Source organism: Pinus tabuliformis, chromosome 1_1 (genome assembly GCF_031772625.1).
Source record: "Pinus tabuliformis cultivar Carrire ecotype Pingquan chromosome 1_1, CPIR1, whole genome shotgun sequence".
Taxonomy (NCBI): domain Eukaryota; kingdom Viridiplantae; phylum Streptophyta; class Pinopsida; order Pinales; family Pinaceae; genus Pinus; species Pinus tabuliformis.
This window is the reverse complement of record NC_142297.1, coordinates 263,712,418-263,784,506: the sequence shown is the minus strand read 5'-3', so window position 1 is coordinate 263,784,506 and position 72,089 is coordinate 263,712,418.

The following is a 72,089-nucleotide window of genomic DNA, read 5'->3' as shown; positions in this document are numbered from 1 at the left end:
TCACTAGTAGATGAAAAACTACCAGCAAGCTCAGAAACTTCAACTGCTTCAAGATTATAACCTGTTTCTAGACTTTGGTAATCTTGATCGACTACCAACGAAGACTCTCCTTGTTCTGGTGAACTTACTCTACTGCCGCTAGGAGGAGTTACAAGGACCTTTAAACCTTCGTAATGACTTGGGACGTCTTGAGGAGATTCACCCCGAATTCTACGGGATTTTCTCAACAATTCGGCCACAGAAACAACCTCAGGAGACTTGCCCCGAAGTCTACGGGACTGTCTCGGTAATTCCGCCACAGTTAAAAACTTTTAACTACTGCACACGCAAACAAAGTAAAATCTCAAAGCAAACCACCTAAAGTCTCTAAAGAACCAAACAAATTTGAATCATACGCCTAAAGAATCTAGGGCGTCAAACCAAGCACAAACAGTAGCCTTCCAGACCGAAAACGCTAGTTGGAGATGAAACCCAACATCGCCGGATTCAGTACAGAAGTGGCGGGTGGAACAGTTACCCCGGCAACCTGCTTAATGAATAGACCGGCACAAGTTCCTCCACTTTAACCGTCTCGAGTGAAGTGAACCCCCCGGAAAATCCAAGTGAGTCTAGCCGAAGTCTGCTCCAGGTATAGTGGGATCTTCCCTCCACCGTCACCTCGGTAGAATCCTAAAGATAATGGTCACTAAGGTTACCAACCGCAACAAATGCACCTAGGGGAACAGTCTACACTCCGACAGCACGCAAGGGCAGAGTATCAATCTCAATCCCCTTGCCGGTTCCTTGACAATAATCCAAGGTTTACCGACAAGTGACCCCTGGCTCCTCGACAATGGTTAATCCGAGGTTTACCATTTGTAATACGTGCATGTCTGGCGTCGTTCCCAACGAGGGAGGATTGATCCCCTCACTGGTTCGGACACGAGCTCGTGCTTCTCCTTTAAGAGGAGCTTTCCCAGAGTACAAATGAAACAATTGGATTTATTCTAACACAAGATAAGCTACTTGTTTGGTTTTGTTGTCTTGGAGAGTTAATTACTCTCCTACTCCAAGACACTAGCCTGATCTAAATTGGTGTTTCAGAGCCCTAGTAAATAAAAGTTACTACGTTGATTTTACCTTAAGCGTTAATTTTATGTTTTTTCTTAAAGACAAAAGGTAGTGGAGATGAAACTGGTGGTGTGTAGACTCGACTCGCAACCACTACAAATATGAACCTAAGATGATTTACACCACTTTTCTTTTCAATGAATCTCCTAACTAAGAGAGTTGGAAAATGCAAATTCTATAGAAAACAACTTTCTTAGTAAAGACAATCAAAGAAACAATTTTCTTTATCTTTTCAAAACACACAACTCATGACCACTAATTACTCTACGAAATTTCCTTTTTCTCCCAAAAGTCTACAAATGCTACCAAAGCAAACTTTTTCCAAAAGAATTTTTGTGTTTTTTCTATGTTAATAAAGCACGTAAAACTATTTTATCAAATCGAATTTAACAAATCTAAGACAATCAAATCAAATTCACTCAAAAGCAAATTAAAATGAATTTTACCTAAAAGCAAAAAATAATGAGGACAAAAGCCTACAAGGATGATTCCCGGATGTTTTACTTAGTCAAAATGCAACTAAGGATCAGTTCATGCAGAATCATAAACTAACCAAAAAACAAAATCGAAATCTTTTTGTTCTTTTTTCTCAAGAATGGAATTCAAGGTTTTAACAAACAAACTTTTCGAGATTCGCAAAGAGAAGACACAAAGGTAGGTCTCTCACTAGGGTGACTTCTATAACAGGCCCGACTCCTAAGAGGATTGAACAAAACCAGGGAGATCCAAAGTTTGACAACCTCTAACGCCAAAGTCACTACAGGACCAGTTAAAAATCAAACCCTAAGGCAAAATCCCTATGAATTCCACCAAAACCCTCGACACTAACGGGACAAGTTCAGGTGAAGATCTTTGACAGTAAACTGATGGATCTGGGCAGTAAAAACAAAGTAAAAGCAAAATCTAAAGAGCAAAAAGCAAAAATTGAAATTTTCTCAAAATTGACAGGGGTACGCAGGTCATCTGTTCACACAGGCGCGGGTACGCACTATGCACAAAGACGCAGTGCGTACAAGTACGCACTGTGTCAAACCCAGAGACTGCGTACTGCTGGCAAGGCTAAGAAAAATAAAAACTAAATTGACTCTAAGCTAACCCACCCAAATACACAGCTAGACAACCAAAAATCAGAAAACAAGCAATTTTTCTCAGACCAAAATATCAAATCAAAAAGAACTCAAACACATTCATGGAGTCCCCAGTATGGTCGCCATTTTGTCACGCGGAAAGAGTCGTTAGTGGGGACACAACCGACCTTCCTAGAAAGCCTAAGACTTTCTAATGACAAACAAGACAAATAAGAGCAATCCTTCCCTAAATATGCTTTTACAATATGAGAAATCAAGTGTTTTAGATCCTACCTGAAATCCAACGCTGTTGTAGTAGTCTAGTTTCGTTGATCCGGATGAGCTCCTCCTTCCCTTCGAAACCTGCATTCACCAACAATCAAACGATTAAATAGCACCTAAATATCACATAAAATAAAACATATTTAACATATAGACCAAGGAGTATATGAAACAACTCATTAATAACAAATTGTTGAGAAGAATGGACTAATTTGTATTAAAAGGTAACAAAAGGAACCATTACAACCTGAGCCTTGGTGTTGTGCAAGCTCCTCCCAGGGTCCACAAGAGTTCTCCCTTACTCTGATCAGCTCACCCACCTCCCAATGGAAACAAGTAAAGATGGTAATCTCTCCTTACAAGCTTCTACAAGGAAGTCCTAATTCCAGTAGCATCTACCCTTAGGAATGTTCAGCTTTCAACCTCCCCTCCCTTTGGCCCAATGCCTGTATTTATAGTGCTCTAGAGGAATTTATTCAGGTCCAATATCAATGGGATAATCCCCTCTTTGGATGGGATGGCTCCCCTATTGATGGGATAAGTTCCTCTTTGGTAGGGATACATGAACCATCTGGAGGTGCTTCATACACGTCAAACATGCTTCTAGAAGACTCTAGAAATGACCACAAGTAACTTTTTTGGAGTGAAACTTGCGCCTTTTGACCTTTATAGGAGTACGCACCCACCCCTTTACATACAGAGCGTACAAGTACGCAGGTATTGTGAACTTGGGTTGCGTACCCGCAGGTAAGGCTAAGAGAAACTGCGTACCAGAGATAATTGACTTTAAATGACTTTTCTCTCTTTCTTGAAGTTTGACATGGAGAGCAGAGGCATGAGACTTGCCAAGGAGGATAGTATGACAGTGGATGGAGCCATACTAACTGCAAATAGTCATGGTGACATTTTTTAGTGTAACAGCTATAATCAGTCTCCAAGTGGGAGATTGTTCGGTGTGGAGCCTAATTATCTTTTGTATTCAAAGGTATGGCCGCATTGGACGCCAGTTCGAAATGAGGCGGCAACGCCACCCGTAAAATATTCGCTGCAGGGGGGATCCAAGGGGGGCGGCTGCGACCTTTGGGGAGCCCCCCCCGGCGAGGGGTTTGGGGGGCAGTGCTCCTAAAGCTAAGAATAGATGTGAAATTTCCTTGTAAAAGTATAGTAATTTCTAATCAATCTGGACCGTTCAGTTTTATAGACATTTTTGTGCCCTACAACTCCAAGCATGAAATGTCCATAAACCAAGGGCTCCTAAGCCCCTAAAAGTGTTGTTCTAACCCCTAAATTTTGTGCCCTACAACTCCAAGCATGAAATGTCCATAAACCAAGGGCTCCTAAGCCCCTAAAAGTGTTGTTCTAACCCCTAAAGGAACAAGGTCAACAGACTACAGCTTCTCCTAGAAGTTCTCCACCAGAAAATGCTCAAAATTGGTCAAAACAGGATCATTTCAGCTGCTCCACTGGCTAAGTGCGTTGCATTGCACCTAAATACACTGTGAGGGTGTGTTTCATTTCAAAAATCTCTTCTGTAGGGTGCTATGGGTGAGAAATGACAAATGGCAGTGTCATTCCGCGAGGTGGAGAGGCAAAGGAAGCTTCCAGAATCTTCTCCTGTGACACTTGCCTCACTGAATTCGACCAAGGATGAGTAAGAGGCCCTCAGTCTCCAAGTGGAAGCAAGAACTGACAGAGAGAAGACACTAATCAAATAACAAGCTGACTCATCCTCCTTACAGATATCTATATATGGATCCCTCATCCCAGAGATCCAGAGGCTGGAATTTTGCATATTGTAAGGAATAGTTGTTGGTTTCTAGAGACAAACATCAGATTGTTGGGTGATTTATGCTTTGTTTGAGGTGAAGAGGGGCTTCTTTGCTGGGAGGTTGATGTTGGGTCGGAACCACTGGTTGTAACTCCTCCTGGATCTTTTCTTGTTTATCAATAAAGACTATTTGAGTTCTCCTCCATACTTTTGTATCATTGATGCTTGTTACATTTGTATGGTTAACTTAAATCTGATCCTAAGTTGTTTATGAATATAGATCCATGTCTTTGTATAGTGTTCTTCTTCTGTGATCTTACAGGTACTTTGTGAAGCTGGGCATGCAAGGGAGCAGGTAGCTAGAGACTATCAAAGAAGAGAGGGATTGGATCAAAGGATTAGCGCAAGACACAGGTTGGTTCTTTCTATTCCTCTCTATCTATAATTCATAAAGGAAATACAAAAGTAGTTTTTCTCTGTTTGTTTCTAAGGCAGCTGTCACACCTTAGTGGGATAGAGAAGTTCTAAATAGACACTTTTCCCTGTAACAAAATGGCAACTCCGCTGGGGAATGTCTAATTAGTTTGTTTGTGTATCATTCTTTGTTGTTTGTTTCATAAACTTATAAGTAGCTTTCGAACTGCATTTGCCATAACAAATGCAAAGTAGATAACTGTTGCTTCAATCCATTCACTGGATCTGTTTATGATTTAAACAACTGATTCACAAACTATCTGATTACCCTTGTGATAGCTTTTAGATCCTCCTTAGATCTACCCCTGATTGTTGCATTACTGATTGCTTTTCACTCGGCCAAAAACCAAGGACTAAACTGCAAACTGTGACCCAGAACCCGGACAAAGTCTCGTTTATGGCCCAGCACAGGTACTGTTCAGAGATCCTGAATTTCAGCACACTTCCCGAAGGGGAAACCTGCGCTGCATTTCAGATTCTCTGTGTTACAGGTGCGTTAATCAGACTAGCTTTGTGCAGCTGTGGTTCCTGTGCTTCATTCTTTCCAGTTTTATCCCTGAATTTTGCTGCCTGTGATCAGTATATGTCTGTTTGAAACCTCTTTTCCTTGTTGTTATTCTGCCTCCTTTGTACAAAAGAACTGTAGATGTTTTTGTGTGTTTGTTGAGTCGTTTACAGTTTTCCATTGCAAAAGTAGAATATTCGTACTGTCATCCTTTGATTTGAATCTGTCGCAAGTGTTGATTTCGATCATAGGAGAAAGTTTGATTGCTATTGATGGTCGATTATACTGTTACTATTGCCTTTGGTCTGAATTTGTGATTTTCTAGTGTCAAGAACAAGTGTTCATTTCAAAATCGTAAGGTGTCGTAATCATCTCTGTTTTTGATTTCGAAAAAGAGCTTGTTTATATTTGTCGCTTGAAAAGAAATTTAGATTTGTACATCAACTTTCTTTTTAGCATCAATACTAAGAAAGTCGAAAACAAATACATGCATGTGCATTTGCATATAGACAGTCTGTTTGGCTTGATTTAGGAAAGTGCATTTACAGTGTGCTCTTTGCTCTTTGTGAAAAGATTTTGTCTTTCTTTTCCCCTAGTAGCTAGGATTTTCATTGCACAAAAGAGATAAAAAGTTTGTTTATCGTCTTTAGATTTCATTTTAGGAATTACATCTACATCTCATGGTGAACCCGAAAGGCAAACTTCATAAACAAGATCAACTTAAAATAAATTCAATGAATCTAACAACGCTTTGGAACTTAACGCACAACATTTAGAGGTCTAGGCTAGAGACGTATTCCGGCGTCGTAAAGCCTGGTAACTGTTGTCCTCACTGATGGTTGGGTGATTCCTCCACTTTGAGATGATAAGTGCCAGTACGGACTTGTGCTCCCATGTACCTTCGAGTATATTTTGGGAGACACCTATAGGCTTAAATCATTTATCCGTAGGAAGCCATGTCTGTCGCCCTATCGATCGCAATGCACTGAACACAGCATTCGGGAAGATTGACTACCGTACCGTAAAAAGTATTCTGCAGTTTTGCGATTGGTTTGGTACTCACTCTACCTAGATCTCCAGAGTAGTCCCTTTCGTTCCTTTTCAGACTCCTTAACGGAAAAGGTCCATCTGAGCACTTGTCACTTCAGGCTTATTAAAAATCGAAGGCGACTAGAGTCATATTTTGTTTTTTCTCGACTCTTAAAAACTGAAAAAAAAAAAAACAAGTTGTGTCAAAGCGTCTAAAAATTTATTTTAAACGGAATATTCATTACCCCTTTCCTACGTTGATCTTGGGTTGAGAAAATGGAGTCCACCAACCAAGGAATTCCCCTTGGATGAAATCCTAGTCCCTTCTCCTCTTGGGGAGATGTTGGTGCACCCCATATGGCCACATTGTCGCTTCCAGGACTGACAATTGGTTTGCCTGTATGGCTCTTCTCAACCTCTGTCGTTCAGAACACCACTATTCTTGAACAATTGAATCAGCAATTAGACGAGTCCAGAGTTACCCACCAACCTTCTACTTCCTCTAATTCTTCCTCTCCTCCTTCCTCTTCGCTTGATGGGGCTGGTAAAGCCAAAAGTCAAGTTCCTAAGGAGAAGAAGGAAAAGAAGAAGAAAGAGAAGAAGAACAAGAAGCCGGAAGTGAATGGGGGCAAACGAGTGTCGTCTAACGAAAATCCACACACTGCACCGACCAGGCCTAAATCGCCATGTGTCATTTGCAAAGGAGACCACTTTCACAGAGATTGTCCTTGCATCCCTCGGATCTTAAGGGACTGGTCTCCTCGTTTGCACAACCCGGTGTCGTCAACCTCTGATGATCATGTTGAAAACACACCGTCAACTAGTGAAAGTGAAGCCCCAGGACAAAAAGGAAAATATAGATTTCCTTGTAAACTGTGCGAAGGCGATCATGCCATCCACCGTTGTCCCTTCTTAGACGAAGCTAAAAGAGTTTTGGATGATCGTCCAGTTTCACCATTACGACTTCCTCCTGGATATTAAAAACTCTTGCCAAGTCCGTGACTAGTTGAAAATTCGGCTGACCCGCTCAGGTGGTCGGCCGATGCATCTGTCATTGAAGATGAACCATCTGAATCCATACCAGACGAAAGTCAAAAGGTCGAGGTGGCAGTTGACCAGGTCTTGCCTTCAGAGGTTCCATCTTCAAATGATACAATCACTGAAGAGAACAAGGATGACACCGTCCAAATTCTTTTCATAAGCACAGACTCCAACGGACATGGGGACAATTTACCCGTTCCTTTACCGCAGGAAGGAAGTTCGTCAGAGTCATACCCGGCCGTCTATTCGGCCCCACCTCCAAGAAACCTAGTTGTCTCCTTCGACTGGAATCAACTAGGCAGACCCCGTTTACCGGCCAGTATACCATTCCGGATTGTTGTTCAAATATATAGAATGGTTATGGCTGGTACCATCATAGATGAGGGGGCTTCTGTGAGTATCCTTTCCTCAACTGCTTGGAAAGCGCTTGGTTCGCCATCGCTTTTGCCTGAGATGAGAAATCTAACAGGCTTTGATAAAGGAACCAGTCGACCGTTAGGGATCCTTCCCGATGTGCCCATAACATTGAGAGGGAAAACCGTTCACATGAATGTAATGGTAGTTCAAGGACCTCTAGATTAAAATCTACTCCTTGGACGAGACTATATTTATTGCATGAGAGCCATTGTCTTATCACTCTTTAGAATGATGTGTTTTCCGCACGAAGGAAGAGTGGTCAAGCTCATGGACCAGCTTTCATTTCCCGAATCACGCATAGCAAATAGTCATATACCATCCCTGAATGGTCTTTTCACACAAGAAATGTCTCAATCTCCAGTCTGCCCTCCTGATGAGCGCGAGTGATTCAGAGGGACATGACTGAAACCCAGGGGGCATGCACCCTGGTCTGCTTCGGCAAGAAAACTTCGGGTATAGGGTAAGTTTCCGCGGGAGAATATGACTAGTCTGTACCCCCGTCCATGATTGGAAGAGGGGGTTATTCTAGAACAAGATTCTCTTGTCAAAATTATGTGAGTTGGCGGGCATCGCCGCTCACCTTTGTTTATTTCAGTAGACATCGCCGGAGAATTGTTTTGTTTACGCCGTGAATAGAGCAATCTTTGGGTAACCTTTAAGAGGTAGGCCTCTCTCGGTAAAACAAATGTTTTAACGGACTAAAAAAGGGGTAACCTTGAAACTCTGTTTTATACCTGGGGGCATGCAAACCTTTTGGAGTGCAAGCGAAGAGCGACTATTTATTTTTTAAATTTTTAGGACCTCTAACCCTTTAAACTCGTAGGATTGGTCATTTCCTAACTTGCATAAAGAAAGGATGTGGGGCAAAACTCTAAAAGTTGCCGTTTTTATATGGGACATTCTTATCACAAGACTGGATTAATCGAGCAGTTTTAGAACATAGTTCAAGCTCATTAAAAAATAAACATAAGACATGATCAAATGTTTCCACCCACGTTTAAGCTCATTAAAAAATGAACTATTCCCTCGGTAAATAACCATCGTGAATGTAGTACTTCAGCCGTTAAAGCCTTGATCGTGTTTGCACCGTCACCTCCACTTTTCATTGGCCGATCATTCACCTCCATTTGATTGTTTACCCATTTTGAGGAACAGCTACGAAGAGTGATTTCACTAGCCATCCTTGTGACACTGCCGTGATTGGAAAATTTCAAACCTTACCTGGAATCAGCTGCTACCCGTTTTATCACTCGTTCCTCAAAAGACGAGTCTCCTTTAAGCTCTTTTCAACTGACTCGTAAAATATGAAAATATTGCCGAGCCATTGGCCTCTCCAGCTCGTTAAAGGGACAGGAAGTGCTATCCCTCCTCTAGATTTTAATCTTTTTGGACCTGAGGGATTATTACACAAAAAGATCAAGCGCTTGTTTTGTTCGGCTCGTTAAAACTATCGAAAATTCATCCCTTCTGTATTGTTTTATAATTTTTCAGACTTAAGGGATTAGATGACGAAAAATGAATTTTGGAGTTACCTTTATGTTCCTTTTCAGACTCTCTAAAATTGAAAAGGACCGAGTTATCTTTGTCGTTAAACTCATTAAAAATATTAATAGCGACAAACTTGTCTTTAGACGATAACAAGTTTCACTATCACTAGGCTCGTTAAAACATAGTGATGGGTTTGCCCGAAGGGAAAATTATAGAACAAGCATATGTTATCCTCCTCAAGCTTGAAAAAAATAAAGAGGTACTGGTCAGCAATGACTGGGGAAAAATTGGGAAGAAAACTCAAAGAAACTTTGTTGGTAGCAAGTCGCTCTTGAACATGACACTTCCACTCCGTGTCCAAGTCGGGTTGGGTTGTTTCATTCACCGGTCACATCACCATGGTCATGCCATACCATCCACATTTGGGGTTAATGCTACCAATCCATCACATCAATGTCGCCGATATGTTGAAGAGAAGTCACCTGTGTCTCACCCACTACCATACATTATACTCCATTCTTTCATGACCGCCACCCTGAACCTTATATCATCAGATCGTTTTTACCTCCATCAAAATCATTTGCTCCGTTTCGTGTCATTGATGTGGGATTCATTAAGGCCCTCCTGTGACGGATCACTTCTTGTCGACATCAACTCATTATCCAAGAAGTTGATCTAGGAACACCCCATTCAGTACTTTGAAGCTTGCATGCCTCAATGGCAAGTTTCTCACTTCTGGCGACAGGTTTACATCAATGGCCTTCGACCGAAAGATTTTGCGTGGTGTTCGACACCAAGTCCTTTATTCACACTACGTGAATTGTACTGTAGTACCTTGAGGATCATTATCATTATCGGTGATTCCTCTCGCGCTTGTTAACAGTTTACATCATTGACTGGTAATCAAGCGATGTCTTTCCATGTTCGACTTCAAAACATTTCTCACATGGATCGACTTGTACTTCGAGTGAAGATCGGACGAGATTGAAGACCCCGGATCTAGTTTCATCCATCCAGGTTGCGATATATATTCAGGGAAATAAAGACATTTAATGTACAACATTGCAGCACAGATAATCATCCTACCAAAAGGATGATGGCTCTATCAGAATCATCAATCTACACTCAGACGATTGTCTGTCCTATGTACATGAAAATGAATTTATAAAGCTGAGCATGGGAATGCCCGCCTCAGCTAGATCATGAAAACAGTATGAAGATAATGTATTTTATTGTACCTTATTACAGGTCTCCTCCCAGCATTGAAATAACTTCGGATCCTCATAATAAAGCATTTCACCCGACACCAAAAGGTTAACGGCCTCATACTTTAGGGGGCAACTGTTATAGACATTTTTGTGCCCTACAACTCCAAGCATGAAATGTCCATAAACCAAGGGCTCCTAAGTCCCTAAAAGTGTTGTTCTACCCCTAAAGGAACAAGGTCAACAGATTACAGCTTCTCCTAGAAGTTCTCCACCAGAAAATGCTCAGAATTGGTCAAAACAGGATCATTTTAGCTGCTCCACTGGCTAAGTGCGTTGCATTGCACCTAAATAAACTGTGAGGGTGCGTTGAATTTCAAAACTCCCTTCTGTAGGGTGCGATGGGTGAGAAATGACAAATGGCAGTGTCATTCCGCGAGGTGGAGAGGCAAAGGAAGCTTCCAGAATCTTCTCCTGTGACACTTGCCTCACTGAATTCGACCAAGGATGAGTAAGAGGCCCTCAGTCTCCAAGTGGAAGCAAGAACTGATAGAGAGAAGACACTAATCAAATCACAAGCTGACTCATCCTCCTTACAGATATCTATATATGGATCCCTCATCCCAGAGATCCAGAGGCTGGAATTTTGCATATTGTAAGGAATTGTTGTTGGTTTCTAGAGACAAACATCAGATTGTTGGGTGATTTATGCTTTCTTTGAGGTGAAGAGGGGCTTCTTTGCTGGGAGGTTGATGCTGGGTCGGAACCACTGGTTGTAACTCCTCCTGGATCTTTTCTTGTTTATCAATAAAAACTATTTGAGTTCTCCTCCATGCTTTTGTATCATTGATGCTTGTTACATTTGTATGGTTAACTTAAATCTGATCCTAAGTTGTTTATGAATATAGATCCATGTCTTTGTATAGTGCTCTTCTTCTGTGATCTTACAGGTACTTTGTGAAGCTGGGCATACAAGGGAGCAGGTAGTTGGAGACTATCAAAGAAGAGAGGGATTGGATCAAAGGATTAGCGCAAGACACAGGTTGGTTCTTTCTATTCCTCTCTATCTATAATTCATAAAGGAAATACAAAAGTAGTTTTTATCTGTTTGTTTCGAAGGCAACTGTCACACCTTAGTGGGATAGAGCAGTTCTAAATAGACACTTTTCCCTATAACATTCAGTAAGCGAAGATCTGACAGTAGAAGTTATGTTTAATTTAGGGTTTTTTCCCTAGAAGGCAACCCCTCACTATATATGAGGGAATTGTATTGCATATATGTAGATTTGTATTCTGAGTGAGAAAGAGAGAGGAGATTGAGAGTGAAGAGGGTGTTATAGTGGATCTGTTGTACGTTGTATCTCTTCATTTTGCTAGATAATAGAAAGGAAGGACTCGTTGTTTAGGGTGGATGTAGCCCAAACTAGGTGAACCACGTATATCTATGTCTCTCTGGTTTTATGTGTTTTCTGTGTTTATATTTATGCAATATTCTATGTGTTCCATTGCTCTGTAATATATTATTTTCTAACACCCCTAGTCAGTTTCATCTGTTTCCTTGTTCATTTCAGCATTTACTATTTTTAGCATTTTCTCAGGTCCTAAACTTTCGGAGTAGTTTTGACCCCTTAAACGGTGTTTTTTTTGGGTCCACGATAGGCCCATAGCCAAAGGCAAGCGCCTATAGCGAAACTTGTAGTACTTAGTGAGACCTTTCCAACAAGGTATCGTATGCACCAAACGGAGATAATATGACCCAATTACGAGCTCGGGAAGTTGGCTGCCCAACTAACCCCAACAAGTCCCACAAATTATTGGTGTTACATCTCCTGGGGTTAGGGTTTTGGTTTTTTAGGGTTTTCTCATGTTTTCCAATAATAAATAAACCCTTGATCCTCATTGTAACATAGTTCAAAGGCATGTAGCCGCCACATCGCTTCTCAGGGATAAGCTACCATCGCCCAAGCTATCTTCTTTCCATTCTGTTTGTAAGGATAGTTCAATATTTTTCTATTAATGAAATGAAGTGTTTTTCTGCTACATCTATGTGTTTATAATTATATTTGTAAGTTGTTTCCTTCATGTTTAAGTTCGTATCCACGGTATCAGAGCGGTTTTGTCTTTATTTGTTTTTCTTTGCATGTCCCCAATGAGGTCAGGGTATAAGGAGGTAGGGTTTGATCTGGTTGAACCATTGCAAGATCAGCCTCGCAAAACTGGATGACCTCCCATAGTGGAAGAAAATAAAGACGAGGGGGCAGGAGATCCTTTCAAAATGTTGCTCGAGGAAGCCCTTGAGCGACAGAGGAACGCGAGGATGGATAACTTTGCCCAGATCCTTTGAAAACTACCCACAGGCGATGCATATTCATCCAACAGCCACTCTGGAGGCACCACTCCTTTTAAGGTACAAGTTAACTTCGATATTCTCATATTCAAAGGCCTTATATATGCAGACGTTGTAGATAAATGGTTAAATCTGTTGGAAGGATATTTTTCAGTTCATGACTTTTCCAATAAGGAAAAGATTACTTTTGCACTTCTCAAAGTCACCCCACATGTCAAGGACTTGTGGGAACCCTACTAAGAACAAAAGGATGAGAGTGAACCCTCGTTGTTTTCAGTCGCACCCACTTGGAATTCTTTCCGAGATGCCATCAAGGAACAATATTACCCTATGGGGAGCTATGAACACAAATGCATAAAGTGGACCATGCTACAACAGGGAAGGGACCAAGATGTGCCAAAGTTCACAAATATTTTCCATACCCTTCGCTCAAAGCTGGGTATCAAGGATACTGAGTGGAATTTGGTGCTCATGTACCGTGACTATCTACACAAGTACATCTAGGATGGGATGAAGTTCCTGGACATTTCCTCGCTCGACACGGCGTATCGATATACTATCAAGATTGAGTATAAGTTTGAACAAAATAAGCATTACTTTGGATTCGCAAATCCAAAGTAAGGAAAAGGCCCCCCCAAACCATAGAACAAAGCACCAAGCCAAGGCAAGGTTATCGTGGACAGCCCACCAAAGCTGCAAGCAAATAAAAACACCACGAAAATGAAGAAGGACATGGGAAAATCGTGTGAGTTCCATAAGATCTCCATTCACAATACAAATTGAGTGTCGGGCCAAGAAGTCACTAGCGAACGAGTTGAAGGCTTCTGAATCAGACACAGGTTCTGACCCTCAATCAAAACCCAATAATGGAACTAACAAAGGGAAGAAGAACATTGATGCAGAGCCCAATGGCACCATGGCCACCACCAAGATCCAGAAGATTGAGGCTATAGATCTAGAGGAGGGGGAATGTCTCTTCCACTCACAGATGTGGGTGAAGGGTTCTCCTCTGTAGTTCATTGTTGACAGCGGGAGCCAGAAGAACCTCATTTCAGCAAATGTCATGAAGCAGCTAGGCCTAATGACTACAACACATCCACAACCATACACCATCAAGTGGCTTCACCAAGGACAAAATCTTCGGATCAGTGAGCAGTTCCACCTTCCCTACAACATCAAGCCCTTCACAGATGAGGTACTATGTGACGTTTCTCCTCTTGAAGTTTGTGATGTATTTTTAGGACAACCATACTTGTGGAAGCGACATGTTGTATATGAGACTAGACCTCACTCTGTGATTATTACTTTGGCTTATAAGTTGTACAAGATACCGAAGGTAGCCCCGCCTACTGCCATCTATTTGATTACTGCAAAGAAATGTAGTAAGATCATTTCCCAGACTAGGAATTTTTTTTTCCATATGATTTGCCCCAAGGCAAGAAGGATATTGTGGCCACAGCTTCAAGGCAGGGATCCTCTGCACAACAGCAACAAATGGACAAGGTTGTGGAGGAGTATAGGGATATTTTCACCTCACCCATAGGGGTACCTCTGCACTATCAGGTAAAGCACTCCTTCGATCTGACCCAGGGCATGCTATTTCCCAATGGACCGATCTACAGGGAAAATTTTAGGGGCTAATATTCGCAAATGGGCTAATTTTCCATGCATTTTCCAAAAAAAAAGGTTTGCCAATTTCAATTTTTCTTATAAAATGATTTGCCCAAATTTTATAGCACACCATTATTTTACCTTAAAAATCACCAAAATATTATATCGACTAATATAAAATCATTGAAAATCTAAATATTTCTACGAAAATATCAGTAGAAATTTTACAATTTGCATATTAGGGACTAGTAAGATTCACCAAGGTTTCCAAACTTTAAGATAAACTTTCATCCTTAAAATTTTCCCTGCCGATCTATCGACGCTCTATTATGCTGAACAATGATATCAAGAGGTAGATTCAAGAGTTATTGCAGAAAGGGCACATCAAGCCAAGCTCATCATCTTGTGGGAGCCCAGTTGTATTGGTACAGAAGAAGGATGGGACATGGAGGCTCAGTATTGACTATCGGGTGTTGAACAAGATCGATGTCCGGAATAAGTACCCAATCCCTCGGATTTATGACCTTTTGGACTAGATCAAAGGGGCCAAATATTTCAGCAAGATTGACTTGAAGTCAGGTTATCACCAGGTGCCTATCAAACCCTCTGATGTGTGGAAGATTGCCTTTAAATCCAAGGAGGGCCTTTTCGAATGGTTGGTCATGCCACTCAGATTGACGAACGCTCCTGTAACCTTCATGAGACTGATAGATGACAGCTTCCAACCCTTCACCAATGCATTCATGGTAGTGTATTTAGATGACATCCTGATATTTAACCAGAGTTGGGAAGAGCACCTCCACCATATTTGGCAGGTCCTTCAAACCCTGTGACAACACAAGCTGTGTGCTAACTTGGAGAAATGCACCTTTGTCCTGACCCAAGTTCAATATCTGTGATACATCATTGATGAGTAGGGTGTACATGTGACCCATCCAAGATACAATTCATTTGGGATTGACCAGCCCCAACCACTCTAACAGAGCTCCGCAACTTTTTGGGTCTTGCAAATTTCTACCGTAGGTTCATGTTGGGGTTCTCTCATATCACTTGGCCTTTAAGTCAAGTCACCAAGGGCAAAGTGAAAGCAATTTTTTTTGGTCAGAAACCCAACAAACATTATCAGACCTGCAACAACCATTTGAGATTGAGAGAAATGCCTTCGACTATGCTATTGGTGCGGTTCTTACTGAGCTTGAGAATCCAGTGGATTACCACAGTGAGACACTTTCAGACACAGTCTGAAAGTACCCCACTTATGACAAATAAATGTATTCCATTGTGTAGAAATGTCATCAATGGGAGCATTACATTATGGGGAAGGAAAGGGTCATCCACATAGACCATCGACCTCTACAGTTCATATAGACACAAGGGAAGTTTCAGAATGATTACCATCAGAAATGGTCCACCTATCTGCAACAATTCCATTTGAACATTAAGTATAAGAAGGGAAGCACCAATAATGTCATTGATTGCCTCAGCCAAACACTATTCATGGTGTTGATCACTATGCTCGACTCCTGTGGGCACGAGACATTGGGGTGGCTGCATATTTATAAGAGTGATCCAGAATTCGACAGCATATACCAAACACTCCTGGAAGGGAAGAAAGTTCCAAATTTTCACCTTCAGGATGCATTGTTATGTCACCTGGTACACATCTGTGTTCCTTCAAGTGAGTGTGCCAAGATTATTTGGGAGGCACACTACAGTCGAGTTGTTGGACATTTCGGAGTAGAGAAAGTAGTGGCAGTATTGCAGAAGTATTTTTATTGGATGAAACTTCATCAGGATGTTGGAAGTACATTTGACCATGCACCACGTGCGTCATTTCCAAATCAACCATCAAGAATCAAGGAATTTATACTCCTCTACCTACTCCTAGTCGGCCTTAGGAATCTGTCTCCATGGACTACATGTCGAGCCTTCCTTCTACTAAGCACGATATTGATTGTGTTTTCTTGTTCGTCAACAGATTCTCTAAGATGGCCATCATGGCGGCGTGCAAGAAGAGTATCATAACAGAGGCCACTGCTAAGATCTTCTTTGAGCAAGTGTGGGCACACTTCAGGATCCCACAGTCCATTGTCTTAGATCGGGACAATAGATTCTTGAGTGCATTTTGGTCAAGTATTTGGTCAATGTTGGATACAAAACTTAATAAGTCCACAAATTTCCATCCCCAAACTGATGTCCAAACAGAGGTTGACAACAAGATGGTCGTACACTTCCGCGCATGAACAACTCAAATAATCGACATGCGTGGGATGAAAGTCTCCCCTATGTCCAACACAACTAGAACAGAGCTCTCCACAGCTCAACATGCCACAACCCCTTTCAGGCAGGGCTGGGATTTCAGCCATTATGCCCCATTGATGTGGCCATACCATTTGTAGCCACTTTGGTAGATTCAACTCACATTTAGTCCAAAGCTCAAAGGGCTAACAACTTCATTGAGTGCATTCAACACATCTACCAATAGGTCCATGATATATTGGACAGAGCCAATGCTAAGTACAAGTAGTGCCATGATCAGCATCGAGTGTCACACAAGTTCCAGGTGGGTGACCAAGTTTGGCCACATTTACTGAAGGAGCACCTTGTTGGACCCCACCGCAAGTTTTGCCCGCTCTGATATGGGCCATAAAACATCACCAAGGTTTTCGGTGACAATGCCTTCAAGCTCAACATCCCACTGTTACTTCGTATACACCTAGTGTTCAATGTAGATCCCCTTCGGCCATACTTTCCACCATTGTTGGACACATCAGACATTGCAGAAAACCTCACACCAATAGAGCTCATCCCGGACTGCATGGAACATGCAACAAATGATCATATCATGGACACATGGATCAAGAACACTCACCAATAGAGAATACAATTATATCAATTTGTCAAAGTAGGCCAACTCCTTCCCCCAGGAAAGCAGTTCACTAGGAACCGGGACCATTGCTTCCTAAGGGGGGAGGAACCTCATGGAGGCTCTGCAAGGAATGGGGACCATTGCTTCCTAAGGGGGGAGGAATTATCCTGGTGGATATTGGAGGCAACCCACCTATTCCACCTAGACCCCCCAGTCAGTTTCATTTGTTTCCTTGTTCATTTAAGCATTTACTATTTTTAACAGTTTTACAGGTCTTGAACTTCCTGAGTAGTTTTGACCCCCTAAATAACATTTTTTTGGGTCCGCGGTAGGCCCATGGCCATAGGTAAGGACCTATGGTGAAACATTTATTACTCGGCAAGAACTTTCCAACAAGGTAGAATATGTGCCAAACAAATATAATATGACCAAGTAACGACCCCTGGATGTTGGCTGCCCAACTAACCCCAATGGGGCCCACAAACTCTTAGTGATACATCTCCTGGGGTTAGGGTTTTCTCATGTTTTCCAATAATAAATAGGCCCTTGAGCCTCATTGTAACAAATTTCAGAGGCATGTAGCCACCACATCTCATCTCAAAGATAAGATACCATCGCCCGAGATATCTTATTTCCATTCTATTTGTAGCATAGTTCAATATTTTTCTATTAATGAAATGAAGTGTTTTTCTGCTGCATCTTTGTGTTTATGATTATATATGTAAGTTGTTGCATTCCTGTTTAAGTTCGGATCAGACTTCCACTTAATTATTGACATTCATGGATTTTTCTTATTGTACCTTGAGAGCCATTGTCATTATTGGTGGTTTCTCTCGTGCATGTTAACGGTTTACATCATTGACTGGTAATCAGGTGGTTTTCTATGATGTTTGACTTTGACACATTTATTCACATGTTAGAATTCATATATTGATCGGGTTGAGACAGAGCACAAGACCCTAGATTCTGTTCGATAAAATCCAGATTGCATGGATTTATGAGTTATTCATGATTCTACACATGTTTTCCTCTGTACAGATGGATGCATCCATACCGTGGTTCCATATATATGATCCTTTCTATTCGGATGGTTGCATCCATACTATGGATTCATGTATCATTAAATGCCTATTCATGTATCATTAGGCATGATTATTAGAGATGTCATACATGTATATGTATATGTATATTCTTGATTTGCAGGTCTCCCGACGGTGTTGTTCTGGTCCTTTCTTTGACTTGTAAAGAATCTCAGCCATCACTCCCTATTCTGCCTTCATGCTTTAGGGAGCATCTGTTACACAGTATTTTGTCACACCTCCTGTTCACTTCTTGTTCCATATCCCAAAGTGCCAAAATGTTGACAACTGTGAAATATATCCATCATGATACACAGACAAAAACATCCTTGAAGAACCAAAGGAAAATTTCCCTGAGTCAATTCTGAAGAAGGTTAGCTAAAACCCTAAATTTTAAGGCCAATGCTCTTTGCTACACTACCTACCCATGCTGATGGAAGGTTGCACTGATTTACCCTAGTGCTCCCAACGTGGGTTTTGATATGAAAACCCACGTTGAACCTCTTCTGGCAGGGTTTCCCAAAATGGGGGAGAAGCTTCATATGCTAGAAACTTTGAGAACAACAAACTGGATATTGGTTGTGTTGGAAATACTGAGAGAGGGGGTGAATCAATATTTCCTTTTTGTTGTTCTTGTTGTTACCAAAAGCACACACACACACACACACACACATATATATATATGAAACACAGAAGTAGATAGTTGGAATTAATGCTTTTATTAACACAAAAGAATAGTGCAATGAAATAAAATACAATATATATATATATATATATATATATAACTGGTTGCAATTAGTTGCCAAGCTCCAAATTGGACTTCAGTGAGGCTCCAACCTCCAGAGCACCAACTCTGTCTTGCAATAGTTCTACACTTAGGAGCACCAACTCCCAACTATTTCAGTCCTGTTTAGTTCAGAGGCTCCAACCTCTTGGGCTCCAACCCAAACCTGGTATCAACTGTTTTGCTGCAGTATTCTGCACCCAACACTGTTGAGCTTCTGCCTTTCTTCAATTCTCCTACTTCTCTAGTCTCTCCTGCCTCTTGCCTGTTCCTCGGCCTCCTCTCTTACAGATTATACATTTATCAATAGTACTTCCCCTTGTTTTACTCTTTTTATGTGTTTCATACACCTCTGACTGATCGTTTCCACTTTCCACTACCTCTTTGGCTTCCTCCTCCATCGCTATAGATTCCTCTGCTTCACTTGATCTTTTGGCTTCCCTCCGCAACCGCTATGGCTTCCTCTGAGCTGTTCGAGTTCACTGATACTCCATGGACAGGTAACTTCATAAGAGAAGTCCAAGGAAAACTCATAGAAATCATTGTAACGCATTACACTGTAACAACATTTCATTTTCCAATCATTATGGACATACACGGGGTTTTTTCCGTTTAACAGAGATGTCGTGTCCCAATCTCAATCACACTCACCATAAATCACCCCATTTAACTGACGTTCAGACTCCTGAAACATCTGAACAACTATTGTTAGCCTTTTGGCCTAAAACACCCCACACAAGCCAAATATTTCATTACACAGAGTATATGAGAAAAACCAATCAAAAAGACTATAGGGCAGACTTCAAGCAATATTACACCCACATCTAAACTGTATCAGGTCCGCAGCTTAAATCACAACCAGCGATTCTCGACTCCCGGCAGTCCTTTATATGTCGGGCCCATGACACCACTGATGGCTGATGGCGATCCACCACTAGACACGATATTATATTAAGCCAAGTTGTGATGTCGCATTAGGTCCTCAACGTTCATCACAATCGGCGCTTGGGTGTGGCAAGGCTTCATAACATATGCAATTGTGATGGATGCAATAATAGATTAACTTATATTGCAATGTTGCAGTGGGTCTGCATATATATGTATCGTTATTGGCGATCGCAAAGGGGCCGCTTAACACTGTATGACTTCCACTCCCGAAGTCCCGATGTGATATTGTGTGCCAAACCTGATATGACTCAACACTCCCATGTATAAGGTTTCAAGTCCACTTTCCGCCTCCGATAGTGTAAAGGCACATAAACGTGAGTTTTGGCCTTTGATAGTGTATTTGTCGGGGATTCATAGTTTGGGCCACCGATAGTGTTAAGCCTGTATATATATGGGTTTTTTCTTTGGCCTCCATTTGCGTTAAATGCATATATATAAGGTTACGCATATGTGTAAGGTTTTCTAATCCGATAATGCATTTTCCTATTTATATATATATATTCTCCACTCCTTTAAGCCTATATATATATATATATATATATATATATATATATATATATATATATATATATATAGATAGATAGATAGATATATATATATATATATATATATATATATAGGCTTAAAGGAGTGGAGAATATATAGATAAATAGGAAAATGCATTATATATATATATATATATATATATATATATATATATATATATATATATATTTCTCCTCTAATGGCTCTGTATGCTTGTTCCTCTATTGCTCTAATGGTTGTTTGCATCCTCTGTTTGCTCCTGTACTTTGTTCCTCATGCCTCTGTTCTGCTCCTCTTGGCTTCGTCTTCTCCTCGAATATTGCCATATTGACATCAATGACAATCTATGTCCAACAATCTCCCCCTTTGTTATTGATGGAAATATTATTTTGCTCTCCCCCTTTGACATCAATGGCAAAGGAATGCATATGGACTCCCCCTGTCAAACTGCTCCCCCTGTCCTGCTACATCTTTATGAATGAACTTGAGTGATGATAAAGAGATAACCCCCATCTTTTGACGCAGATGTTTGAATGCTTCTCGAGGAAGAGGTTTTGTGAAAATATCAGCTATCTACTCCTTAGTATTGATATATTTCAGGATGATGTTTTGTTCAGATACTTGCTCACGGAGGAAATGATACTTGATTGGTATGTGTTTGGTCCTTGACTGCATCACTGGATTTTTGCTGAGACTAATAGCACTTGCATTGTCACGATAGACGGTAATCAATTGATTTGTACATATGTCGACATCTTTTAGAGCTTCCTTCATCCATAGTATCTAAGTACAATAGTCTAATGCAGCAATATACTTGGCTTTGGCTATGGATAATGATATGGATAACTGTTTTTTCCTGAGCCAGGATACCAAACAGTCTCCTAGGAAGAACGCATTTCCACTAGTACTTTTCCGATCATCTATACTTCTAGCCCAATCAACATCGGTGTATGTAGTTACAGTCAGTGTTGATTTGTTTAGGTACCAAAGACCAAAATCAGGAGTTCCTTTCAGATATCTAAGAATTCTTTTTACAACTAATAAATGGGATTGTTTGGGAGCAAATTGAAATCTTCCCACCATCCCTACTGCCTGCATTATGTCTGGTCTTGTAGCTGTTAAGTATAGAAGGAGTCCAATTATTGAACTGTAATGAGTTGCATCTACTGGAGGGGACTCATCATCTTTGCTTAATTTGCAGTTTGTGGTCATAGGTGTGCTCATGGGTGCATAGTCCTCCATTCCATATCTTTAGAGCATGTATGTTAGATATTTGGTTTGAGATATACACAGTCCTGCTCTAGTTTGAGATACTTGAAGTCCAAGGAAGTGAGACAGCTCTCCTATCATTGACATCTCAAACTCTTTTGACATATTTTAAGAAAATTCATGGCTCATTTCATCATTATTTCTAGCATAAATCAGATCAGCGACATAAACAAGAGTAACTAGTAACTTACCTTCATATGTCTTTATGTATAGATTACTTCCAGCCACTCCCTTTTTGAAGCCTTGTTGTTGTAGATAGTGATCTAATCTTTCATACCAAGCTCTAGGAGCTTGTTTCAACCCATATAAAGCCTTTTTCAACTTCCAGACTAAGTTGTTTCCTTCTATTAGATCAAACCCTTCTGGCTACTCCATGTATACTTCTTCTTTGAGTTCCCCATTTAGAAATGTTGATTTCACATCCATTTGATAGATTTTGAATCCTTTTGAGCAAGCAAAAGCCAAGAACATCCTGATAGCTTCCATACGGGCTACTGGTGCAAATGTCTCTTCAAAGTCAATGCCTTCAATTTGTGAATAGCCTTTGCAGACAAGCCTTGCATTACTTTTGATAACCTGTCCTTCCTCATTCATTTTATTTTTGAACACCAATTTGGTTCCTATTATGTTTTTGTTCTTTGGATGAGGTGCCAGCTCCCATTTCTTGTTCTTCTAATTTTGGGACATTTCTTCTTCCATGGCTTTTACCAAATGAGGATACTTGCTTCTACAAATGTTTTTGGTTCTATCATAGATAGCAGAGCAATATCGTTTCTCTTTAGTGTAATGGTCACCCTTCTTCAGGTTTGCATCCCTTCATCTCTATTGCCAAAGTATGCTCTTCTAGATGATATTTCTGGATAAACTTCATCTTTGAAGGGCTATGAGGTGGTTCTTTCTCCTATTCTTCTTCTTCCTCATCTATTTCTTCTTTTTCAGGTTCTTCTTCTTTAGGTTCTTTTTCTTCAATGAGAAGATCATATTCATGTTCTTCAATTTCTTTTTCTGGAGGATATTCATCAACCTTTACATCAATGTTTTCCATTATTTTCTTCAGTTGAAAATTGTAGCACTTGTAAGCCTTACGCCATGTAGAGTATCCAAGAAATATCCCTTCGTCAACCCGAGAATCAAACTTTATTGGTGAGCCATCATTGATTTTTATGAAGCACTTGCTTCCAAAGATCTTGAAGTACTTCACTGAAGCAGGTCTTCCTTTCCATAACTCATAAGGAGTTTTTTCACAGTTTGGTCTTAATTGAGTTTGATTCAATGTATAGACAGTTGTCCCTACTACTTCTCTCCAGAATTTTGGCTGCAAGTTTGCTGCTAATAACATTGTTCTTTCCATTTCTTGGACTGTTTGGTTTCTTCTTTCAACTACCCCATTTTGCTGAGGTGTTCTGGCAGCAGAGAATTCCCTTTTAATTCCATGAATATTACAGAACTCACTAAACTCGTTTGATGTGAATTCTCCCCCTCTGTCTATTCTGAGGCACTTAATTTTTGAATATTTTTCATTTTCTACAAGGGATTTTAGATTCTTAAAACACTCAAAAGTTTCATATTTATACTTTATAAAATAAATCCACATCATTCTAGTATATTCATCAACAAATAACATAAAGTACCTTTCTCCTTGGAGTGCCTGATTTCTAGTTGGTCCACACAAATCAGCATGGATGATTTCCAAGGGCTTTGATGTAGAGAGCTCCTTTGTCTTGTGGCTGGTTCTGGCTTGCTTTCCATGTTGATATGGACCACATACTCCTTGATTTGGTTTGAACAGCCTTGGGATGTCTCATACAGCTCTAATCTTGCTGATATTGATCAGATTTTCGAAGCTTGTATGTCCAAGTCGCTTGTGCCACAACCAACTTTCATCTGTCTAACTCAGGTAGCATTTATTTTCTTGAATCTTGTCCATAATGTAAATGTTGTCTGGTGTTCTAACTCCTTTCGCCACAAGTTCCCCTGAGGAAGAGTTCCTTAATTCACAGTCTTTGGTGCTGAAGACAACCTTATGTCCTTGATCACATATTTGGCTGACACTCAGGAGATTGTGTTTGAGAACATCTACTAGTAGAGCATATTGAGATTTTCCTTTTCCATTGATCAGAGTAATAGTTCCTTTTCCTGTAATTCTTCCAGATCCACTTCCAAAGGACACATTCCCTTCCTTTTTGCTCAGTGAGACAAACTTCCTTTTGTCTCTTGTCATGTGTCTGGAGCACCCACTATCAACAAAACAATGATTTCCATTATTTTGAGCATATAGAGCCAAGCCACATTTATCCTTGCTGGAATTCATACTGCTCGTCTTTCTTCCTTTGAGTGGGAATTCTTGTTCATAGTATCCATTATTGTAGCAAAATGAGCAAATCAGATCAAATTTGGTCAAGGGATCAAATGAATTGAAGGTTTTGATTTGTCCATACCTTTTGGGGGCATATGAATTGATTATTTGCTCCTTTAGCTTTGGCGTCTCACTTCTGCGAGCCATGCAATGTTTGGCTTGATGACCGAAGTTTTTACAGTGAAACAGTGTCCAAGAAAGATGGTTTTGTACCTATTGAAGTAGCCACAGTTTGAAGCGATTTCATTCTTGGGAATTACTCCTCCCTCATTCCTTGGATTGGAGATGGGCCCTTGGTGGAGTACAAGTTTGTATTTGTTGTAGTTTCCATGATTCGACTCCACATTCTTCTTTGGAGTAATTCTCTCTTCATTCTTTGGATCTGGGATGTGCTTTTGCTAACATAATTTTTCTTCTTTTGGATTGCAGAAAAGTGCATCGGCATAGCTTTTCGCACTATTCTTACTGCTTGAGGATTCTCCTTTGAAACCTATTCTAGACTTGTCATGTTGAGGCTTTTGACTTTTTAGAACAGTCTCAAGTATTTGAGAGCTTTTACATCCCTTTTTAATTTGCTCCAACTCCTTTCTCAAAGACACTATTTTGGCCTCGCGTTCTTCACAAGTCTCTTCTTTTTAAGAGATCTTCTCTCCTTCTTGTTTCCTCGTTTTCCACTTTGAGAGAAATGATTTTATTCCGTAGTTTCTCATTTTCTTCAATGCCACTTATTAAGAGTTCATCTACATTTCCTTCCAGCCCTGAGTCATCATCATTTGTGAATGCCATGAATAATGTTTCTTGGCTTTCATCATGGTCACTTTCCTTATCTGATTTCTTTTTGATGACCATAAACTCATCCTCATCAAACTCAACTTGCTTAGAGAAGAAGTTCTTCTTATTGAACCCTTTCTTTTTGTGTGCCATTATTTTAGAATTTCCTTCATCATCACTATCATGTTTATGAGGACATTTTGCTGCATAATGATCTATTTTTCCACATTTAAAACAGATAAGAGGGTACTTGCCTTTAATATTAGATCCTTCCTTCAAATTTCATACAAATTGAGCCAATTTGGATTCCACGTCAAACTCATCACTACAGTCATTCCTTTCTTTCCCCTTCTTTGACTTTGAGGCCTTGAATGCTGCATCTTTGGAGCTTGGGCCACCTTTCCTCGTCTCATAGGCAGTGAGGATTGCATGGAGTTCATCCATTTTGAGGGTATCTAGATCCTTTGCTTCTTCTATGGTGCTTATTTTGGAGTCAAATCTGTTTGGAAGAGATCTTAATACCTTTTGAACAATGGTACTTTCTTCAATTTTTTCGTCCAATCCTTTCAGTGAATTAACCACTTCAGCTACTCAGAGAAGGTATGTTGCAATATCTTCTTCATCTTCCATCCTCAGACTTTCAAATTGTCTTCTGTGAGTTTGAAGCTTTGCCTTCTTGAATTTTGAGTCTCCATCGTATAAGCCAACTAGCTTCTCCCACATTTCTTTGGCAGAGGTACAGTGCATGACTTTTGTAAACTCGGAATTAGTGATTCCACTATTGATGGAGTTCTAGGCCTTTGCATTTGCGATGTAGGCTTTCCTCTCGTCTTGATCTGTTGGAAGAGTGGTAGTCATTTGGTATTCATTTTGAAAAAAATTCCAGACTTCAGGTCCAAGGGACATTAAGTAGTAGGTCATTATTTTTTTCCATAAACCAAAGTTAGTTTCATCGAACAGAGGAGGTCTTCTTGATGCTTCATGATTTCTCATCATGGCTACGGATCCTTCTTCAAGCTGTTAGGCTAGTATGAAGAAGCCTGCTCTGATACCAATTGTTGGAAATACTGAGAGGGTGGGTGAATCGGTATTTATTTTTTGTTGTTCTTGTTGTTACCAAAAGCAGACATGCACACACACACACACACACACACACACACACACACATATATATATGAAACACAGAAGTAGATAGCTGGAATTAATGCTTTTATTAACACACAAAAAAATAGTGCAATGAAATAAATACAATATATATATATATATATATGTGTGTGTGTGTATATAATTGGTTGCAATTAGTTGCCAAGCTCCAACTTGGACTTCAGTGAGACTCCAACCTCCAGAGCACCAACTCTGTCTTGCAATAGTTCTACACTTAGGAACAACAACTCCCAAGGATTTCAATCCTATTTAGTTCAGAGGCTCCAACCTCTTGGGCTCCAACCCAAACCTGGTATCAACTGTTTTGCTGCAGTATTCTGCACCCAACATTGTTGAGCTTCTACCTTTCTTTAGTTCTCCTACTTCTCTAGTCTCTCCTGCCTCTTGCCTATTCTTCGGCCTCCTCTCTTACAGATTATACATTTATCAATAGTACTTCCCCTTGTTTTACTATTTTTATGTGTTTCATACACCTTTGACTGATCATTTCCACTTTCCACTACCTCTTTGGCTTCCTCCTCTATCGTTGTAGATTCCTCTGCCTCACTTGATTTTTCGGCTTCCCTCCGCAATTGCTGTCACTTCCTCTAAGTTGTTAGAGTTCACTGATACTCCATGGACAGGTAACTTCATAAGAGAAGTCCAAGGAAAGCTCATAGAAATCATTGTAACGCGTTACACCATAACAGCATTTCATTTTCCAATCATTATGGACATACGCAGGGTTTTTTCCGTTTAACAGAGATGTCCTGTCCCAATCGCAATCACACTTGCCATAAATAACCCCATTTAACTGACATTCAGCCTCCTAAAACATCAAAATAGCTATCATAATCCTTTCGGCCTAAAACACCCCACGCAAGCCAAATATTTCATTACACAGAGTATATGAGAAAAACCAGTCAAAAAGACTAAACGGTGGACTTCAAGCAATATTACACCTGCATCTAAATTGTATCAGGTTCGCAGCTTAAATCGCAATTGGTGATTCGCGACTCTCGGCAGTCCTTTATATGTTGGGCCCATGATACTGCCGATGGTCGACGGTCAATCCACCACTGGACACGATATTATACTAAGCCAAGTTGTGATGTCGCATCGGGTCCGCAACGTTCATCTCAATCGGCACTTGGGTGTGTCAAGCTTCCTAACATATGTGATTGTGACGGATGCAATAATAGATTAACTTATATTTCAATGTTGCGGCATGTATGCATATATATGTATCGCTATCGGCGATCGCAAAGGGGCCGCTTAACACTGTATGACTTCCGCTCCCGAAGTCCTGATGCGATATTGTGTGACGGACCCGATACGACTTAACACTCCCATGTATGGGTTTCAAGTCCACTTTCTTCCTCTGATAGTGTAAAGGCATATAAATGTGATTTTTGGCCTCCGATGGTGTATTTTCCAAGGGTTCATATATTTTTGGCCGTCGATAGTGTTAAGCCTATATATATATATATATATATATATATATATATATGGGTTTTTTCTTTGGCCTTCATTTGCGTTAAACGCATATATATAAGGTTACGCATATGTATAAGGTTTTCTAATCTGATAATGCATTTGACTATTTATATATATATATATATTCTCCACTCCTTTAGCCCTTCATATATATATTGCTCTATTGTTTCCTTTAACCCTGTATATATATATTGCTCCTCTAATGGCTATGTCTGCTTATTCCTTTGTTGCTCCGATGGCTATCTACATCTTTTGTTTGCTCTGTTTGCTCCTATACTTTGTTCCTTATGCCTCTGTTCTGCTCCTCTTGGCTCCATCTGCTCCTCGAATATTGCCATATTGACATCAATGACAATCTATGTCCAACGGGTTGTTGTAGATATGGTCGATCTCTCCCATTTGTAGCTCTTGATCTTATCATTATGGGCCTTCCCCTTGAGATGCAGACCTTCCTCCCTCTTTTGTGGATCCCTAACTCCCTCTCCTTTCCTATAAATAAACTCCCTTCCATCTGGTCCAAATGGTTGGTCATTGATTGCCTGCATTCCTATCTAACTTGGAGAAGGAGTGCTTGAAGAGTCTTTTCTTGGACTTGGACATCCACCAAAAGGAGGTCTCCAACATCAATCCATATGTTGTATGCTTCCCTTTTTATCTTATTAATATATACATCTGATGTTCACTTTCCATAATTGTGTAAATGTTTATGCTTTTAGCTTAAGACTCATTGATCTATTAAGTAGTTTATATTTGATGTATATTGTTGATCCGAATTGGATCCTAGAACACTCTCTAAGTTTTCATGAACTTTATAAAATTCATGCCAAAGTTTCAAAGTCTTATAAAGATCAAGCTTATCAGAGATAACCTCGTAAAAGTTTCAATTTGTGATCAACGAGGACCCTCGATCAAGCGCGTAGACCATCGGCCCATGGTAACGTGTGCTGCCACAAATTAGCAAAACCAGGAGTCAATTCAAGAAACGGAGGTAGTTTCTGATATGCGCTAATTGCATATCACAGGGAAAACCCCTCAAAGAAGGAAAAGCCCTGAGCGCCCGGACCTAAAATAATTATAAATTTCAGAAAAGTACCGTTCTGATTCCGTCAGAAGTGGGGTCCCACAAAAACCGGCAAAATATTGGAAGGGCTTCAAGCGGTAAGTGGTTTCAACTGAGTTCTACCCAATGCCACACAATGGGTGCCACATGTCCAGTAGAAGAGAGAGAAAATTGTTCACATCGGATGGGTAAACATCATGTTACTTTGTCTTTGAGGTTTCTACAAGTCTCATGATTATGTAGATTATCTCTCGGAAACGTCGATAAAAAAGAAACCTAATGCGATGTATCTGGAAGATAATCTACACAATCATGTTACTTACCCACCCGATATGAACGATGACCGTAGGTTTCGGGGCCCCCAGATCAATGGCGAAGATGCATGTTGATGGATGACTAGACCTAAAAAGGTAAACAGACAATGTGGTATAGGATTTGAAGTCTGATGTGGATGATGCGTTGGCAGAAGGACGTGTTTCACAGGCATTCTTGGAGTTAACAGAATAAACAGTCATTTTGAAAACATCAAATAAAATCAACACTCAGTTCATTATGAAATAGGTGGCCACCTCCCTGTGAGGCATTATACAGTGATGACTATGCAGAATAGAGGGATTCAGACGGATAGAGGTAGGGAAACCGGAAAGCTGGGAAGAGGATATGAATAGTCAGAAAGCAAATTGGCTTTAAAGCCACGAACTGACAGAGAGAGAAGCGAAGTAAGTTAGACGCAAAAAGCTAATAGCAGAGAGAAGAAGCCGAGCTGACCTGCAAAAGCAAAGGAAGCATCGAGCCAGATAGAGCCAGAGAGAGTCAGAGAGTTTTTGTACTCCAGAAAAGGCTTGAGAGGTTCAAGCGAACTCTTCTGTATATGCCTGTCATGTATGAATCTCAGATTGGGCTCATACTACTATGACTAATAGAGGTCGAGTTTCAGTAAGGAGAGTCTGTGTACTCCAGAGATTGGGGGGATCCAAGTACAGTCTTACTGATTTGTATATGTTATGTGGGACTCGAATTGAGCTCACTATTGTCAAAAATTTGCTTTGAAAACATAGTAGAGAGGCCACCACTAAAGGCTAGACCAGGAGACATAGCCCAAGAGTATTGGGTGAGCTCCTTATTAAGCTTGTTGTGTTTATATGTTTGCCTATTATGTTTTCTCTAACTGCTTCAGTGCCTGTGTATTTCACAATCTTATCGATCCGTTGCATAAAATAACATAGGCATATCCATGCACATGAGTCTATAATACCTTAATTGTTTGTCTTAGATCAATTACGCATCAAGTAGTATCAGAGCTCTAGGTTACTAAGGTTAGACAAGCTTGTGCTGGATTTTATTGTTGAAAGCTAACTAGGACAAAGCTCAAACTAGGAGAAGGAGAATTGGTTGAAGCTAACCCAAAAATTGGAAGAATCTACCCTAAGAGGAAAATGGCAGAAGAAAGTCCCTTAGAATCAGACTCCCAGTTCATGGATAGTTTCATAACCATGAGACCCATGGTGGAGGAAACGTATAGAGAATTTAAGAAAGGTAGAGATGAAGATTCATCAAACTCCAAGCAAGATAAAGGAGTGGAATAATATCTCCTCCATGGCCATTCTAAATGCAAAGGGAAAGAAGAAAAGCTTCCGACACCTCCTAATAGCCCCGAAAATAAAAAGAAAACATCTTTGATTAAATTAGATGTTAAATTTGATTTGTCGATATATGATGGAGAGTTGAATGCAGAGAAGCTGGATAATTGGCTTAGACAGATTGATGTTTATTGTAGGGTGCATAGCATTGATTAAGACAAAAGAGAGATTCAGCTAGCCAGCCTACGCCTTGGAGGCACTGCCTTGGTATGGTGGCAAGGTAGGACACAAGCTGACATGAAGAATCATGGTAAAATTCTTTCTGTCTCAAGTGAATTTGTTTTTGAAATTAAAAAGCAATTCTATCCACTAGCTTATATGTAGCAAGCCATGATGAGCTGGCAAACTCTTCGACAATTAAAAGGGAAAAGTGTACAAGGTTACGCTCAAGAATTTAGAAAAAGAGCTTTGATTCTAGGAATTTCTTTAGACTCACCTAAAACTCTGTTGAAGTATATAGGTGATCTACACGGCTATTTAAAGCACACCATTCTCATTTTTAATCCCACTAGCATAGATGAGGTATCTGTTCAGGCTACACATCTTGAGGCTAGAGGAAAGAATGTGAACCCAGAAGTTGGGGGATCATCAAAACCCACTGGGAGCAAGAACAAGGAAAACAGAAAACAGAAATGGAAAGAGAGGAAGACAAATGCTGTACAAAAGACCAAGCTTTCATGCACTCACTGCAAGAAGGATCGGCATGATGATGAACACTGTTGGATTCTGCATCCGGAGCTGAGACCCAAGAAGTTTGATAGCAAAAAGAAGAAGACTGTTGCAGCTATTCAAAAATATTTGGGGTCAAACTCGGGAGATGAAACAACAATTGCAACCACAGGTATAAAAGTAAAAATTCTGAAGCAACTACTAGTAATTCTGCACAATCTACTGATAATGAAGAAAATGAGAAGAAAATATATGAGTTTTTTCATATTCGAGTTATTTCCAAGCATCAAAAGATTGATACTTTGTTTGATAGTGGCTCACAAGTAAATTTAATTTCTGAAGCAATTGTAAAGAAGCTGGGATTACTAACCACACCTCACAAGAAGCCATATCCATTAGGTTGGTTATGTGATAAAGCAAAGCTACAAGTGACTAGACAATGTAAACTTAGGTTTTCTTTTGGGTCAACATTTGTAGATGAGGTTGAGTTAGATATAGTTCCTTTGGATATATGTGGAATTGTTTTAGGAAGTCCTTACTTGTATGATAGGAAAGCTATTTTCTATAGAGCTGAAAACAAGTATCAACTCGTTAAAGATGGAATCGAATATATTGTAAGAGCTCATAAACTCAAGAATAATTATACTCTCATAAACTCAGGGTAGATGAAAAGAATTGTAAATTCATGAAAACAATTTTTACTGATGGTTGTAAAGGAAAAGAAACTTGATAAAACCAGTATATTTGAGGGTTGTAATGCTAAACAGCAAGCTGATTTAGAAAAAGTTGTTTCAGAATATGATATACTATTTCAAGAACCTAAAAGTCTGCCACCCCAAAAGGAAATAGTACATGATATTAATTTGCAGCAAGATGCTCCATTGCCTAACATCGGAATGTACAGGTTGTCCACTTTAGAGAATGCAGAAATCAAGAAGCAGATACAGGAGTTGCTCAAGAAAGGGCTCATAAGACCTAGCACATCACCATGTGGGTCTCCAATTGTCTTAGTGAGAAAGAAAGATGGCTCATGGAGAATGTGCATTGATTACCGAGCACTGAATAAGATAACAATCAAAAATCGTTATCCCTTTCCTCACATAGATGATCTACTAGATCAGTTGGAAGAAGTTGTTTACTTTTCCAAGTTGGACTTGCATAGTGGCTACCATCAGGTTAAAGTTGTAGAGCAAGATGCATCGAAGACTACTTTCAAAACAAAGCAGGGATTGTATGAATGGTTAGTTATGCCTTTTGGCTTAACTAATGCTCCTGCTACTTTCATGAGAGTAGTGAATGATGTACTCAGGTCTTTTATTGATGATTTTGTCATTGTATATTTAGATGGCATTCTTATATTTAGTAAAACATGGGAAAAACATTTGAAGCATGTCAGGCGGACTCTAGATGTTTTGAAAAGAGAAAATCTCTATGTTAAGCTATCAAAATGTGAATTTGGCAAAACATCTTTGAATTATTTAGGTCATATTATAGGGCGTAGTGAATTGAAGATAGATCCCTCTAAGGTTGCAGTCATTGTAAACTGGCCTAAACCCAAATCTGCTACGGAAGTTAGAAGCTTCCTATGAGCAGCACAATATTGGAATAAGTTTATTGCTAACTTTTCCTTGATTGCAGCTCCCTTACATGCTTTAACAAGATTGAACAAGGTGTTTTAGTCGGGAGGCAAACAGCAGAAAGCCTTCGACATCTTAAAAGAAAAGATTAGTACAGCACTAGTACTAGCACTGCCCTATCTTCAAAGACCATTTGAGATTGAAACAGATGCCAGTGATTATGCCATGGGAGTAGTGTTGATGCAACATGATAAACCCATATGTTATCAATCTGAGACATTTAATTCTACAGTAGTTAATTATCCCACATATGATCAGGAATTGTATGCATTAGTACAGAGTGTGAAAAAGTGGAAACATTATTTAATGGGCAAAGAGACAGTTATACATATTGATCATCAACCATTTCAATATTTACACTCCCAGACTAAGTTGAAGCAATCAATACATTATAGATGGATGGGTTTTCTACAACAGTTTCATCTTGTCATCTGATATAAAAAGGGCATACACAATAAAGTTGTAGATATGTTGTCCAGACCAATCATAAATGCATCTACTATACTTAAGCATAACCCAGTATTGCATGAAAGCTACATTGAACAGTATGCTCAAGATATAGATTTTAAAGATGTATATGCAACTTTAAGTCATGGCAAACCAGTAGAAGAATTGGATTATCATATTAAGGACCAACTCTTGTATCATTTTGGAAAGTTATGCATTCCACAAACTGAAGGAGTAAAGATAATTCGAGAAGCACACACTTCTCTAATATCAAGTCACTTTGGTGTAAGTAAAACAGTTGCACAGTTGCAAAGATTTTGTTATTGGCCAAAAATGAATGAGACAGTTTCTAGATATGTAAGAGGGTGTACTATGTGTGCTCAAAGCAAGCCCATCAATAGAAAACTAGGCTTGTACACTCCACTACCAGTTCCTTCTCATCCTTGGGAAAGTGTTTCCATGGACTTTGTTGGGGGACTGCCTAAATCTAGGAAAGGTCATGACTATTTATATTTTATTGTGGATAGGTTCAGCAAAATGTGTATTTTAATAGCCTGTAACAAGCAGATTACAGCTGAACAAATAGAAAAGTTGTTCTTTCATGGGTTCATTTTGGATTACCCACTTCCATTGTATCTTATCGAGATTCTCAATTTAGTGGGAAGTTTTGGTCGAGTCTGTGGGAATTGATGGACACCAGACTAAAGAAGAGCATAGCCTTTCATCCACAAACAGATGGCCAAACAGAAGTGGTCAACAAGACAGTGATCCAATTTCTCAGAGGCTATTGCAGCAAGCATCCCAAGCTCTGGGATGAACATTTATGTTATGTGTAGCATGCTTATAATAGTGCTAAACATTCTTCTACACAGAGATCTCCTTTTGAGACCTGTTTTGGTTTCCCACCAAGGTCTCCCTTGGATTTTGTCTTTGGTAAAGACCTAGCAGTTGATGGACACAATGATGTGGACAAGGCAACCAAGTTCATTAAACAAATCCAAGAGATTCACCAGGCAATACAGGAACAGCTGGAAAAGAGCCAAGCCAAGTACAAGGCAAGGCATGATAAGCATCGGATTGAGCATAGTTTCCAAGTTGGTGATCAAGTCTGGCTGTATATCAGCAAAGACAGAATGCAAAGTGAAGGTAAGAAGCTAAAGCCAATAAGGTATGGACCTGTTGAGGCCTCAAAAATCGCTGCCACAACAAAGGGGAAACCACCCGGTCCGGACCTTAGTACAGCTCCTTTTCCGTTTGGAATAGTGGCTCCGACTGTGGATAATGGGACCAGTTTCCCAATAATGGATAAAAGTGGTATGGATGAGTAACTTATGATGTATGATGGTGATAAGCTAACAACTAAAACTATCGGCGAAATATATTAACTATAATCTAATCCCAGGACTTATCAATCTTTTTAAAGCGTAGCATTTGATAATTTGTGCTTTAAGGCAGGCATATAGATGACTCTAACACTAAAGCATAGATGTTTAAACCATTTAAGATTGCTCTGCATAATTAGTTATGCATAGCGATAATAGCGAATTACTACACATTGTCATTCATATCATTTCTACATGCATGATTAAAAGAAAGAGCATATCACAAAACATCCAATAGTGGAATGAAATGAAGATTTGTTGTTACAGCGCATACATGTATTCAACAATAGCAAAAATAATAACACAGCAATTCATATGAGAGGAAAGAGGACAGATGCAGATAAAAGTACCATGTAAGCCGCTCAACAATCCATTATATAAATCGCTATGTCGCAGTCCTTTCTTCAAACCAGAAAGCATTCCAAACAAGAGACAATAGTGCGCAATTGCATAAAACAGCCTTCTTGTCAAATTAAGGACTATCGGTCGAGTTTCACAAAAGAATATAGACTGAAGCACAGTAGTGCAAACTTCAGCCTTTAAGTCTATTACAAAATTTTACGACCCTTTCCAAAACAATGAAAGGGTCTATAAATACTAATCTAATCTAAATATCTAAGAAAAAACTGAAAAGCTATTAAATTGGCATCAATAAATATTTTCCATCTTTTTTGGCGATCTGGCAGTCGGCAGCAATGCTTCATTCGGTGGGCTCTTTGCCTTTAAACCTCAGCTGACATATCGCCAGCATTGGCTCTACTTCCGGTGGAGTGTTGAGACGCGAAGTGAGCTGGGAATCATATGTGGCATCCTTAATGTCGGGGATCAGGCATCCGAGAGCATCTGTTAAACACTTGAGGGCCGACCTTTGAGTGTGTGGCTTGATTAGAAAGAGCCAATATGCGTCGGAGGTTAAAGTATTTACTCCAGCGATTAACTTTCTCTTTTCCTCCAGTTCATGATAACTTGTTTGTTCAATCATGTTCGTCATGGTTATGCTTCCAGGTGTGCACTGAGAGATCATGTTGGCCAAATAGAGTGTATTGTTGACTAAATCAACAATATTGCTAGCAATCAATTTACACCTTGAAGCTGCCCTTTCCGCTTTCATCATCTGAGTGTTCCATTCCATGAAGAGTATGTCTTTGTATGTTTCATAGATTCTATGCAAGTTCACTGCCTTCCCCACATCAGAATCTTGCCAATCAAGATATTCGGCTATAGTTTCTTCGGCTTGATCCAGCTCATTTCTGGCCCTTTCTATCTGCTTACATACTGTTGTAGATATTTCACATAATGGCTCAACCTCGGTAAGTTGTCGGCATAGGAGTCTAACCAGAGATATTAATGCGCCATTTATCTCAGCTGCTTCTGCTCTGAAAGTCTCTACTTTCTTGGTGCCTTTGATATCTTCGAGCTATGCTAACAGTTGAGCGATTTTCTCATCCTTTGACTTCGTCATTAGCTCGTTTTCCGCTCTCAATTGTGCCAATGCCTCTGTTAATTCTTTCTGCTTCTGGATTGCGCTCTGGTCAATCCTTTGTTTTTCAGTTTGCAGTTGCTGGGTCAATATATTGTTTTCTTGTTTTTGTGTCAGCAACTGCTCTTCTACCTGCGCTGCCTTTTTCTTCGCCTCTGCTACTTCTGCTTGTAATGCACCAATTTCCTGGTCCTTGGTCTTCAATAGAAGACTTACCTCCGATGCTTTGTCAATAGTCGCTGCGGAATAAGCTCCCGCATACTGCGACAGCTTTGTCAGATCATCGGAGGGGTCCAATTCCTCCTTCCAGACTACATTCCCCGTGACTGTTTGCTCAGGAAAGATGGAAGGTTGATCAAGCCTTCGTCTCTTCCTTGAGCGCTTAACAACTGCTCTATGCCTAGGGCTGTAGAAAACGTCCAGGGGAGGAATATCTTCCACCTGGAGCACAATCTGATCGGAAGGTTCTTTGGTGATTACCTCGACATCCTTTGAAGTGGGTGGGCCGTTGGTTCTGCTTAGAACCTGAGAAGAAGTGGTGTCTGGTGCGTCGCTTGTCTTAGAGGTGTCTGTGTCTTTGGAGCCTTCCTTTCCACTGATAATGGAATCGAATTGATTCCATTGTTTAAGCAATTCAGGATCTATGGAGGTCTGTTTGTGTTGCTCTGTCTGGGATTTACTCTTCTCCTTTTCTTGTTCCAACCTCTTCTGCTCCTCCAGCTCTTTCCGCTGCTGCTCCTCTAACTCCTTTCTCTGTTTCTCTTCTTGCTCTCTTCTTTGCTTATCCGCTAATTGCTTTTTCTGCCTATCTGCCAGTTCTTTCTTTTGTTTTTCTTCTTCTTCCTTCTTCCGCTATTCCTCCATCTGCTTCTGCTTTCTCTGTTCTTGTTCCTTCTACTCTTTCTGCTGCTTTTCCATTTGCTCCTTCTTTTTCCTTTCAGATTGCTCCTTTCTCTGCTTCTCTGCCTGCTACTTCTTTTGCCTTTCCTCCTGTTGTTTCTTTTGTTCCTTAGTTATAACAGGAGGTTGGCTTGTCTGTTTCCGACCAGGCTCGCTTGAGGAGGACGCTGAGGTTAATGACAATAAATATAGAGGCAGAGTTTGCAACCTCTGCTCTCTAAGTTTATTGAACTCAGTTAAATTCTCATCATTGTATTTCATCCTGGCAAGCTCTTTGGTTTGGCTTATTGTATCGGCAGCTACGAATAGGTCATCAAACTCATCCTCTTGATGGTCAATCTTTGTCAGTTTGGCCTGTTCTAGGGCAATGAAAGCAGTCTTCCTTGGATCATAGAGTCTGGCTGGCATAGTGGGCAGGGATAAAGCTTGCATCTTTATAGCCTCCTTTTCTGCATGCTGAAGATTATGCAGAGTAAAAACACCCATCCTCAAGGGAAAAGGGGGCCAGCCCCTCTTCTTCTCTTTCTTGAGAGTTTTGGTTACACTCTCGGCCATAATTTGGTAGGAGATCTCTCAGGCTAACAGTTTGTCTGGAACATATAGAGGGAGAACATGCGGCTTGGCTTGGCTTCCATAAACTCTAATATAGGTAAAATGCTCCTCTCCAAACCAACTTGCGACAGCAGGTAAGTCGAAGGAAGCCAGATAGGAGATTTTGGGAATGGGCCGATCAAAAATGGAATAATGAATGGGAACCATAAAACCATTGCAAATTTGATACAAATGGTCCTTGTAAGAGGACTTCCGCAGTTTCTGATGATACAAATGAATGGGCGAAGGGTCTTGGGTGGTCCATCTCCAACCGAGGATGGGAAACTCAGAGTTAAAACACAATGTGTCCATAATGTAGGCACTATAATTAAATGGGGGGATTTTCCTTTTGGTGACTACAGATTTAGCTCTAAAATCCCGAACAGCTACAGTCAACTTATCAGAAAGAATGGTGGCCCAATCCATGATTATACTATTAACAGCGGCCTCCATCAGGGGAACCATTTCTATATCAAAATTGGCAGAGTCATGTAATCCCGATAGCCTACACATCATAATTCCCGCATAGCAATAGGGAGAAGCCAAAGAATCAACGGAGTACTTACCCAAGCTTTCGTGCTTGTGTTTGGCCGGGTTCTGCCTCCAATCCTGAATGGGCTTGGATGGTACTTCATTTTCAGCTGCAAACTTCTCCACGAAGTCTTTGTTGTAGATTTTCTCTGGCTCAGGCAAATGATACATTTGCCTTAGGTGCTCTGGCTTAAACGACCCGAAAATCCGTCCGTCTCTTGTGTGGAACGTTCTGTCAATGATTGGAATTTCCTCGATTTCCCATCGCACTACATCAGTGTAGGGAAGGACTTGCTCTCTGGCCGCTATTCTATGAAGAAAGGAATCGGCCAACTCTTTGAGAGTTGCATCGTACTTTTTGAGTGAGTCCGCAGTAGCCTCTGTCATTGAAACTTCCGGTTGCTCAGCTTCTAATAAATTATATGTGCCCTGCCATGTAGTCTTGTTAAGACCAGTGCACATAGTGTCTGAAATGAGGCCTTTCTTCTTATCTGCGGCAGCTTGACCTGCTACAGGTGTAACAGCAGAGCCCGTAGTCCTCTTGGATCTTTTCCCCATCATGCTCAGGCTTCTCTCAAAAGACGAATTCTACACAATTGCAAGAGAAATCGTAACAACACAATAACAATGACACTTCACGGCGGGATAGATATATCATTTGAAGCGTGCTAAGATTAATTTTCAAAAGTGGCTGTGGATCCAATCGCTGAGAGGATATTGCAGATGCATTAATGGTGATTTGAGGCCTGCTACCCATTAAATGTGATGATTACACCGTTATCCGGGTGAATGACTCCCTTAAGCGTGCAACAGATATTCTGGCGGTTAAGCACAGGTGTTCGTTAATCGAAGGGGCAAAATCTTTTAAATACACACGCATTACCTTATCCCTTGCATTTAACAGCATTTTGGGATTCGCGCTTTGTCAACCGGATATGAATATAAAATTAAAGCTTTAAGTAATGGATTTTAAGAATGCTGACCACCGATGAGCGATATCGCATCGCTTCGGGGAATAAGTGCTGCACAATTATCACCAAAAGATCCTGCCGACAGCCGATAAGCGATATCGCATCGGGCTAGCGCATGGAAACAGAGCTAGGTGCATATAAAGTGGTTTGGGGGTTACCGATTGCGATATCGCATCGCATCGGGGGTAGGAACCGGGTGCCTTACTAAAGTGCATGGAATTCTGCCGACGGCCGATAGCGATATCGCATCGGGTCGGGATTTATAACATAAAGCGGTTCCACATGAGGTATCGCCGATAGCCGATCGCCGATATCGCGTCGCGTCGGGGCATGAGTTATGTGCCGTTACTTGGTGTGCATGTAACATTGCCGATCGCCGATAGCGATATCGCATCGGCGGAGACCAAAATGCCACTTGAATGCATCTCTCATGTTATTGCGATATGCGATCTTGCGATCGCTTTATCGCAATAACAAAAGATTATTTATTATTTGAAACATTAATATTCAAAAAGGCTTAAATACATGAAAACTCATTTGATTATCCGGCCTTTTTTGAACATACAAGCATTGATGCCAAAAAAAATTTTAAAAGGGACCCATTCCATATGTTAATTTTTTTGTAAATAAGAATGATATGAAATGGGGGGTTGTTGTAGGGCACAACAATTGGCGATTCGCTGGAAGAACCAGTTATCTCTAAAATTAAAACAAACACTTAAGCTTTTTGAAAATAGAAACTCAATCAGAAGGGAAAACTTCTAATTTAACTGGATATTCGCGCGTTCTGAACCAAGTGAACTTATTCTGTTAACTTCTTTCCTTTTGGTTTCAAGAAAAATAAATACATCCTAAGTCTTTAAAATAGGCCTTTTATTGGTTTATAATGATAAAACAAAAACTTTCCCAAATCAGCTTTTATAATTAACTCCTCTGTCATAGGTAGAGCCTCTGTTGCCAGCAAACGTTTATAGTCTCGACAGGGATACCTTTTAACCATAGTATTGTTCACTTTTCCATTCACATAAGAGTGTAGTTAACAGAATGAATCTAAAACATGTTCCCATATTTTATTTTTCATCTGGTGATCATGATCATCTTTTTTATCATTGATAAGATAAAAAGCCATTGTCCTGGTTTGGTGGCCAGCTGTTGACAATGCCATTCACTGGTAATAATTTAACTGAACAAGCTGGCTCGTGATGAGACCTCTTGTCTTGAAATTTCAAGCCATTACCCTGTTTTGGTAGGCAGTATTGGTAATGTCGGTCAAACTATTTCCCTATGAACATGGTAAGCAGGCTTGTAATAAGACCTCTTATCTTTAATCTTTTTATATTTTAGAATTACACTCTGAGTAACCATAAACTTTAGTGAATGGGGTGAACAATTTTCTCCTTAAGAGCAGATGGATGACAGGTGAAGAGTTGAAGATACTGAAAATGGGTCAGCTTCTATCTCAAAATGGATAACCTCTTGAGACCAGTTTTGAAAACCGAAAATGATTCACAGAACTTTTACCTCTTGAGAAGAGTTTCCAAAACGTTAGGTTGTGATTTCAGAACACACAGATATCTAGTTTCCTAGAAATTATTCCTTTTGGTTGAGGGTTCTACTATCTAAAAGCAAATATTCATATTATTTTGTGAGACAGCTTCTTCAAACCCAGTAAAAGGTCAATGGGGATACTCTACAATTTTATTTCCTACTGATCCTACAAACTAGACAAATCTACAAAGAGGAGAAGGGATTACCTTCTCAATTAAAGAATTTCTTCAAGATCAGGCCATTAACAGGGAGAGAATCTCTCACCCCTGATAAGTCTTGCAATAAAAAGGTTGAATGACCTATCTTCTCATAGATCTGAAATGGTCCAAGCCACATTTTCTGAAATTTGGTATGCTTACCTTTATCTTCATGGGCCTTGTCCCATTTGAGAACTAAGTCACCAACTTGAAAGTGTTTGGAACCGGACGAGGTTAAATCAAAGGATGCTTTGATGATTTGTTGATGTTTGGCATGAGTGATTCTAGCTTTTTCCCTTTCTTCTTCTAATTTGAGAATTTGGTCATGTCTAAGTTGGATAGAGGAAGAAGGAGTCTCTTCAATGTACTGTACTAGGGCTAAAGAGGGTAAAACAAGATTCGTAGGCAATACTGCTTCTTTCCCATATACTAGATTAAATGGGGAGGAACCTATAGAAGCCTTTTGTGTAATCCTATCAGCCCATAATGCAAACACTAGAGATTTGTGCCAGTTTCTATGATTCTGTTCAACAGTTCGCTTAATGATTTTGATGAGATTTTTATTAGTAGATTCGGCTAAACCATTTCCCTGGGGATAATAATTAGCAGAATATTTCAGTTTAAACCCCCTCTTAATAGCGAAATCATATATAGCATTTCCTGAGAAATAGGAAGCATTATCAAAAACGAGAGCGTTTGGGACACCAAACCTGGTAATGATTAATTGGTCTATGAACTCGATGATTGCCTCTGAATTTGCTGCCTTCAAAGGAATAGCCTCTACCCATTTGGTAAAATAATCCGTAGCAGTGAGGATATACCTATGTTGTTTGGAAGATGGAGGAGTAATTTCCCCGATGATATCTAATCCCCATTGTTCAAATGGCTGTTCAATGTTGACAGGTTGCAGAGGGAAAGCTGATTTCCGTTGTCTTCCACTAGAAGTTTGGCAATTGAAGCATTTTCTTACGTATTCATGAGCATCTCTAAACAGTGTAGGCCAATAATATCCAGCATGAATAACTTTGTGGGCTGTTGTGTCTGCTCCAAAATGTCCTCCCGCTGGCCCATCATGTAGCTCCTGTAAAACCTTTTGAGCTTCAGGTTTCTCAAGACATCTTAACAGGATAGAATCATAATTTTGTCTAAAAAGCACATCATCAATGAGAGTGAAATTCTTCGCTTTTAACCTAATGGCCCTTTTATTTTTGTAAGATAAATTTGGAGGGGCATAACCGTTCTTCAAATAAAATATTAAATCTGCATATTGAGATTCAGAATCAGTGACACTTATCTGATTGATTTATTCAGTCTGATCCATATCGCTTGATTCAGGAATGTTTGATGCTCCTGCCAATATCCTGCAAAAACCTTGGCCCCTAACAATCTTTGCTGGCTTTATTTCTAAGTCATATTCTTGAAGCGCTGTGACCCAATTGGCCCTTCTTTCACCCAGTTCTTTTTGAATTAATAGTTGCCTTACCGCTGGGAAAGGGACTATAACTTTCGTGTGAGTTTTCAAAAGAAAGGGCCTGTAATGTTTGACTGCTTTGAACACAGCAAAGGCTTGTTTCTCCACATCGGAATAATTTAGTTCGACACCCTGAAGATTTGAGCTAAAAAATGAAATGGGTGCTTCCAAGTTGTGAGCATTTGGCTGCGTGAGAACTGCAGCATAGGATATATCGGACGCAACGGTATACAATGTAAAATGATTAGAAAATTTGGGAGTATTCAAGGCTGGGGCATTGATTATTGATTGCTTGATAACATCAAAAGCTTGCTTTTCTTCTGATCCCCACTTGAAGACTGAATTCTTCTTGATCATTTTCTGAAGTGGTAATACAATTTGAGAGAAATCTGGAACAAATCGTTTGACAAAATTAATCTGACCCAAAAATGACTGCATCGATTTTTTATTGTGTGGGAAAGGGATTTCAGAAATTTCCTTAATCCGATCAGGATCAATATAAATGCCATCTTTGGATACTATAAAGCCTAAGAGTTTTCCTTGGTCAAGAGCAAAGAAAGACTTCTTTGGGTTTAGAGAAATACCATATCTTTTGCATCGCTGAAAGATTTGATTTAAGTCATGCAAATGATTATATCTCTTTTTAGAATATACAGTAATATCGTCTAGATAAACGACTATTGATCGATTAATCAACCCTTTGAAGGCTATATCCATGGCTCTCTGGAATGTCGCTCCCGCATTTATGAGTCCAAAAGGCATTTTCTGATATGCATAAGTTCCCCATTTTGTTCTGAATGTGGTTTTAAGTTGGTCATCAGGATGAACCAAAACTTGGTTATATCCGGAGAATCCATCAAGAAAGGACATCAATTCATAGCATGCTACTGATTGGAGGATTTGCTCCATCGTAGGTAATGGGAAGTTATCTTTCAAGCTCGCTTTATTCAGGTTCCTGAAATCAATACAGATTCGAATGTCGCCATTTTTCTTTCTGACTGGCACCATATTAGAGACCCAGTTTGAATGTCGGACCGGAAAAATAATTTTGGCTTTCAAGAGCTTATTAAGCTCCGACTTTATCTGGCCCTCCAAATTTGGATGTATTTTTCTTAACTTTTGCTGAATTGGTTTCTGATCAGGAAGCATAGGAATGGTATGCTGGATAATAGATGTATCATATGTCTTTAAGTCATCGTATTTCCAAGCAAAGACCTGTTTGTTTTTTCTCAAAAGTTTAATAAACGCTTCCTTTTCTTCCTGGGAAAGTCCTATTCCTAAGTTGATGTTTTGAGGAGTCTCGTCAGTGCCTAGATTTATTAATTCAAACCTAAGGGTGGAACTTTGAAGCTTTGCATTAATTACAGGTTTAAACCTGTCTTTGATATCATAAAGGTCTTCAAGCTTCACCACGGGTTTGGGAATTGAATTTTCTTGAGCCGCTTGTTTCATCTGTATATCGTGATCATCTTCCTCAATGACTTGATTGTCATAGGATTTTTCCGAAGTTAGAAACTGCAAGATATCTTCGTCATGGTTAAATACTCTCCAATTAGTGACATTGTCAGGAATTGAAGGCCTAAAAAGTAATTCTACAGAAAATCTATCAAGGCTGTAGTCTTCAGAAGGTAGAAGTTTAGAGGCTACATTGGCTAGTAGGTCGGCTGCTGAATTTTGTGACCTAGGAATGGAAGAAATTTTGAAGGCTGAAAAGTGTGAGGTAAGATCCTGTACTAGCGATTGATAATGCTTGAGGTGACTTGAAAGACAATGAATTGCATTTCTCACCTGTTTGACAATTATTTCCGAATCGCCAAACACTTTTAGATATCGCACTTCAAGGTCGATCACTTTATATAAACCCTGGACTAAAGCTTCGTATTCGGCTGTGTTATTAGTACACTCAAATTCTAACCTACAAGACAGCATTGTCTTTTCTCCTTGCGGGCTAACCAAAATGCAACCTGCTCCTGAGCCTTCGCTGGACTTAGAGCCATCAAAATATAAAGACCAAAATAAAGGAGTATTAATAGAAATATCTACATTTTTCTCAGCATCATTAAAACATCTGGACTTATCTGTTTGTGAAAAATTTTCAATCTGAGATGTAAAATGATTGACTGAAAAAGGAGATGGTTGGGCAACAAAGTTTCCAAAGAATGATTCTGACGAATAGTTTCCCAAAATGTTGTTGTTGAATGCCACAGGTTGGTTTTCTTGCTCAAATTCAGTAACTGTGTGGGTCATATGCTTCTCCCGATCGATCCTTATTTGATTCGGCTTTCCCTTGTAGGGAAGCCACATATGTGACCAATCTGTGGAAATATACCCATGCAGTTTTTCGGACCAATCTCTGCTTAAAATCAAACCATAAAATTCAGGTATGTCGGCAATTAAGATGTCAATCCTCTGAACAATTCTGGGGTCGGCTGACAACCTGATGGTTACAGAATTAATTTCTCCCACAACCTGCACGTTAGTCCTATCCAACTGTACAATATGAATGGCAGACTTCTAGGGTTCAATGTTCAGCTTAGAGCAAACTGAAGCTGGCATTATATTAGATGAGGCCCCTGAATCAATTAAACAGTTGTGCAGGTTTCTATTATAAATCTCACAAGTCAGCGGGAAGGGTGGAGTGTGAGAATTTGATTTATCTCCGATTAAAACTGAATCGGTAATTTCAACCATACCTGTAGGAGGCTGGCCTGAATCGTTGGCAGCTTTAGCACTGGGAAGGGGAGTAGAGGGAACAGCATTTAATTCTTTAAGAAGTAACTTTTGTTGATGTTTTAACTTACTAAGTTCAAACATGGTTATGTTCGCCTTAGTTTTCTTCATATCATCAACAATATTATACTCCATTGAATCGGATACCACCAATGTTTTGGAAGGAGAATTAGAAGTTGAAGGCTGATTTTGGGGACTAACTGCAGGTGTTTTCTTTGGAGGTACTTTCTCTTTTGTTGTGGCAGCACCTGCACTCCTTTTCTTTGAAGTAACCTGTATGGGATCAGGAGTACCTCTACTTCTTGTAGTAACAGGGAAGGCTTCCTCTTCATTGTCAGTATCGGAGTTGGGGAGTATAAAATCCCACATTCCATGGCATTTAGCTACTTCCTCTTCATCATCTGTTTGTGAGGGTGTTTCCTCTTCCTCTTCTTCTTGGTCTGAATCTGCGTTAGATATAACATTGGGCGGCTTTGATTCAGTTTTCTTATAAGTTCTAAATGGTCTTTTGTTTGAAGTTTCGGCCACCTGCTTCTTTATCTCAACCATTTCGTTAGACAATGTTTTAAGGACCTTTTGTAAACCTTCCATGTCATACGGGTCCTTTGGGGTTTTCTTCTTGGAATCTTCTTTAAACGAGACTTTTTTAGCTTTTCTATCTTCCAAAGCAGCTTTCTTTTCTAAAGCATTGATGCGCTTTTCAACAGCAAGTGCCTCTCTCATGTTTTCAGCTAAGGTAGGTTTCCCAGCCCTGTCTACAAAAATAGCTATGTTGGCGGGTAGGGCTGTAATATACCATTCGCTTCGTATTTGTTCACTTGGTTTAGAAGCGGTAGGGATTTTATTCAGGAGTTTATTAAATCTAGCATTAAACTCCTTTATCGGTTCCCTATGCTCTATTCTCAGATTGGAGAGGTTGTTTATTAAAGTAGCTAAGGACCTGTCATCTCCATATTTGGTGAGAAACTGCTCTTGGCATGTGTTCCAACTGGTAATTGAACCAGAAGGTAAAGAAAAATACCAGGATCCTGCTGATCCTTATAAAGTGTAAGGGAAGAGTCTTACAACAACATCTTGTTCTGTCACTCCTTTTAGGTTAACTACTAACATAAAGTTGTTGATGTGTTCTTCAGCCTGGGTCCCGTCATCTGGATTGAATTTAGGCAGCCATTTTTCGGGAGAATCGGGTAGATCATGCAATGGTGCAGGCATGTTGACTGCTCCTGGCCTAGTCCATGGATCTACCATTATGATAGCGACAGTGGTTGACACTACTGCTGGGATTCCGGATGTATGGGAAGGGATTAAAGATGAGGAGTGAATAGGTTGGGATATTGAGGCTTCTGATCCCTGATGGACGACGATTTGCAATGAGGGAGTGGATGGTTGACTTCGCAGAGGAGAAAATGCAATGGAGGACTTGGATGAAAGCTCTTCACTATCAGACCCTTCAGTAATTTTCTTTGCCTTTTTCCTTTTAGGTAAAGGAAACTCAGTGGGTTCAATACCGAGTTTTTCGCTCTGAAGTCTGGTGAGAGGGTGAGTGAGGTTGAATTGCGAAGTCGCACTGCTTTCTGATACCTCAGATTTCTGTGGTGATATCGAGAAGCTCTGAAGTTTATGGATTAGAGACTGGACTTCAGGTGATTCAATACCTAATTGTTCTGTGGTATGATGGGTTTGAGCAGTGGTAGTTGATTCCCCTTCTCCTTGTTTGGATACTGGCGGACCAGTATGCAAATAAGAAGGTCGAGGGGATTCGGAGGGGGATATACTCTTGGAATGGCTTATAGGTTTGAACTTATGTGCCATTCACAGTTGATGCCCTCCTTCTAGCGCCAATTTTGTTGAGGCCTCGAAAATCGCTGCCACAACAAAGGGGAAACCACCCGGTCCGGACCTTAGTACAGCTCCTTTTCCGTTTGGAATAGTGGCTCCGACTGGGGATAATGGGACCAGTTTCCCAATAATGGATAAAAGTGGGATGGATGAGTAACTTATGATGTATGATGGTGATAAGCTAACAACTAAAACTATCGGCGAAATATATTAACTATAATCTAATCCCGGGACTTATCAATCTTTTTAAAGCGTAGCGTTTGATAATCTGTGCTTTAAGGCAGGCATATAGATGACTCTAACACTAAAGCATAGATGTTTAAACCATTTAAGATTGCTCTGCATAATTAGTTATGCAGAGCGATAATAGCGAATTACTACACATTGTCATTCATATCATTGCTACATGCATGATTAAAAGAAAGGGCATATCACAAAACATCCAATAGTGGAATGAAATGAAGATTTGCTGTTACAACGCATACATGTATTCAACAATAGCAAAAATAATAACACAGCAATTCATATGAGAGGAAAGAGGACAGATGCAGATAAAAGTACCATGTAAGCCGCTCAACAATCCATTATATAAATCGCTATGTCGCAGTCCTTTCTTCAAACCAGAAAGCATTCCAAACAAGAGACAATAGTGCGCAATTGCATAAAACAGCCTTCTTGTCAAATTAAGGACTATCGGTCGAGTTTCACAAAAGAATATAGACTGAAGCACAGTAGTGCAAACTTCAGCCTTTAAGTCTATTACAAAATTTCACGACCCTTTCCAAAACAATGAAAGGGTCTATAAATACTAATCTAATCTAAATATCTAAGAAAAAACTGAAAAGCTATTAAATTAGCATCAATAAATATTTTCCATCTTTTTTGGCGATCTGGCAGTCGGCAGCAATGCTTCATTCGGTGGGCTCTTTGCCTTTAAACCTCAGCTGACATATCGCCAGCATTGGCTCTACTGCCGGTGGAGTGTTGAGACGCGAAGTGAGCTGGGCATCATATGTGGCATCCTTAATGTCGGGGATCAGGCATCCGAGAGCATCTGTTAAACACTTGAGGGCCGACCTTTGAGTGTGTGGCTTGATTAGAAAGAGCCAATATGCGTCGGAGGTTAAAGTATTTACTCCAGCGATTAACTTTCTCTTTTCCTCCAGTTCATGATAACTTGTTTGTTCAATCATGTTCGCCGTGGTTATGCTTCCAGGTGTGCACTGAGAGATCATGTTGGCCAAATAGAGTGTATTGTTGACTAAATCAACAATATTGCTAGCAATCAATTTACACCTTGAAGCTGCCCTTTCCGCTTTCATCATCTGAGTGTTCCATTCCATGAAGAGTATGTCTTTGTATGTTTCATAGATTCTAGGCAAGTTCGCTGCCTTCCCCACATCAGAATCTTGCCAATCAAGATATTCGGCTATAGTTTCTTCGGCTTGATCCAGCTCATTTCTGGCCCTTTCTATCTGCTTACATACTGTTGTAGATATTTCACATAATGGCTCAACCTCGGTAAGTTGTCGGCATAGGAGTCTAACCAGAGATATTAATGCGCCATTTATTTCAGCTGCTTCTGCTCTGAAAGTCTCTACTTTCTTGGTGCCTTTGATATCTTCGAGCTGTGCTAACAGTTGAGCGATTTGCTCATCCTTTGACTTCGTCATTAGCTCGTTTGCTGCTCTCAATTGTGCCAATGCCTCCGTTAATTCTTTCTGCTTCTGGATTGCGCTCTGGTCAATCCTCTGTTTTTCAGTTTGCAGTTGCTGGGTCAATATATTGTTTTCTTGCTGTTGTGTCAGCAACTGCTCTTCTACCTGCGCTGCCTTGTTCTTCGCCTCTGCTACTTCTGCTTGTAATGCACCAATTTCCTGGTCCTTGGTCTTCAATAGAAGACTTACCTCCGATGCTTTGTCAATAGTCGCTGCGGAATAAGCTCCCGCATACTGCGACAGCTTTGTCAGATCATCGGAGGGGTCCAATTCCTCCTTCCAGACTACATTCCCCGTGACTGTTTGCTCAGGAAAGATGGAAGGTTGATCAAGCCTTCATCTCTTCCTTGAGCGCTTAACAACTGCTTTGTGCCTAGGGCTGTAGAAAACGTCCAGGGGAGGAATATCTTCCACCTGGAGCACAATCTGATCGGAAGGGTCTTTGGTGATTACCTCGACATCCTTTGAAGTGGGTGGGCCGCTGGTTCCGCTTAGAACCTGAGAAGAAGTGGTGTCTGGTGCGTCGCTTGTCTTAGAGGTGTCTGTGTCTTTGGAGCCTTCCTTTCCACTGATAATGGAATCGAATTGATTCCATTGTTTAAGCAATTCAGGATCTATGGAGGTCTGTTTGTGTTGCTCCGTCTGGGATTTACTCTTCTCCTTTTCTTGTTCCAACCTCTTCTGCTCCTCCAGCTCTTTCCGCTGCTGCTCCTCTAACTCCTTTCTCTGTTTCTCTTCTTGCTCTCTTCTTTGCTTATCCGCTAATTCCTTTTTCTGCCTATCTGCCAGTTCTTTCTTTTGTTTTTCTTCTTCTTCCTTCTTCCGTTGTTCCTCCATCTGCTTCTGCTTTCTCTGTTCTTGTTCCTTCTGCTCTTTCTGCTGCTTTTCCATTTGCTCCTTCTTTTGCCTTTCAGATTGCTCCTTTCTCTGCTTCTCTGCCTGCTGCTTCTTTTGCCTTTCCTCCTGTTGTTTCTTTTGTTCCTTAGTTATAACAGGAGGTTGGCTTGTCTGTTTCCGACCAGGCTCGCTTGAGGAGGACGCTGAGGTTAATGACAATAAATCTAGAGGCAGAGTTTGCAACCTCTGCTCTCTAAGTTTATTGAACTCAGTTAAATTCTCATCATTGTATTTCATCCTGGCAAGCTCTTTGGTTTGGCTTATTGTATCGGCAGCTACGAACAGGTCATCAAACTCATCCTCTTGATGGTCAATCTTTGTCAGTTTGGCCTGTTCTAGGGCAATGAAAGCAGTCTTCCTTGGATCATAGAGTCTGGTTGGCATAGTGGGCAGGGATAAAGCTTGCATCTTTATAGCCTCCTTTTCTGCATGCTGAAGATTATGCAGAGTAAAAACACCCATCCTCAAGGGAAAAGGGGGCCAGCCCCTCTTCTTCTCTTTCTTGAGAGTTTGGGTTACACTCTCGGCCATAATTTGGTAGGAGATCTCTCGGGCTAACAGTTTGTCTGGAACATATAGAGGGAGAACATGCGGCTTGGCTTGGCTTCCATAAACTCTAATATAGGTAAAATTCTCCTCTCCAAACCAACTTGCGACAGCAGGTAAGTCGAAGGAAGCCAGATAGGAGATTTTGGGAATGGGCCGATCAAAAATGGAATAATGAATGGGAACCATAAAACCATTGCAAATTTGATACAAATGGTCCTTGTAAGAGGACTTCCACAGTTTCTGATGATACAAATGAATGGGCGAAGGGTCTTGGGTGGTCCATCTCCAACCGAGGATGGGAAACTCAGAGTTAAAACACAATGTGTCCATAATGTAGGCACTATAATAAAATGGGGGGATTTTCCTTTCGGTGACTACAGATTTAGCTCTAAAATCCCGAACAGCTACAGTCAACTTATCAGAAAGAATGGTGGCCCAATCCATGATTATACTATTAACAGCGGCCTCCATCAGGGGAACCATTTCTATATCAAAATTGGCAGAGTCATGTAATCCCCATAGCCTACACATCATAATTCCCGCATAGCAATAGGGAGAAGCCAAAGAATCAACGGAGTACTTACCCGAGCTTTCGTGCTTGTGTTTGGCCGGGTTCTGCCTCCAATCCCAAATGGGCTCGGATGGTACTTCATTTTCAGCTGCAAACTTCTCCATGAAGTCTTTGTTGTAGATTTTCTCTGGCTCAGGCAAATGATACATTTGCCTTAGGTGCTCTGGCTTAAACGACCCGAAAATCCGTCTGTCTCTTGTGTGGAACGTTTTGTCAATGATTGGAATTTCCTCGATTGCCCATCGCACTACATCAGTGTAGGGAAGGACTTGCTCTCTGGCCGCTATTCTGTAAAGAAAGGAATCGGCCAACTCTTTGAGAGTTGTATCGGACGTTTTGAGTGAGTCCGCAGTAGCCTCTGTCACTGAAACTTCCGGTTGCTCAGCTTCTAATAAATTATATGTGCCCTGCCATGTAGTCTTGTTAAGACCAGTGCACGTAGTGTCTGAAATGAGGCCTTTCTTCTTATCTGCGGCAGCTTGACCTGCTACAGGTGTAATAGCAGAGCCCGTAGTCCTCTTGGATCTTTTCCCCATCATGCTCAGGCTTCTCTCAAAAGACGAATTCTACACAATTGCAAGAGAAATCGTAACAACACAATAACAATGACACTTCACGGCGGGATAGATATATCATTTGAAGCGTGCTAAGATTAATTTTCAAAAGTGGCTGCGGATCCAATCGCTGAGAGGATATTGCAGATGCATTAATGGTGATTTGAGGCCTGCTACCCATTAAATGTTATGATTACACCGTTATTCGGATGAAAGAATCCCTTAAGCGTGCAACAGATATTCTGGCGGTTAAGCGCAAGTGTTCGTTAATCGAAGGGGAAAAATCTTTTAAATACACACGCATTACCTTATCCCTTGCATTTAACGGCATTTTAGGATTCGCGCTTTGTCAACCGGATATGAATATAAAATTAAAGCTTTAAGTAATGGCTTTTAAGAATGCTGACCACCAATGAGCGATATCGCATCGCTTCGGGGAATAAGTGCTGCACAATTATCACCAAAAGATCCTGCCGACAGCCGATAAGCGATATCGCATCGTGTTAGTGCATGGAAACAGAGCTAGGTGCATATAAAGTGGTTTGGGGGTTACCGATTGCGATATCGCATCGCATCGGGGGTAGGAACCGGGTGCCTTACTAAAGTGCATGGAATTCTGCCGACGGCCGATAGCGATATCGCATCGGGTCGGGATTTATAACATAAAGTGGTTCCACATGAGGTATCGCCGATAGCCAATCGCCGATATCGCGTCGCGTCGGGGCATGAGTTATGTGTCGTTACTTGGTGTGCATGTAACATTGCCGATCGCCGATAGCGATATCGCATCGGCGGAGACCAAAATGCCACTTGAATGCATCTCTCATGTTATTGCGATATGCGATCTTGCGATCGCTTTATCGCAATAACAAAAGATTATTTATTATTTGAAACATTAATATTCAAAAAGGCTTAAATACATGAAAACTCATTTGATTATCCGGCCTTTTTTGAACATACAAGCATTGATGCCAAATTTTTTTTTAAAAGGGACCCATTCCATATGTTAATTTTTTTGTAAATAAGAATGATATGAAATGGGGGGTTGTTGTAGGGAACAACAGGACCTTTCAAGATACTTGAGAAAATTGGTGAGAATTCTTTTCGCCTTGATTTGACAGCTTACATGCACATCTGTTCAATAGTGAATGCAGAAAGTTGAGACTATTTGAACCTTCATTGATTGAAGATCCCGAAGAGTAGAGTCAATTTCCTTCTATTGATGATCTGTTACCTGAATATCTCAACGAATTGCAGGAAGATACAGTTATGGACATGAAGGTGAGAACTACGCGCAGAGGGAATGTTGAGTACCTCAGGATTGGACTCAAAGGTTCAAAACCAAGCCGTGCAAAATGGATAGAAATTGGGCCAACGCGGAATTTATACCCTCACTTGGTTGATGCTTAAAAACCAACTTTTGGTGGTCCAAAAGCTTTTTCAGTGGGAAGGCCGTGATCTGAATTGGATCCTAGAACACTCTCTAAGTTTTCATGAACTTCGTAAAATTCATGCTAAAGTTTCAAAGTCTTGTAAAGATCAATTTTATCAGAGATAACCTCGTAACAGTTGCAATTTGTGATCAGCGTGGAGCAACGAGGACCTTCAGTCAAGCGTACAGACCGTCGGCCCATGGTAACATGCACTGCCACAAATTAGCAAAACCAGGAGTCGATTCAAGAAACGGGGGTATTTTCTGATATGCGATTAGTGACAAGTCACTAATCGCATATCGCAAGGAAAAACCCTCAAATAAGGAAAAGCCCCAAGTGCCTAGACCCGAAATACTTATAAATTGTGGAAAAGTAACGCTCCGATTTCGTCAGAAGCAGGGTCCCACAAAAACCGACAGAATATTGGAAGGTCTTCGAGCAGTAAGTGGTTTCAACTGAGTTCCACCCGATACCACACAATGGGTGTCATGCGTCCGGCAAAAGAGAGAGAAAATCGTTCACATCGGATGGGTAAACATCATGTTACTTACCCACCCAATATGAACGATGACCGTAGGATCTGGGGCCCCTATATCAACGGCAAATATGTGTTCCGATGGATGACTAGACCTAACGAGGTAAACAGAGAGAATTGTATAGGATTTGAAGTTCGACGTGGATGATGTGTTGGCAGAAGGACGTGTTTCGAGGGCATTCTTGGAGTTAACGAAATAAACGGTCATTTTGAAAACGTCTAAGAGAACTGACACTCAATTCGTTATGAAATAGCTGGCCACCTCCCAGTGAGGCGTTATACAGTGATGATTACGTAGAACAGAGGGATTCAGATAGACAGAGGCAAGGAAACCGGAAATTCGGGAAGAGGAAACGAACAGTCAGAAAGCAGATTGGCTTTAAAACCACGAACTGACAGAGAGAGAAGCGAAGTAAGATAGACGTAGAAAGCTAAGAGCAGAGAGAAGAAGCCAAGCTGACTTGCAGAAACAAAGGCAGCATTGAGCTAGATAGAGGCATAGAGTCTCAGAGAGTCTATGTACTCCAAAGAAGGCTTGAGAGGTTCAAGCGAACTCTTCTATATATGCCTATCATGTATGAGTCTCAGATTGGGCCCATACTACTGTGACCAATAGAGGTCGAGTTTCAGTAAGGAGAGTCTTTGTACTCCAGAGACTTGGGGGATCCAAGTACAGTCTTACTAATTTGTATCTGCTGTGTGAGACTCAAATTGAGCTCACTGTTGTAAAAACTCTACTTTGAAAACATAATAGAGAGGCCACCACTGAAGGCTGGACCAAGAGATGTAGCCTAGGAGTATTGGGTGAACTCCTTATTAAACTTGTTGTGTTTATATGTTTGTCTGTTATGTTTTCTCTAACTTCTTCAGTGCTTGTGTATTTCACATTCTTATCGATCCATTACATAAAATAACATAGGCACATCCATGCACATGAGTCTGTAATACCTTAATTGTTTGTCTTAGATCAATTACAGATCAACCGTTTATGCTATTGTAGTTTGTATGGCTCTTTGATCTTTCTTGTAGGTACTTGGATGTGAAGAACAAGTAAGGAGCAAGGCCTGGAGTGAAGGAATCAAAGTCATCTCCAAAGGGATTGAGCGATTAGCATCAGAGCTAGGTAGGTCACTATCTCTCTGCATTTGTTAAACATAAGCTAGGAAAGTGAATGTTAGTTTGTTTAGTTTGTTGCTAGACCCACTCATTGGGCTAGAGAGATCGCCTCTGTCCTTAGAGGGGATTTTTCTTCACAAAAGACCTTAACAACAACACATACTACAACCTCATGCATGACAACAACCAATACATCACTGTACACTTGACCACATGCAAACATTAACATGCATAAGCAATACATAACCACACATACCATGAACTTATGCATGATGACATAAGTTGTACCATTGTATGTAGACAATGCACAACCACAACGTAGATAATAAACCAACCTACATGCGGATAATAGTCAAGCGCAAGTATGGACCACACACACACTTAACACATATGGTCAAGCACAAATGAACCAACATGTAGCAACATGTAACCAAGCATACAAGAATGTAACCAAGCATACAATGATTATACATGTAACCATTCATACACTCATGAGGATTCATTCTACAATAACAATGTCAACTTTCACATAGCGACATCACTACCACCATGATAAAAATTATGCAATTGCAACAAATACATTGAATACAAGTGTGAGAGACACACATGCAACTGACATGCATGCATGACCAACACATAGCCCATCCAGTCTGAGGGGTGAACCATGCTCTGATACCACTCTGTAACACCCTCCTCCCACATCTACCCAAGCAACCATCTAGTCTGGGTAAATATGCGACTAGAGGCCACTATGATATGATTCAACCTCCTAAGTCACCTTAAGGAAGTGGAACCAACGGAAACACAATATACAGACATTCAACATCAGCTTCAGGACCCTCAGGAACCAATTCAAGAATTCAGACAATGTGCCCTTGGGCCCCATTGAGATTTTGGATAATTTAAGCCCTAGTCACTCTCATGCTATAGGCATGACAATGTTGAGAAACCCTCAATGGCTCTCACAGGCTTGCCTTCCAGCGTCCTAGGAGTTTTTCTGTCAGTGCAATGTCAGCATCCCGAGGTTTTGAGCCACTTTTCTAGGCCGAGAGCCCAAGTCACTGCCCATAATTGAACCATATCTTCAGAATAGTAAAACAACATGGAAATAATAGTGTTAAATCAAATACTTGTTTAAGACCTTGACTGGACCCCTACTAGCTATGACATGAATTTCGTCAAACATATCACGAATAAGTAATCTACAAGTGTAAAGAACATTTCTAAGCATAGGGGTCTCATACTTAGCTGAGAATCACTAAGAACCATTGATGCCTCAACACATCAGCTTCCATTCCATCCATTAGGTCATAGATACATTGATTATTCAATTACAAGTAAAACCATGGTGAAATCCATACATAGTTGTTGTCATAGAACACATACATAACTAGCATGATAGCAACATAAATACTCATAAAAGTACAACCATATAGACCACATATAATCCATCAAAATTCTCATAGAAATACAAGGAGTAATAACCTTTCATTAATGATGCAAAATCCAAACCCGAGATGGGATTTCCATGTTCCACCCGACTGTAGAATGGTTGAGCCAAATATCTCTTCAAACATTCACCCCCGTGCCATATTCCAAGCATGAATGTGGGATCTCATAGAATACATCAATCAAAAATCATCTAGGGCTTCCAGAGGCCATCCACCTCAACCCATCAAACAATGATTCCACCTCGCAGTTGGACATGACCAAACCCATCATCAGAACGATCTCTATCCCAGTCATCCAGGGCTCCAGAGCGTTTTTCCAACCAAGGCTCTAGGACTAGTAACTCAACCCACAACTTTTACTAGGCTCTAGAGCGTTTTTCCAACCAAGGCTCCAAGACTAGTAACTCAACCCACCAAGGGCTCTATAGCATTTGTCCAACCAAGGCTACGAGACTAGTAACTCAACCCAAGCTAATACAAGGCTCCAGAGCATTTTTCCAACCAAGGCTCTAGGACTATTAACTCAACCCAAGCTAAGATAACATGAGAACCAACCAAACAAAACAATTGAAATAAACCCACAATCACCATGGCTATCCAAGAAATTGCAAGGCTAGGAATCCACTGTCAATCTTGACCATTCTCCATGCTAATTAAAGAACACAACCAATAATCCACATGCATATGCCATGCATGCCAAAACGAGAGAAGGAAACATACATGTAACTCGGTACCTGTAAGAATATATGATGTAGATACTAATCTTGATGCCCGCTTGCACTTTCCTACTCTTCATTCGCCTTCTTGATCCAAGAATCCAAGTATGCCACACCCTCCAAGAGTGCTCCAAGAACGCTGCAAGTCTCCAAGTGTATGATGAGAGAGAGAATAATGAGAGAGAGCTCCAACACTAAACTGAAAAAAATTTACCAAATGATCCTCAGAAGCCTTTTTATGAATGAGGCCTCTATTCTCTTCATTTTCCATTATTTTCCTTCATTTTCCTCCTCACATGCAACCACCTTTCACCTCCCTTTTCTCCTAATTTCCTTTATTTTCATAAATAAATGTGCCAAAAATGTCATTTTACCTTTCCAAAGCCTTAGCCATTTCTTTTGCCAATTTTCTTAGCCATTAAACAATCACAAGTAATCCCCATCACTTGGATTTTTCCCAACATCTAGCTTGGAATAAGTGTCCTGTCATTCGTGGTTATTATTTTTCCTTTATTAACTTTTATTACATGTAATTTTCACCAAGGCTATTACAACCAGAAGGTTTTTAGACCTTTGACAGAGAGTCACATGTGTGTAGACTCAAGCAAGCACCCTGTGCTTGGTACACTAGGATCAACAACTATCTGAACGAGTTGAGCTTCACCAAAATTGAAGTAGATGCAAACCTTTATCATATTATGGTAGAAGGTAAATTATTGATTATTGTCTTATATGTTGATGATTTGATTTTAACCATTGATGCGAAGTTGATCAGATCTTGCAAGGAGAACCTTGTAAGAGAATTTGGAATGAAGACCATGGAACTCATGCACCACTTTATCACTTTGGAAGTATGGAAAGGAGATGTGTAACTATTTGTTTCTCAAGGAAAGTATGGTAATGAGATACTAAATAAATTCCACATGGAGAGTAGAAAACCCATGGAGACTCCTCTAGCAGGAAATTGGAGGAAATAGGATGCCACTTCAGGTGAGGAAGTGGAAGCTACCATCTATCGACAACTTATGGGTTCACTAATGTATATTGTGAACACATGACCAGATATGTGCTATACAGTCCACCATCTTAGTCAAGATATGGTTACACCAACCAAACTATATTGGAAGGAAGCCAAGCATGTTCTTTAGTACCTCAAAGTCACCACCTAGTTTGGACTATGGTACAGACGGACAAAGGGAGTGAAGCTTATTAGTACAGTAGGAAGCAATAATCAATGACACTTAGCTTAGCAGAAGTAGAATACATGGTTGTCTGTCAAGCAACATGTGAGGCGATTTGGATGAGAAAGATTCTTGTGAGACTATTTGGTCAGATGATGGATCATATTGTAATTTTGTTGTGATAATTAGACTTGTATCAAACTCTTTGAAAATCCTATATTTCATGATCGATCCAAGCATATAGATATCTGGTATCACCATCTATGGGATTGTGTGCAGAGGTAGATTATGTTGTTGGAATACATTCCTACAGAGGAACAAGATGCAGACATTTTGATAAAGGCTTTGTCAATAGGAAAATTAAAGTTCCATAGAGGTAGGATTGGGGTGACAAATAATCCCTTTCTTTCTGAGAGGTAGTGTTGAAAATGAAACAAAAAAATCTTAGTTTGACTTTGCCTTGGTAAAACTAGAAAGAATTCAAATTCCTATTTGAGCAAAAATATTGATGGTAGTTAACTGAGGTGACATGGCACTTGTCACTCAATTAACTCAGTTATTTCAAGTTGGAGAAGCTTAAGTTCAATTCAATATGATTGATTGCTAATTTCTAGCAATCTATTTCAGTTAAATTGAGTTATTGTCAGTTAAACTAGTTATAATTGTTAGAGGAACTAGTGGAAGGTCAAGTTGTGCAGTGTGGCTTCAGTCACACTCAGTGATCATTCAATTAACTGATCAATCAACCCAAAATAATTGATGCATGTAGAGAACTTGAGTTACCGAGTTGATATAAAGATTCAAGGACAATGTACTATCAATTGTAGACTATTCCAAATTGTATAGGTGGTGCATGTAGTCAAAGGATGAGCCTAGAATGATTGTGCAATTCCAATAGAAGAATTTCCTAATTAATAGGGGCATAATTCTTCAAGGAACAATGCAAGGAAATAGGAGCTTGGAGGGCTTGAAAATTGGCTAAGTGTTGTCCAGAGTCAGTCAGACAAGCAAAGGGATAGACTATACACTTGCAGTTTCTTCTCAAGCTTGAGAATCATATGTATTTCATCTCTATTCTTTGATTAAGGAAATACAAATAGGAAGGGGTTTTGAGCAGTTTCCTTCCCCTAGATAAATCTCAGTGTATGTGTGATAAATATGCGTGCATGTTTATGATTTGTGTTATCGATCGTGAATTAACTTCTGCAGATGAGTAGAGTAGATTTGAGTCTTATGTTTTAGTAAATTACATGAGCAGTTTCAGATCTACACATAATTTCTACAATTCCTATTGGAATGAATGTATATGATGCCATTTCATTTGACAAATCATTGTCGAGAATCGTCTAAGTAGAAGGATGGTTGGTTAATTCTCTTAAAAAATTGATGATTATATAGATCTCATATCATCCAAGGGATTTGTTGAGAAAGTATGAACTCTTGTTGTTAACTATTATTATGCTCCTTTGGCTGTGACATTTATGTTCCATGTTTATATTATGATTATGACAAGGTAATGTTGAAAGTTTGAATGTCGTATCAAAAAGCATACTAAAAACCTTGGTTAAATCATGATGTGCATACACCCCTGAGGGTTAGCTTAGGTTGATAAAAAATAAGTGCTTGCCAATGTAAGTTGATAAACAATCAGTTCTTTCCAAAGTAAACTTATAAACCATGTAGTTCTTTCCAAAGTAAGCTTGTAAACACTAATTAATTAGCAAGGTAAACTGATAAACCATTGAGTTCCTACCAAGGTAAGATGATAAACACTTAGCGCTTGCCAAAGTAAACTCATAAACCATTGAGCACTTGCCAAAGTAAGAAAATAAACACTTAGTGCTTGCCAAGGTAAATTGATACACCATTGAGTTCTTACCAAACTAAGTTGATAAACATTCAATGTTTGCCAAAGTAAGTTAAGAAAACTACTCAGTGCTTACAGTTCTTTGAGTATTTTCCTTGGGGATGAGAAACCACTTAGTGTAAATAGTTTGGATGTCACCACCACCAAAGTGATATCTAGCCTCTTATATGCTTGTTGAACAATCACACCTGCCTTGTTGGAGGTGAGATGTCATGAGATTTGTGAGGAGAGTTTTGATGGTAAATAATATTCTTATAAAAAAATAGTACCTGATGGTAGTTCCCACACTTGTTAGGAGGTCAGTGAGGTAGGGGGGCTTACATGGACCTGTAAAAAAAGAATGCCTTGGTTAATAATGGATATTGTGATGGGAGTTGTGATGGTAAGGGAGTTGTGGTGGTAAATAATATTCTTATCAACAAATATACCTGATGGTAGTTCCCACACTTGTTGGGAGGTGAGTGAGGTAGTGGGGCTTATTTGGAATTGTACAAAAAGAATGTGTGGATCCATATGAGCGCCATTGAGTGCTTGACTTGGGGCTGAGAAGCACCCAACCCACTAGAGATAAATACAAAACTGGTTGAAGAATGTGTTGAGAAAAATAACCACCACTAAGTGCTTGCCTTGGGGATGAGAAGAAATTAGTGCTTGTAAAGCTAGGAAGGAAAAGAGAAAACCAAAGATAAGTATTCACTTCATTTTGAAGAATGTTTTTTTTAAGTTGTGATTTGAAATTGACCTAAACCTTTTATGTTTAACTTCAAAATTAAATCTACTAATGAAGGCATGTTTGAATTGATTTAAAATTTTCATGATGGAAATCATAAGGCTTATCTACTTATGATGTGGAAGAACCATTGAACTATCCAACATAAATATGTGAGGGTTATTGCAAGGAAAACAACATCATGTCAATAATATCAGAAGGAACAACATCATGATGGAGCTGAAGAATTCAAGAACTAGACCATTGTGGTGACATTGAAACCATGTCGTATGTGTTGATCACATGAGGTATGCCATGACACATGTTGTGTTATTAAAGAAAGAAAGAGTGATACCTTGATTAAGAACATTCTTCATGTGTGAGGAAGCCTTTCAAGGGATGCAACACTTGAGGGATTGAGGGAGTAGAGAAGGGGATGGCTGAACTTGGAAGGTGAGTAATTGCACATAAGAATAATATGGGTCACTAGAGGGATTGAGGAAGTAGTGAAGGGGATGAGAGATCTTGGAAATTAAATTGGTTTTAAAGAATCATGAGCATGCTTATTGGGATCATAGGTGCGGTAGGTGTGTCTTGGGAAATAATGAGCAGAACTTGTTCCTTGAAGAAAAACTAAGCGTAGAGGATGGTATGGATGGACATTGGAGTAAAATAACACTCTGGAAATCAAGTAATAAAGTAGGATGAAGTGCATGAAAGGAGTTATTAAATAGATGAAGACACTTGAGAAAATGGTTTATTAAATGAGGGTATCCTACCTATTTCTATTCATTATGTAAATATATGTAAAAGGTTTGTGTATATATCAAGCTCATTGTTGAATTTTTTGCTCAAGCATAGAGAACTGTTGAATTTTGTGTTGAGGAATAGAACATTGTTGAATGTTATGTTTAGGTATAGAACACCGAGGATGGTGTTCCTCTAAGGGCGTGGGGTTTGTGACACACCTTTTAGTGATCCCTCTTGTAAATATTGTTATGAATAGTAATTCAAGTAAATAGTCTGGAAAATTAATACATTGATTGGCTAAGAGAACTGGAAATTGATTCATAGGGCTGAGGAAGGGGAGCTACTTGTAAACCCAATCCACTATTTCACCATGTATCTCCCTAATGGATTTATGGCATTGTTGGTGCAACATTGAATTCAAAGAATGGGCCTCTTAACTAGAGGATGAGCCTATAGTCTCTATTCTCCTGGAGATGTGTGCATGGTCAACATGCCTTATGTACGCGAAGGAAAAGGGCCCAGGGAAGGCAAGGTTTGGAAGAAGAATGTGATTGGAGAATTTATGCATTATGTACACTTTGCATTTTGGAGTCAAGTGAATAGACTATGGAGTAGATGAGAAAGAGAGCACTTGCTAGAAAGAGAGCATAGAGTGTAATTAGCCACGTACATGAATATGCTAGGTAGAGACAACTTGTGATTCTCATATGAAGATTAGAAGTTTATAATTAGATATGCATTCATGACCTATAGCTTCTATGTTTACCATCTATTCGAAAAAAAATTCATTATGTATTAGGCATGTTATGGTAAGTATTTTACTTGAGTATTGATTGTATAGGCTTGTCATCATCTTAATCATGTTTCTAGAAAGTTATGAGCACTTCTAGGAAATGGTCTGAAGGCCATCCCTAAAAAAGTGGCACATAATTTGTAACCATTGGCATAAAACTGGCAGATTTCGGTCATAACCACTGGTAGGCCAGCTTATGGGTGTGGTTGTAGCCTCCCAACCACGTGGATGATGTGTTATGGGTGCGTTTATGGAGTCAAGTTGGTGAAAAAGAGTTCCAACTCAAGGATTGATCACCTGGGGTGGTTGTTAGGCTCCTGAGTGATTTGTAGTTTCTGAGGGATCGCAGTTTGCTTCTGGTTAATCAGACCCACTTCCATAACTAGAACTTGGAGGTTAGGTCATATCATAGTGACACTTCACTCATGTTTAGCCAAGAGAGCTTGTAAAAGTGGGTAAATGTGAGAGGAGGTGTTACATGGTGGTATGAGAGCTTCCAGGTGTAAACACTTGGACTGGATGGGCTCAATGTATATTTTTATGCATGCATGTCAGTAGTTTATGTGTTCATAATGCATGCATGCAGGTTATTTCTTGTTATGATCATGATATTTATGTATGAGTGGGTATGTTTGTGATATTATATTGTGCTAATCTAGACTGACTTGCGCAGATTGTGATAGCCTCCCCTGATATCCATTGAGGTATGATTTTGATTATGTCTTCTATTTGATTTATCTAACATGGCATGATTGCAAAAAATAGAAGATTAGAGATGAGGAGGAGAATGGTGGACTATATTTCACATGACACTTCTTATACACTTGATGTGAATTCAATGGAATGGGAAAGTTCTGTTGATCAACAAGGAGAAGGGTATTCTCCTGATTTAGAAAATACACTAAGGAGTCTAAGGGCAAAGATAAGAAGTTTCAAAGTAGATAATCACAAGTTGATTGAGGCATAGGAAAGGATTTCCAGAGCTTAGGAAAAGAAAGAAAAAGTTAATGCAGATCCTTTAGAGTCATTCATATTTGTAGAAGTAGGGAAAAATGGGGATCAATTATGGATAAGAGGAGAAAACTAGTGGGGCATATGGTATCAGGTCTCATAGAGGACACAAGTTGGACAAAGATGATATAGTCAGAGGTGGAGGATCTTTGGTTACACCTGATAGGAGGGGAAGTACTTATGGGTATCATTCTCGCTCCGTTTTCGAGATACATTATCACCATCGCCACCATTGTCCTTATAGGATGTGTGAGAAGGGATATTTTCTAAAGGAGTTCACAAAATCCAAGCCTCCTACATTTGATGGAGAGATGAAGAGATCAAAAGATGCAAAAGCATGGTTGCTTGGGATGAATAATTTTTTCATATTGCATAAGTATTCAGAGAACATGAAAAAAAACATCTTGTGGGAATATGTGAAGAATGTTAGAAGAATTAGAGAAGAGGAGCTGATTTGGGATGAGTTTGAGAGACTCTTCAAGAGGAAGTACTTGTCTAAAATATAATATGATGATAGGGCTAAGGATTTGTATGAGCTGAATATGGGTTCTATGACAGATGATGAGTACATTAGTATATTCTTGGAGTTGTTAAGGTATGTTCCTTATCTTATGGATGAGTAAAAAAAGATTTAAAGGTTCATCAATGGGTTTCCAATAACATTCAAAGACTGGAATGAGTTTGATGAGCCTAGCTCACTGGAGAAAGCCATCAAAAAGTTGAAGAATTATTATGAGTATTCAAAACACAAGCCTGAGCTTAAGCATGATTGTAAAGGGAATGAGAAGACTAAAGGAAAATAGCCTCAGAAGAGAGGAAGACCTAAGGATACATGTGGCAAGGAGAGTGTGCCATCTTACAAGAAGTTCAATGCAGTTGAGGGAGGACATGGCTCACAACTTGAGGAGAAGAATAAGGGTGAGGGAAGGAAGCCTTTAAGTTTTTGGACTTGTGGTGGAGAGCATCAAAGGAGAGATTTCCCGTCGCATCAGGGTGGCAGGCATAATATTTCCAGTGCTCAAGAGGCACAGACAGTTGGGGATGTTGGTCAGAGTATTCCTCTGATTTATGCAATAGTGGATAGCAAGAAGGAAGATAATTATAAATTTATTATTGAGATGGAAGGTAAGCTTCATGATCAACTTGTTTCCATTTGTATTGATCTTGGATCTAATTATAGTTAAATTAATCCTGGCCTAGTGGATAAGTGTTGCATGAATAAAGAAGTGCATGCAGAGTCTTGGTTGGTGCAGTTAGCTACAGGGACCAAGAGAAGAGTTCATAATTGGGTGATATCTTGTGAATTTGAATTTAATGGTATGCCTACATCATCACATCTAAATATGCTTCCTTTAGGTTCATATAGCATGCTTTTGGGCATGGATTGGTTGTTCGTTCACAAGGCTAAAGTGGATTGCTATGATAAGGCTATTGAGTGATTGAATGATGATGGGGAAAGAGAGTATTGCAGGGAAAGAAGAAGCCTACATCAATGAGAATGGTTACATATATGCAAGGAAATCGTAGCCACAGGAAATGATGCATATTATTTGCAGTGCATGTTCATAGTGACAAAGGGAAGGATTTTGAGGATGAGAAAGTCTTGAAGAGGTATCATGTTTTGAAATAGTTTCAGGATGTGTTTCTTGTAGAGATTCCAAAGTTGCCTCCTCATAGAGAATTGGACTTCTCTATTGAGTTGATGCCAAGAGAAACACCAACATATAAGGCACCTTATAGGATGAGTACTCCGAAGTTGGTGGAATTGAAGTTGCAACTTAAGGAAATGCTTGATAAGGAATACATAAGGCAAAGTGTGTCACCTTAGGGTGCACCAATGTTGTTTCTAAGGAAGAAGGATGGTACTCTCAAATTGTGCATTGATTATAGACATTTGAATAAAGTGACCATGAAGAATAGGTATCCATTTTCGAGGATTGATGACTCGTTTGGTCAGCTTAAGGGAGCAACAATGTTATCAAAGGTTGAAATGAGATCAAGATGTCATTAGGTGCGCATCAAAGAACAAGACATCTACAAGGCTACATTCCGCACAAGGTATGGACATTATGAGTTGGTGGTGGTTCCTTTTGGTCTTACTAATGCTCCACTCACTTTCATGTGTTTGATGAACATTGTGTTGCATCCTTATCTAGACAAGTTTGTGATAGTCTTTGTTGATGACATATTGGTATAATCAAAGAATGAGGAAGAGCATGCAAAGCACCTGGCAACAATGTTGAGATTGTTGAGAGAGAATAATTTGTATTCCAAGCTCAGTAAGTGTAGTTTATTTCAGTCTCAGATTCACTACTTGGGACATGTTGTTTCCAAGAAAGGGATAGCAGTGGACCCAAAAAATATTAAATCTATCATGGAGTGGCCAAATCCTAAGAATGTGGATGGAGTCAAATCATTCATGGGATTAGCAGGTTATTATAGGATGTTCATCAGGAACTTCTCAAATATTGGTTATCCTATCACATCCTTGTAGAGAAAAGGAAATAAGTTTGAATGGACTAAGGAGTGAGTAACTCGCTTTGAGCAGTTGAATCATTTGTTTACAAATGCTCCAGTTTTGAAGATTACAGATCCTGATAAGGAGTTTGTGGTTTGCACAGATGCTTGTAAGGAAAGAGTTGGTGGAGTCTTGATGCAAGAAGGATAGGTGGTATGCTATGAGTCAAGGAAGTTGAATGAGCATGAGAAAAACTATGTGACTCATGACATTGAGTTGGAAACTATCATTCATGAATTAAAGATGTGGAGAAATTATCTCCTTAGCAATAGGTTCACTTTGATGAATGATCATAGTGGATAGAGGTACATGTTCCACCAACCCAATCTGAATGCTAGGTAATCTAGATGGTTGGCTACTCTCAGTGAGTTTCAATTTGAGATCAGATACATCAAGGTCAAGGAGAACAAGGTTGCAAATTCTCTTAGTAGGAGAGTGCAAATGAATGACATTACAGACATGGGTTCATATGTGACAGATTTACAAGAGCGAATATTGCATGCAAGATAAGATGATGACATGTACTAGAAGAGAAAGAAGATAATGCAGCAGTAGGGTGAAGGTGATAGGGATGAGGAGTATCACTGCACGATAGATGGCTTTGTGAGATTCAGGAACTTGATTTATGTGCTAGACAACCGTGAGTTGAAGAAGCTTATCTTGAGGGAGTTTCATGTCAAGGAATATTCATGCCACCTGGGATATCAGAATACTTTGATGGCTATTAAGAATTTCTAGTATTGGCCAAACTTGAAGAAAAAGGTGTTTGAGTTTGTTTCAAGGCGTTTGGACTATTAGTGGGTGAAAATTGAGTCTAAGCACCCAATTGGTTTATTGCAGCCTATTCTGATTCCAGAATGGAAATGGGAGGTCATTTCCATGGATTTCATTATAAGTTTGTTGAGGACATCGAGGAAACATGATTCCATCATGGTTGTGGTTGACAAGTTGAGCAAGGTAGCTCAATTCATTGTAGTGAAGTCTACAAATTCAACTAGTGAGGTAGCTCAAATATTCATCAGAGAGATAATGAGGTTGCATGGTGTTCCCAAGAAGATCATATCAAATAGAGATGCCAAGTTCACTTCCAAGTTTTGGAAGGAATTTTTTGTGGGTTTGGGGACAAAGTTATCTTTCAGTACAACTTATCATATGCAGACATATGGATAGACTGAGAGGGTTAACATGATTCTTGAGGATATGTTGAGGATGTATGTCATGTGGGAGTTTCTTCCACTGGTAGAGATTGCATATAACAATGGGTATCAGGAATCCTTGAAGATGAGTCCATTTGAGGCTCTTTGTGGGCGGAGTTGTAATACTCCTATAAGTTAGAGTGATCCAATGAACAAGGTGTTGATTGGACTGGATATGTTGGATGAGATGGAGTAGGAGATGTATGTTATTAAGAGGAATTTAAATGCACCACATGATAGGTAGAAGAGTTATGCATATCAACATAGATAATTCAAGGAGTTTTAGGCTGGGGATCATGTGTACTTGTGCATCAAACCCAAGAGGAGCTCCTTCAGGATTGGATCATGTGCCAATTTGTCACCTCGGTATTGTGGACCTTTTGATATCCTTTAGAGGACTGGACTAGTGGACTACAAACTTGCACTAATGCCAACAATGAAAGTCCATGATGTCTTCCATGCTTCATCACTTAAGAGATGTGTCCAGGATGTTGATCATATGATTAATTGGTTTGTATTGCATGTGGAACTAGATGTAGAGTTCCATCCAAATCCTAAATTCATTTTACAGCAAAAACAACTAATGTTCTAGAACCAAGCAATAAAGCAAGTTAAAGTGGAGTGGAAGCACTTTGGGCCCGATGAAGTAACATGGGAGATGATTGATGAGATACGGGCCTTGTATCCTTCCTTATTTGTTGGTCGAGCGGATGTGTTGGTACATGTGTTTTGGTTCTCTCTCTCTCTCTCTCTCTCTCTCTCTCTCTCTCTCTCTCTCTCTCTCTCTCTCTCTCTCTCTCTCTCTCTCTCTCTATCTATATATATATATATATATATATATATATATATATATATATATATATATATATAGATATATGAGTTGTGTTATAAAGCTCCAATAAGCACTATGATGGTCATGAGTTTTCAGTAGTTTGGAATGTTGTAAATGTTGCATTGAGTTGTGCTTATAAAGCTCCATAGGCAACATGTATTACTAGTTATAAGTGGCATAGAACACTGAGGACGGTGTTACCTGAAGGGGGAGGGTTTTGCAATAGCCCTTGGTTGATTTTCCATGTAAATAAAATAAGACCAAGGTCATGGAACACGTATTCCAAGTTGAATGGTGGGGAAAACATTATAGTGGGAATCACTTATGGTTTATTGATGGCTATGGAAATTAGCAAAGGCATTTGCAAAGGAAAAGAGGCAATAATTGGCATTTAATTATGAAAATAAAGGAAAATAGGATGAAAGGAAGATAAAGAGACACAAATATGCATGCAAAGGAAATTAAAGGAAAAATTAAGAAAAATGAAATGTCAATGATAAAAAGGCATCAGAGAAATAGTTCATAGCTTTATTTTCAATTTTAGCTTTTTCTCTCTTACACTCTTGCAAACTTAGAGCATTCTTGAAGCATTCTAGCATTCACATGGACTTGGAGAAAGCAAGCAAAGGACAAGCAAGGAATTGGTGGGCAACGAAAGAGAAGGTTCTATCAACAACTATAGCAGAGATACTTTGTAGGTAATAGGTTGCATGTGTGATTTCCTTGATGGTTTTTTCATGCACAATACATGCATGTGGTTCCTTGGTTATGAGTTTTCATTGACATGGGGACTTGCCTGGATTGACAGTGGTTTCAACCTTTCCTTGCCATTTCCTGGATAGCCATGGTGTAGTGGGTTCCCCATTTTGATTTTCTAATTGGTGCTCATGTTCCCTATGGATGTGGGTTGGGATAGAATCTCTCAAGCCCTAGAACAACTTGCATCCCTCAAGGCTGTGGGTTGAGATGGTAGTTCTCTGGAGCTCTATAACATATTGGGTCCCTCGAGGTTGTGGGTTGAGATAGAATCCCTAGAGCCTTGGACAACTTAGGAAGAGACCAATATGCTTGATGTTATTGATTTCTATATCGGTTAAGTGAAGTCACGATGGTCAAGTTTTGAGGTGGTATGGCCTCTGGAAGCCCTAGTTGGTTCTATTTTGGCTTAACCCATATTATCCCACATTCATGCTTTGAATATGGCATGGGGGTGATTGTATGAAAGAGATATTTGATTCAACCCAATCTATGGTCGGATGGTACATGGAAGTCCCTGACTTGGTTGGCATTTTCATATGATAATATGAGTAATTTTCCGGGTGTGATGTATGAGCACTTCTACTAATTATTATGGTGATCTTATAGCCAATTTATCATGGTTTCTATTTTAGTTATATGTTGGTTATATGCATGGTTATATGATGTGTTCTCACTATGGCTCTTGTTCATGATTTGATGGGTTATCAAATGGTTGATGAATGCATGGGCTAACAAGTGTTATTGCAGCTAAAGAGGGAAGAGAGCTTTCTTGGTGATTCTTAGATGAAAATTAGAATTTTATGATCAGATATGAATTCATGACCTATAGCTTCTACGTTTACCATCTGTTTGACAAAATGTTCATTATGTATTAGGCATGTCCTGGTCAAGATTTTTCTTTAGTATTGATTGTATAGATTTTTCATCATCTTAATCATGTTTCTAGAAAGTTTTGAGCACTTATAGGCAGTGGTCTGAAGGCCGTCCCTGAAAAAGTGGCACAAAATTCACAACTAGTGACATAGAACTGGAAAATTTCAGTCATAACCGCTAGTAGGTAGGTTTATGAGTGTGATTGTAGCCTCCCATCCACATGGATGATGTGTTATGGGTGCATTTGTGTAGTCAAGTTGGTGAAAAAGAGTTACAACTCAAGGATTGATCACCTAGAGTGGTTGTTAGGCCCCTGAGAGATCTGTAGTCTTTGAGTGTGGCATTTTTCTTCCATTAGTCGGGCCCACTTCCATAACAGGAACTTGGAGGTCAAGTCATATCATAGTGACACTTCTCTCATGTTTACCTTGGAGAGCTTATAAAAGTGGGTAAATGTGGGAGGAAGAATTACATATGTATGTGTTTGCAATGGGATATGTTGCTTGAATGTTCTCATGATATGAGGGGTTGGAGGCTTCCTATAAATATTGATATATTTTTTCTAAATTGTTGAGTCATTCTCATGTCTAGTGTTGACTATTAAGAATCTAGTTAGAATGATATGGTGCTTAGAAATTACATGGTTTAATTTTTATTCTTACCACAAGGTCTTTGTGCTTATGCATTATAGAGTTTTTCTATTTTAAGGACTGTATGTGGCTTATTATGAGTTAACATGGATCTTTATTGTGTATATGTGATGGTTGTTTCATTGTTTTGGATTAACGCTTGGAATAGTGCATTTATGCTTGAGTGTGCTGAAATGCATGACAAAACTCTTCAAGATTTGTGTTAGATAGGTCTAGTGTTGTTGTAGTCAAAGCCATGGAAACTTTTAGGGGCTAATATTCGTAGGTGGGCTAATTTTCCATGGTTTTTCCAAAAAAAGATTCACCACTTTCCATTTTTTTTAAATAATTCGCCCAAGTTTTATAATACAAAATTATTTTACCTAAAATATTGCCAAAACTATATAAAGTGTATATATAAAAACATAATAAATATGAATGTTTTTACAAAGATGTCACCAAATCTTTTATAGTTTTCATATTAGAGACTAGCAAGATTCACTGAGGTTTCTAAACTTTAAGATAAATTTCCATCCTTCAAATTTTCCCCAACTCGGAGCTACAAAGTATAATATCCATAAATTTAGCTTGATTATAATTCCCATGTGAAAGGCATATTTACATCATCTTGACTATATTTTTGTTATGATCAACATTGAGATATCATTATGTTAATAAATTAAGTGAGAGTTCATATAGTTGTGCACTTTTGAGTAGAACCAAGTTCTTGTGGAACACTTGGTAAATTCCTTGAAGTAACTCGAGAAAAACCCAAAAAGTGTTCTTGTTGCTAAAGTATAAATTTCCTTTCTTAGATTTGTTTAGACAACTCCAAGAGTTCATGCAATTGAAAGGAATGGATGCAACTATATTTCCGCATCACTTGAATCAGGATAGGACAAATTTAGTTTTATACAATGATAAGTGGTCCAAATAATACATATCCGGCATGGGCCCTTTAGGGTTAATGTTTTATGGAGTGTGGGACGAATTAGACCAAAGGTCTGAAAGTCCAAGACATTCGAGGTGAGGGCATATGAGTTTGTCTAGAGGTCTGGATGTGGGAAAGGTAGGGGGTTTTGCACTAATGTAGAGGTTCAGGGTTCCAGAATTTTTTACAAGTGCAAGTAACATGGAAAGGCTAGATCTATAAAGAGCACGACTTGTGGGGCCCTAGGAATTGTCTAACATGTCAGGTGCCACATGGATTCAGTCATCACCATATTGGTGCTATGGATTCTGGAGGCCACATGGAAGCCACATGACATGGTTTAAGTGGTGAAACTTTAAATGGGAATATATTTTGATCTAGGTATTGGGTTTTTATAAAAATTATATCACCAAAAATATCTCAATGAGTTGAAGGCAATATTGTTTCCCAAATTTGATTCCACCAAATTTAGGGAGTAAATAATTTTCGTAACCTCATCTTCACAATGGGACCATTTAAGTCAAGTTAAATGAAGGTAACCCCTTTGACTAGGCTTGCAAGGTCCAAGGGGATGGGAGGGAGCAATATGGTGAGCACCCGTATTGCAGCAATAATGCTACAACTCCTGGGCTACCTACTTTACTCTTATCAACCCATTAGTTTGTAACAACTTGGAAGTGACGGTGCTATATGCACAAGTACTAGTTCTTATTGCAGGTTGTCACTTGGTCAGCCAGCGCAAGATCACTAGGAGCTCAAGCCAACTTCTATGGATTCAGAAGAAGCTCTATATGTGATGAAGGGAGAGAAAGACTACTCTACAGATACTACTTTAACTACAGAAAGGAGAAAGACTGAAATGTAAAGCAAACCAAGTAAATCCTAATTAACCAGCTAATCCTACTTTTGCAGAAAGCACTATGAAAACCATGAAAAGAATGCCATTACCTACTCAAGGAAGTAAAAAACATATAACTAAGCTATTTCTCGAAGTAAATGAGCAAAAAAACATCTTTTTGGATTTTTATGTATTTTTATGTGAATTTGACATGCATGTAGTTTATTTTTCGTGGATGTGGCAGTGAATAGGTGGTGTTGAAGGGCGGTTTTGGGACTTGAGAAGATGTAGGATGGTGTGGATGGGTCCTAGGAGGTCTCCGGTGGCCTTTTGGAGGCTTTTCGCACACTCAGCCTTCAAAAGGAAGCCTACAAGAAAATCTATAGGAGGACACAGGGAATCTATAGGAGGAAAAAGAGCATTATACAGGAGGCCTACAGGAGGAGGTCGAGAGCAGTTTTCACTGTTTTTAAGGTGTGAGAGTGGGTGAAATAGGTGGATGAAGGTTGGAATGAAGTGTTAGGGTGCCTAGGGTATACCAAGAATCATCGGAAGAGAGAAATATGATTGGATTTTCTGAAGGAGAGAGGAAGAAGATCTATGGAAAATGCAGGAAACTATGGCAGAATTGGGGTGAGACTTGGGTGACATGTAGGGCATTGATCAGATGGAGGATGGGATGGATGATAGGTTGTACTTCTACTAGTAGAGAGCTGCTACAAAGGAATTGACAATCAACCAATAAGATCAAATAAGCAATGAAATGGGTGCATCTAGAAAAACATAGTTTTGCATCAAACTAGTCTAAACTATGATCTATGAAAGTAAATGCTAAGGAATGCTGCAAGAAAGGAAAGCATGAAAGAAGACTACTGAAAATAAATAAGTGAGCATGATGAAGAAGATCTATAGCAAAACGGAACTAGACTATTAACCTACTGAAAAGCTGCAAACACTAGAAGTCCTATGAATGAGGAAAATTTG